This window comes from Coptis chinensis, chromosome 9, assembly GCF_015680905.1.
Source record: "Coptis chinensis isolate HL-2020 chromosome 9, ASM1568090v1, whole genome shotgun sequence".
In the NCBI taxonomy this organism is placed as follows: domain Eukaryota; kingdom Viridiplantae; phylum Streptophyta; class Magnoliopsida; order Ranunculales; family Ranunculaceae; genus Coptis; species Coptis chinensis.
The window spans coordinates 57,986,237-58,058,325 of NC_141464.1; the positions used below are offsets into that span (position 1 = coordinate 57,986,237).

General features: G+C 38.7%; 1 protein-coding gene and 1 long non-coding RNA gene across 2 annotated transcripts; both read right to left on the minus strand.

Moving 5' to 3' along the window:
* Positions 1 to 22,987: 22,987 nt before the first annotated feature.
* On the minus strand, positions 22,988 to 26,215 carry LOC147476939 (GDSL esterase/lipase At1g31550-like). The gene is made up of 5 exons (XM_086583799.1): positions 25,879 to 26,215; positions 25,531 to 25,746; positions 24,704 to 24,852; positions 23,971 to 24,247; positions 22,988 to 23,367 (listed from the first exon to the last, which is right to left on the minus strand). Exons 1-5 carry the CDS (start codon positions 26,135 to 26,137, stop codon positions 23,111 to 23,113), a joined length of 1,158 nt encoding a protein of 385 aa, XP_086439925.1. The 5' UTR covers positions 26,138 to 26,215; the 3' UTR covers positions 22,988 to 23,110.
* A 4,495-nt stretch (positions 26,216 to 30,710) lies between these two features.
* On the minus strand, positions 30,711 to 32,406 carry LOC147476940 (uncharacterized). Its single transcript, XR_015208584.1, has 2 exons — positions 31,696 to 32,406; positions 30,711 to 31,490 (listed from the first exon to the last, which is right to left on the minus strand). It is a non-coding gene; the product is annotated as an uncharacterized LOC147476940 (long non-coding RNA).
* Positions 32,407 to 72,089: the final 39,683 nt, after the last annotated feature.

A 72,089-nucleotide genomic window follows, 5' to 3' on the forward strand; every position in this document is an offset into this window, starting at 1 on the left:
AGCGGAATTAATGGGTGTCCACGATTTGTGATTGGAAAACATACCTTTGAATCCAATTTAGATAACTCTGAGAATCCAAGCTTTATCAAATCCGAAATCAACCCATTGATCTTCTGTTGTATTCCTTTAGAATAGAGTGGACGTTGTGTGGACAACGATCTACCAACCCCCTTCTTTCTCTCAAGATCAAAAACAAATTCAAATTTTTCTTGCCTCTTTTTCAGAACCAGTGAATAGTGAATTTCGGCCAGAGAGAAAGTATTCTATTTATAGGCTGCAATAGGGACCATGAGGAGAAATTAGAGTTGGGCCTCCTGACCGGCTTGGGCTTCCCATGTTCGCCCCGAACACACGGCCCAAGTCCGTTAACAAATGGCTTATTCCACTAAAGCTCATTGTTGCACTACCGCCCTAATCCCAAATTACGTGTCAGCGTTTATGGGCTCCATATTATATGCTCGTTGATCTCCCCGTGTTTAAGATATCGAATGTCCGTTGATTAAGTCAAGTTACTGACAACTACATTAGTCAACTTCTTATGTCCTTGAGTAGTACCACTTAACCTCATTGTCATGTCAGAATAAATCCACCTGCAGGGTTTACATGACAATCTTTTTGAGCTCCTCAAGGGGACATCATCAACCCGACTTCTTGGGGACCGCATTCCTTCTATAATCAACAACACACCTTACATACAATGTCATTACCCAATCCATCGAGTTTGTTGATTCACATATGAATCTCACTCATTGATGATTTAAAGCAATGTACAATGCATGTAAGTGCGTTATTATATCCGTTAGGAGACAAGCATCCATAATAATGCAGGCGTTTGTTCTCTTATATAGTCGATATAAGGAGAAACAACCTCACTTGGTCCTGTTCAATACACACAAAGTGTACTAGTGTAATCCTATAGTCAAGATAGATTAATACCATATTATACTACAACCGTACCAATGGTTTGTCTAAATCCATCTAGGTTGTGAACGATTACTTATACTTTATAAAGTATGCGATGATATGATCTTACATTATTGTCCACACCATATCATCTACAACATAAAGTATTAGACACATGCATATAACTAATAACATATATAATATGCATAACATTTGCCCATATGATTCTCATTCAAAATATAAAGAATTAGAGTTAATACAAAAGTAATGCTTTTAGTATATAACCCTATCAAAACTTTTAATGGTGTCATACTTGATGCAAGAAGAAAGTCCATCATTGATATGCTAGAAGACATAAGAATCAATCAAGCACTTAGGTGTCAGAAGAAGAGAGAATTAATGGAGAAGTGGAGTGATGATCTTTGTCCCAAAGCTAGAGAGAAACTGGAGAAGAGCAAAGTATATTCAAGGTTTTGGAGAGCACATTATATTGGTGATTCCAAGTATGAGGTGAAGAGTAGTAACACTAGTGCAGTACCTGATTCATGTAAAGGGTTTGTAGTAAATGTGAAGCAGAAGTCATGCTCATGTAGGGGGTGGAACTTGTCAGGAATACCTTTGTAACGCCCGTATTTTTAAATACGTATTTTTCTATTTATTTATTTATTAATTTAATTATCTATTTTCAAAATTCGTCGGGTTTGGACTCGGAATACGTGGGCACAGTTTTGGGCCGAAGTCGGGTGTTGGGCTTAGGTTTCGGACCCAAGTATATAAACACATTTTTCTAGAAAATAGGGTTCAGAGAAAAATAATATATTAAAAATGGAGGGCAGAGAAGGCTGGTTTGGTGGAGGGGGTGGAGCGCGACGAATCGGGCTAGGAGGATTCGTCGAGCTGTTCATACAGGTGAGTAGCTATTTTGCTATTTCACCGGATTCGTAGTTTACATACATCGGCGTATACTGTTTCGTTTTTTATACTGTTCCTTATCCTGTTGTATTGGAATTCGTGCTATTTGTGTTATTAAATTTTATTAAATTTCGGATTTTGTAATTAAACTGTCGAAACTTTGTTAATTTTGGATAAACTGTTCGAACTCTGGAGGTTTAATGGCGGCGCTGAGAAACTCGCCAGTAAACCTTTATGGGTGGACTGTTAGTGTGGTTTGTTGTTGGTTTGAAGATTGGCGTTAGTGGAAGCTTGGTCGGGTGCTGTCGAAGCTTTGACAGGCGTTAATGGCGCCGGTGGTTGGGCTGTTTTTGGGTTTGTTTGGTTGTGTTTGAACTGTGTTTTTGTATGGTGGGTTGATGGGATAAGGTTTGGTGGTAGTGGGGATGGTTGGGGGCTGTCGATTGGAGCTCGGAGAGAAGCCATTAATGGCGGTGCGATTTTAGATCTAGATTTGGAAGTGTTTTTTTTTACTGGAAATCGGGGGTTGCTTGGTGAATTAAAGTTGGTGGGTTTTCGATTTGTGGCATAACCGATTTGATGAAGTGAGGAGTGGTGGCCGATTGTGGTGGTCGGTTTTGGTGGTGGAGTTGCTGGAGGAAGAAGATGACACTGTTCATCTTAGTTGGGCCTTTTTGTTGGGCCTTTGTTAGTTTAGTTCTATGGGCCAAAACTAAGTTTCTAATATTTTTGTTTGGGCCCGATTTCATTAAGTTATTTGGGCCAAAAGCTAACTAGTTCCTTTGGGCCGGTTTGGATCCAGTTGTGGGCCAGTCCAGTTTCAGTATTTGGGCCTAAACACTAGTTAGTTATTGGGCCGGATTAATCTTTTGTTTCGGACCAGTTTAGGTTAAGTTGTTCGGGCTAAAACTAATTGCTTTTCTTTGGACCCGTTTCGAGTTAGTTTTGGGGCCGGTCCATATAACTTAAAATAGATCTAATTGGGTCTTGAAATGTTTAGACTTCGGGTTCTAAGGTTTGGGTTTGGCCCAACCATTACCCGAACCATTACGAGCTTACCATGAGCCATCTTTTGACCTTAAACCATGAACCATGGCTATGACCTGAAACCCGTCGAACATGGAAAAGCAGCAGTTTGACTTTGACAATGATAACCGGTTTGACTTCACCATGATGCGTTGACATTGACCGTTGACCTTGACTTTGACCATGATATGTTGACTTTGACTTTGACTAGGACATGTTGACTTTGACCATGACATGTTGAGTTTGACCTTGACCATGATGTGTTGACCTTTGACCCTTCAATCATTGACTTTGACCGTTGGGACCTTTGACCGTTGACTTTGGTATGTGGAATGTTGACTTTTCTAGTTTTTCACATATTTTGATTATATAAAATATTGTCGATATTATATAACTTGGTTGGTCATTATCTAATTTAGATTTGGCGTGAGTAGTGTGTAAAAGCATATATATATTGGGCTTTGATTGTGGGACGTGGATTTGTTTATTTGTCTTCACGTTTTATGTGTATATTATATGGACACATATAGTAATAAAATCTTTGTGGAAGCTTGTATAATTTGGTGGTCATTATCTAAGAAAGATTTGACCTTGATGTTGTGTATTTTTTTGACCGTGGCGATATTGAGATATTAGGAGATATTATATTCCTAATACGTTATAATAAAATGTATGTGATACGTTGAAGCATTGTGACATGAGATAATATCTTTGGGATATTTATATTAATGCAATATCTTGGAGAAATGTATATACACACTCCATTATTTTATATGTGAGATGCTTAATATAGTATTGGTGAATATTTGCCCGGGGAGTGTGGTGTAGTCAATAATATATTGTACGTGAAAAATGAAAGTGACTATGAGATATAATTGAGATGTTTCTAGATATTATGGCTTAGTGCAATAAGGTAATTGACCTGCTTGCGTGATATAGTAGAAATGTTTATGAGTCATTAATGTATGACACCAATAAATTACGTAGAAAAATCCTAGAACGACTACCACAACTCATGTGATTGGCCATACGTTTGATTAATCCGAATGGCGCCTTGACCCTTCCGGGCGTTCGATTAATTTGAATGGCCTTCGGGCGACCTTACGGCGTTCGATAAAAGTGAATGGCCTCTCTGGCGTAACCGAATAGTGGCTTGATTATTCCGTTAAGCAAAATAGAACGATGATCGCATGATATTTTATCTTATGAATAGTGGCGGTTTACATAGATTTGGCTTCCGTGTGAGGATTTACGGTGTCGCGGCATCCCTTCGAGGTGGTTATGCACGGAGTGGCTCATTATGTAAAGGGAGGCATATGGATGTACATGTTAAACGTTGGGTAGCGATTGTGGTAGCCAGGAAACTAGGTAAGACATAGATCTGGCGTGATTTTAGGGACACACAAAAAAAGCTTTAATTAATATAATTATGGTAATATATTGGTAAATGATATATCTCAGATAGATGATATAATATGCTTGGTTGGTTTTGTTTAGTTAGAACCTAAAGGCCTCGATGGAGGAACTACTACCTTATTTATTATCGCGATAGGTTGTTGTGTGGTTAGTGGGAAGTTAAAGCCTCCGATTGGAGGAACTACCCGCCTAGATTATTGTACTTAAGGATCTTGTATTAGTTGTTGAAAGTTCTGGGCCTCGGTGGAGGAACTAAGCTGCCGTATGGATTATGTATATATTTGTATAAGTATATGTTGTTTTAGAGCTACTCACACCACATTTTATAATCTTGACCCGATTTGCATGTTTGCTTATCGGGTGTGTTCATTCAATGAACATAGTTGATAAGTTTTGACAGGTTTAGTGTTGAAGAAGGTTGGCTTTGCTTGTGGTTTGCGTTAGCATTGCATTTCAGGATGTATTTTGTTTTCCCTTAAGGTGATATAGATTTTTAGTCTAGACAATGTATTTGTACTTTCTTTTGTAATTTTAAATAAGGAGTTATTGAAAAGAGATTTGTAACCTAATCTTATTTGTAAATTTTTGTAATGAAGATGACTGTTGTTTAAGTTAAAATTTTTATTGGTTTTAATTATCCGCAAATTTTAAATTGTTTATGGGTTTTTGGGAGTGGAGAGTGCGTCACACCTCAGAGATCGAAGAGTCGGGGACAAATAATGTTTTTCCGAATTCTGTCGAAATTCGGGGTGTGACAACCTTGCTCTCATGCAGTTTCAACCATATATCACCTTCATAAAAACCCTGATAAGTATGTTGCTCATTGGTTCAAGAAAGAAACAAACTTGAAAATATATGACTTCTACTTGCAGCCATTGAATGGGGAAATGTTATGGCCTAAAACAAGTTGTCAGAAGTTCTTACCTCCAGCACTAAGAAGAATGCCTGGAAGTCCTAAGAAAGCAAGAAGGAAAGAGGTACATGAAGTAGAAGGAGTTGGCTCACAAGTAAGCAGAAAGGGAAGAATCATGTCTTGTACATTATGCAAGAAAGTTGGGCATAACAAGAGGACACGTCTAGAGAAGGTAAACTGTTGTTTCTGCATGAATTATTATAAACTGTTGTTATTTTGTTAATGCATCATTGTTTCTGCATGAAGGTAAATTGTTATTTTGTTTTTGCATCATTGTTTCAGGTAGACATTGTTGCTGAGGATGGAAATGGAGTTGAGAATGTTGGTGAGGGTGTTGCTGCCAATGCTGGTGAGGGTGTTGCTGCCAATGCCCATGCTTTAGAGGGTGCCAATTCCAATATTGCTGCCAATGCTAATGCTACTGGCAATGCCAATGCCAATGCAAGAGGGAGGACTAATTGGAAATCAAAAGGAAAAGAAAAAATTACCAATCAAACAACACTTACTGTAAGTAATTTTTTGTGTATGATTGTATAAATTCTTTTTTGTGTATGTTATGTTTGATTCATTTTTGTGTATGATTGTATAAATATTTCTTAGGCTCAGAGGGCCCCAATTGATGAAACACAACAAAAAGACAAAATACCACAAGGTTTTGGTGTATTTGTATCCCATACCAGTGGAGAATCTTATGTCATGGTTAGTTAGTTATTTTGCTAAATTTCAATTGAATTGGTTACCATTTAAGTTTATTTTTAAATTGAATTGGTTATATTCAAACAACTACAGAGAGGTGAACCTATTAGTTTGATTGATTATGGTGTACCACCAAAGAAAGATGGATCTGCAGAAACTTCAAAGAAAGTGGGAAACCCAAAAAGAACTAAAGCTGCAACAAAGAAGTTGGGAGTTGCTACTAGGTCACTGAAAGTGGGAAGGCAAACAAGAACTGAATCTAGAACAAGAAGAGTTGCTACTAGGTCACAGAAAGTGGGAAGCCCAACAAAAACTGAAGCTGCAACAAGAAAAGTTGCTACTAGGTCACAGAAAGTGGAAAGCCAAACAAAAACTGAAGCTGCAACAAGAACTGAAGCTATTGCAACAAGAACTGAAGCTGCTGCAACAAAGGATTTGGGAGTTAGACCACCAGTGGCAGCAGGAAGAGTTGCTACTAGGTCACAGAAAGTTTCAAGCCCAACAAAAACTAAAGCTGCAACAAGAACTGAAGCTGCTGCAACAAGAACTAAAGCTGCTACAACAAGAACTGTTACTACAACAAGAACTGAAGCTGCTGCAACAAGAACTAAAGCTGCTACTGACAAGAACCGGTTCTTTGCAATAAGAACTGCCATTGCAACAACAAGAACTGAAGCGCTACAAGAAGAAGAACTCTTTGCAACAAGAACCGGCCGCTGCAAACAAGAACCGGGGCTACTGCAACAAAGGATTTGGAAGTTAAACCAGTGGCAGCAAGAAGAGTTGCTACTAGGTCACAGAAAGTGGGAAGCCCAACAAAAACAGAAGTTGCAACAAATGCTATGGAAGTTAAACCAGTGGCAGCAAGAAAAGTTTCTACTAGGTCATCATGTGCACCAGTGGCAAGTCAGACTAGGTCTAAGACCAATAATAATGGGGGTAGTTAGAAATGATTGGAAGGATTTCGGTCTTATGTAATTTTGTTTTGGTTTTTTCTGTCAGATGCTATTGTCTTTTTGTTCATGTTCATGTCAGAAATCCTATGTCTTGCAATCCAAATGCTATTGTTTCTTGCAGTTAAGACTTAAATTCAATTGTTTCTTGTACTTAAATTGTTTGTTATTGCACTTGTGTATGCTTTGTCCTAATGTAGATAACATTGCAGTCCAAATGCAAAAGAATTCAGGTGCACTCTAAATGCACAACAAATTCAGTTGAAATCAACGTGCACTCTAAATGCAACTATAATGCACACAATCAGAAAACCCAAATTCAGACAAAAATCCAACCAAGCAAAATACACAACAAGAAATTTAATTAACATTACCAAATTCACATTACACATTCTTCAATAGCTTACAAGAAATTTCGAAACACAACAAGTAACAAATACACAACAATAACAGTCAAGAAGAAGCTCTTCTTCGCATCAGTCTTCTGATGGTTCTTCTTTAACTCCTTAAACTTCTTCTTCAACTCACCCAATTCCATTTTCAGTTCCAAGTTCTCATCTTTCAACAATTTATTCACCCTTCGCAACTCATGTTCTTCAATTTCGTCAGCCCAAATAAAATAACCACAATGATTAGGACCAGGAAAATAGGGACAACCAATATATTTTCTCCCTAGATTTTTGACACTCATATGAAGAACAAGTGTATGACGTCACTGAATATGAAGAATTTGGAGAAGAAGTTGAAGCACACTTTGAAGAAGACATTTGATTTTGAACCCAATCACAAATTTGATTTTGATTAATAAATGCACAAAATTGATTTTGAACCCTAATTTGAGAAATGAGAAAGAGTGGGAAATGCACAAATGTAGGGGATTAAATTGTTTCGAATTGGAGAAGGTTTTGTTTATATGGGTCACGTGTTTTAGGGCGTGCAAAGCTGAGGTGGTTAAAAATGGTGAGTTGGTCGAAAAGGCTGAGGTGGTAGAAATGCTGAGGTGGTATGCCTAGTGGAAAATATAAATAAAATGAAATTGAAAAAACAATGACACATCATCACTTAACTGACGGAACCTAACAGATTGCTATTTTTGTGAAATCAGGCATAGTATATTATTACGTTTGTGAAAAAAAATTCTATGTTGATACAAGTGTTAATAGGACCTAAGTACGTTGCATATTTCTGTATTGAAGCCAAATATTAATAGTAAAATTCAACCAGACAATCCAAATGCATTTAGCAAATTGTATTATTAATTATTATTATCTTTATTAAATGCAATTTACACATAACAATATAAAAACTAATTTCCTGAAGTTGTTCAAAATGCGACTCACACGGGTAGTTTTCTGTTTTGAATTACATAAGCTTTTATAATCACAGTTCTTTACATATTATTAAAAATCTAACTAAAAGTGGCTCTTGAAAATCAATTTTTTAAGGTTTAATAAAAGGGAAAATGAAATATAGCTTGTTGTTCTCTACTTGGCGTCCATTCAATCCAGTCTCTCCTTAATGTCCAAACTATTTTTTTTTCTTATTTATCTGTGTGATTGTAGAGAATTGAGAACTCGCACTTTCATATATTTTTTCAACTAACTTGGGTTATACTCTTTGTGCCACTCGACCACTGTAAGTACCCTCTGTTCCACACTACAGTACACGTGTCCACATACCAGGTCGTCCTCCTTCAGCTTGTCCCACACCATCAGATCGTACCCACGACCCAACACCCAGCTCGTCCACAGCATCAGTTACAGGCATTTATGGAAGCAAATCAACTAGCGCAATCTTGGAGCTCAATCAACGCCACAATCAAGGAGACATTAACTTTGTAACAGCAAAGTAATGGCGAATCATCAAGATAGCACACAAGGTGGATCTACACTTCATAACGGTCTAGAGCAAATATGGAAGGTCAGCTCAAACATCTATAAATAGAGAGAGATGAACTACTTAAGGCTTGATTCAAGTTTACCCCAAGAAACTTGATACGTAGGCAACTCTTATCCCAAGAAGAGTGGAGCCATTCCCTATCACACACATCATCAGGTCGTTGTCCAGTAAACAACAAACATCTACATTGGAGCCGTCTGCCGGTTTGTTCTCTTGAGAAAATACACATACCATTTTCTCAAGCCCACAAAGCTGGTCACAACAAGCCACCATGGAAGCACAGCTACAAGCATTAGCAGATTAGATGAGAATGCTACAGGAGTCATTCATAACACTTCAACAAGAAAACTAGACGATGCGCGAGCACACCACCTTCAACACCAACAACGACGCTCCAAACGCAGTGGAGAACAACGCCGTCACTGCCCTTACCACCACCATAAACAAAAGGTTAGAAAACTTTGAGAAAAGATTGGAGAAGTCGAATGACAAGGCCAGCGCGTTCCAGATCGCTCAGAAGATCCTCCAGACATACAAGGCGTCACCATTCACAACTGAAATCAGAGACAAGCAGGCTCCATCAGAGTTCATCCAACCAAATCAGAGACAGCTCGTGTCCAGGCCAGCACGTAGCTCATTTCACCTAGATCCTCACAATATACAGCGCTCCAAAGTACGACTACTTGAAGTGCAGAGTCTTTCCAACCAGCCTAAAAAATGGAGCTTTGGAATGGTTCTACACACTTACTCCTGATTCAATCAGCAACTTCGACAAGCTAGTTGAGTCGTTCGCAGCAGAGTTCGTCCATAATAGGAAGAAGCAAGCCGACCTGGACTCCCTGTTTTAGCTAAAGCAAACACATGGCGAGACGATCCGCGCCTTCCTAGAGCATTTCAAAAAGGAGCTCCTCTCAATGGAGCCAAGTCTAAAGGACAGCTTTACAACTTCTGCATTCACCAACGCTGTCCTGGATGACTCCAACCTAGTAGGGTCTCTAATACGAAACAAACCAAAACGCGTAGACGACCTATACCACAGAATAGACAAGTACATCAAGTACGAGGAATGGTTGGCCCAGCACAAGGGCAAAGAAGTCCTCGCAGTGAGCGACAAACAAGAGCCCAAACAAAGCATCCACTATTCTGGGAACAACAACAACAACAAAAGCTCCAGCTCCCACAAACACTCTTACACAAAGAGGGAATTCTCCAACGTCTCTAGGACGCCAAGCCAGATCCTGAAGAAGATATATGCAGCACCATACTTCAAGCCCAACATCAACAAGGTGATCGCCATTCCAAAACGTCCATACTGCCATTTCCACAAGCTCCACCACCATGACACCAATGATTGTTGGAGCCTAAGCACTACCTCCAAGACTTGGTAGAAGAGGGAAAATTGAAAGAGTTCTGCCAGACAGCAACCTCAGGCATAAGATGGACGCCAAGCGACACAGAAGCAGGAGCCGCAGCCATGAACGAGCTGCCAACAACAGAAGTAGGAGCCGAACGACCTGACGATCTAAGTCACCAGGTCGGTCGAGGCATAACAAGAGACAACACTCTTCCGACCATGATGAGGAAAAGGTAATCAACATGATTACAGACACCTCCAATGATGAAAACTCAAGTCGTGAAAAGCGCCGACGAGTTGGAGCGCTTCAAGAAATCTATCACCTCTCCCATAAAGCTGAGGTGATCAATCCCACCAACCCTCAAACAAAAATAGCAATTTCATTAATTGAAGAGGATCTAGACAAGGTGTGTCTACCCCACAATGATGCCCTGGTAGTGCACGTTAAAATCAACAGGTGAACAGTCAAAAGAGTCCTCATCGATCCAAGCAGCTCGTGCGACATAATTTTCTATCAAACTTACAAAGACATGCACCTGCCAAACTCGGTGATGATAGAATCAAATGCACCACTTTATGGGTTCAACGGAGATCGCACAGATGCCATCGGAGACGTTATCCTACCAGTCTCCATTGGCGAAAAGGAAGACATGGTCAAAACTTCAACACGCTTTAGTGTGATCGATGTCAAGTCGTCCTACACTACCATCCTAGGACGCAGATGGATTCGCAAGATCCAAGCAATTCCATCAACATTGCACCAAGTTTTACGGTTCCCCGAACCCCGAGGCATCATGGAGCTCAGAAGCAACCAACTAGAAGCTCACCGATGCAATCACGTCAACACAACGACATTATCCAAGTCTCAGGTTGTCGAACACAAAGACGTCCCAAAGAAGCAAGATCCTCAAGCATCCAGCCCTCCAGCAACTCCAGCAGACAAGCTCAAAGGGAAACAAGCTCAAATAGAACCAGGAGAAAAAGTCAATCTGGGCACAGATGATGACCCAAAGTTTGTTTATGTAGGGGCTGATTTAGACCCCAAGCTCAAGGAGCAACTTGTCAAATTTCTATCTCTCAATAAAGATGTTTTTGCTTGGTCATATATCGATATGCCAGGAATCGACCCTCAGGTTGCTTGCCACAAGTTAAATATAGATCCAACTGTCAAGCCTATCAAACAACGACCTAGGAAAGTAGCACTCAAATTTCAAAAAGCCATCAATGAAGAGATAGAAAAGCTCAAGAATATTGGATTCATCAGAGAAGTCGAGTACCCGACCTGGCTAGCCAACATTGTAGTCGTTCCAAAGAAGAACGGTCAGGTACAACTTTGCATAGACTTCACCAACGTCAACAAGCACTACCCAAAGGACAGCTTCCCCCTACCAAGGATCGACATACTGGTAGATCAAACATGCGGCCACGAGCTTTTATCATTTATGGACGCATACAGTGGATACAACCAAATACCGCATGCAGAAGAAGACCAGGAAAAGACATCCTTCGTGAATCGAAGCAAGGAACGTTCGCTATTAACGCCCTACCATTCGGCTTGAAGAGCGCCGGTGCGACCTACCAAAGACTGGTCACCAAAATGTTCACAGATTTGCTAGGAGACACTATGGAGGTCTGCATAGATGACATGGTGGTCAAAAGTGAAAAGGTGGGCGATCACATCTCCTACCTGTAAGAAGCCTTTGAAAGACTTCACCAAAACAAGATAAAGCCCAACCTAGCAAAATGCGTATTCGGAGTAGCCTCGGGAAAATTCTTAGGTTACCTCGTTTCACAAAGGCGCATTGAAGCAAATCCAGAACAAATACGAGCTCTCCTTGAAATACCAGCACCAACTACAAAGCAACAAATTCACAAGTTATCAGGCATAGTTTCAGCACTTAAGAGATTCATTTCACGAGCATCTGACAAATGCAGACCATTCCTGCAAATACTCAAAAAAGGCACAACATTCACATGGATAGACGAATGTGACAAAGCCTTCACCAACCTGAAAGCTTACTTATCAACGCCGCCCGTCCTGTCCAAACCAAAAGAAGGAGAAATACTAGGGCTTTACCTTGCAACAACTGACTTTGCAATCAGCTCAGTTCTTTTTTGCGAACACAAAGGAGTCGAAAAGCCAGTCTACTTCACCAGTAAGACGTTGGCAGAATCAGAGAAGCACTATTCTTCGATGGAGAAAAAGATGCTTTCTTTACTCTACTCAGCTCGGAAGTTCTGACCTTACTTCCAATCTCACAGCATTAAGGTCATCACCGATGTACCCATCAAACAAGTATTGAGTTCCAACAACAAAACCGCTCGAATGGCCAAGTGGGCTGAAAAGCTCGGAGAGCACCACATAGAGTTCGTTCCCAGAACGTCTCGCAAAGCACAGGTCGTTGCTGATTTCCTTGCGGACTTCCTCGTCGAAGACATCAACTGGGAACCCGAGCCAATCACTTCACTCCATCAACCAGCCACCCCAGACACATGGCACCTCTACCTAGATGGATCATGCAACAACAACGGTAAGGGATTAGGGGTTGTGTTAACTTCACCAGAAGGCACCCAGCTACAAAAATCAATCAAGATCGATTTCGCAACGTCTAACAACGAAGCGGAGTACGAAGCATTAATCACAGGCCTCCGCATGGCACAGCAGGTACAAGTCCCAAAGCTTAAAGCTTATAGCTAATCGTCAAGAAAATCACCAAAGAATATGTCATGAATGGAGAAAACCTTGCAAAGTACATTCATGTCGTCAATGACCTCATCAGATCGTTCAAAACGTTCTCATTGGAGCACATTTCCAAGGAAGATCACAGACATGCAGACAGTCTAGCTTTCTTAGCCTCAAAGACACAAAAGGTTTGCCCCATCACAGTCTACATTGACATCCTGGAAAGTGTCGCATACCAGAAAGAAAGTGTCAACAGCCTTACCGACTTTCAACCTTCATCCGAAGAAGAAATCACTCAATCTTGGATAGGCCCATTCATGAAGTACATTTTACAGGGTGAGCTCCTGGCAGAGGTAAAGAATGATTGTGCAATACAATTCTGAGCCCCAAGATACATAGTAATTGATAAGAGCCCAAAACTGTAGTTTTAACCCTTTAACAGTCATACTTTTGGACCAATTATGTGAGTAATAATTAAGAGTTAACACTGATTACGTATTTTTATGCATTTCAGGTTTCAAAGTCCATTATGTGCAGAAATGTGCCACTTTAGTGAGATAAAGGAGAAAAGGTCGGTTACTAAGGAGTTCCGTGATTAAAGGCCAAGATTCAAGAAGATAAAGCCTTCCTAAAGCTCAGTCAAAAGCTGAAAAGTCGACACGGGCTGAAATAGCACACAAGTCAGCAAAACTTCCAAAAGCCGTATCTTTGGACTCAGACCTTGGAATTGGGCCTACCTTATGTCAAAACGACCGGCTCGGAAAGATCTTTCCAATGGTCTAAGCCTTGACCCAATCAGAGGAGCAGAAGTGGACGAAGAGTCTGTGGAAGCCAACTGCAGCTGAAGAGGCCTTTTTGGACTGAAAGAATTGGGTTTTGGGCCTGATTCTCTGGCCCAAAACATGGCTCCAAGCCCATGCACGATTTTTGGATCTGAAAGTATAAAAACAAAAGTTTAGCTCTTTGTTAATGGTAGATAGTTAGACCTAGATTAGAAATTAGATTAGTAGCCTCCATTAATTAGTTTTAGATCTCAGTTTTAGAATTTCATTCCCTGTTTTAGATTAAAACTTTAAATCATTGTTCTTTATTGATTAGATAAATAAAATAATTATTCTTGTCAATTTCGATTTTTGTCATTTACAATTTATTAGATCTAATTTCAATTCTTGTTATCATTCAATTCTTAGTTATTAATTAGATTTCGATTATTGTTTAGTTAAATTTCATAAAGTTAGAATCTTTGTAATATGTTGTATTCAATTTCAATGGGAAATGATGGTTTGATGAATCAAGGCTAAAACCTCCATTAGAGGGTTGATGAAGCCTTGATGAAAACTTAGTTGTATAGTGTAGAAAGCGTTGTAGAGTCTATTCCATTCTAGAAGGTCGTGTTTAAGCCATGAGAATGGGTGGATGACCTCACATGCTAGTTATAATTGGTAGAAATGCCATGTTAATTAGGGATTAGAGCGAGCAATTCTTACCGTAGTAGACGTAAGAATTGGATTACAAATCTATTCTAGGTGATTAAGTTGGATTCGAGGTGGATTCAATTCCCCTCTAATTCTTTATCTAGATTCAAGAACATTAGTATTTCCATATATTTCGTAGTGACATTCAACATATTGCTTTTCATATTGCATCGTAGTATAATTCCCCCTCGTAAAACTCTCATTAGAATTAAGACCGACTAATTAGACTAGAAAACATCCCATGCTAGAGCACTAGGAGTGGAACGAACTTTCTACTCCACTATATCTCATAGGATTGAGAGTAGAGAAAACTTTGATAAATATAAGCATCATAAGATTAGTTTTAGTTTACTTACGTTTTGAGTTCATCGTTCATTTCGTAGATAAGCTAATCAATTTTATGTTTTATCAGTAATCAACGGACGATTGCTCCGTAAATCCGCAGGAGGACCACCTAAGGTGCATAACTCCGCACGAAGGCCAACTCATTTTCAACGAAATCCACAAAGGTGAATGTGGCAACCATGCAGGAGCAAGATCTCTGGCACATAAAGGAATAGCCCAAGGGTATTATTGACCATGCATGCATATCGAGGCAAAAAGGTACGTTCTTAAATGCCACCAATGTCAAACATTTGGCCACAACCACCTAAGTCCAACAAGGGAGTTGATCAATATTGCTATCCCATGGCCTTTCCACATGTAGGGGCTAGACATCATGAGACCATTCATCCCACAAAAGAAAACAGGGCTCAAATACGTCCTAGCAGCCACAGATTACTTCACCAAGTGGGTTGAAGCAATCCCATTAGTCCAAGTCAAAGAAGTCAACGTCATCAACTTCATATGGACCAATATCATCACAAGATTTGGTCTACCCAACACCCTTGTCATGGACAATGGAACCCAATTTACTGGCACACAAGTCAAGCCTTTTCTACAAAAATGGCGCATCACTCAAGCATTTTCTACACCTAGATATGCACAAAGTAATGACCAAGCAGATGCCACAAACAAAGCCATCAAAGAAAATCTCCAAAAGAAATTCGAAAGCAAGAAAAGTTAATGGCCAGAGCAGCTCGAGAACATTCTATGGGCATACAAAACAATAGCCAGAGTTAGTACCAACGAGTCTCCTTTCACACTTTGCTTCAGAACAGAAGCAGTAATACCATCAGAGCTCACAATCACAACCACACACTCAGACATCGTCGAATCAGGAGACAATGACAACATCTTAGCTAAAGAAGTAGATCTCCTAGAAAAATGAAGAGAAACAACTGCAATATCCCTAGCTCGGTACCACCAGACAATCCAACGATCATACAACAAGAAGGTTGTCCCAAAAGCCTTCCAAGCTGGTGACCTAGTTCTTAAAAAGATTTTAGCACCAGCCAAACTTGACCCAACTTGGGAGGGACCATACATAGTTGACAAAGTTGTTGAAAACGGAGCGTACTGGATCAAAACTCAGCTCGGTGACATGCTTCCCCGACCTTGGAATACAACTCTCCTAAAGCGATTTTATCAATAAGTTTTTCTCCAGATATATAGGTCGATATGAATAAAATTTCATCAACATCTCGAGTACAGATGTCATTTTTTGCATTACATGAGTACCATGCATCTTGCACTACGTAACCCGACCTAGGACATCACAATGTCAGGTCGTACATCAAAGGAGGCGCCAAGAACGACTCAAATACAACAACCACGCAGTTGTTAATTATCAATCAATTCAAACCAAGGTCTCCTAAAAGGACCCTAAATCAATTTAACACCAACGTCATAGTTAAGTATGATTCAACTGTAATTGCCACTCAAAGGCCAATTATCAGACAAATACAATCCAGGGGACCCCCAAAAGGACCCCAAGTCAACTTACGACCTCGAAATGGTTTAAATTAGACTCAACTATAATGGCCATTCAAAGGTTAATTATAAGAGGTTCCCCCAAAAGGAACGACTTACACACACCTAAACATGGCAAAGCCTAGGTGTCAACTACGCAAATCTACCAAGTTGTACACAAAAGCTCTATGACCCATTACAATTAGACGACCTACCCAAGTTCAGCAGTTCATCAATGCTACCGCTATACAACACAGGTCGTCAAACAGCAAACAAAGACGACAAAAGCAATCACATGAATGCAAACTTCAAGGACAATCTCAACAAGTAAGTAATTTAAATATTTCTACTTAAATACAAATTTTGTTAGATACTGGAAGCCCCCAGGTCATACCAGGAAAACGACCTCAGTAACCCCATTATCAAAAATATTGTTTAATAGTAGCAAAAGCACAAATGTTTGAATATTGTTCAAAGAAACCTGCATATAAAACTCAAACCAGAGAAGCTCCAATTACACAACATGTGAAGCTTGATCTATGTTCAAGGGCTCTAACACCGAGCCATCTACAGTACCAGAACTGATCACCGAATTATCACAACCATTCAACACATCTTTGACAACATCATCAGGAGAGGTAGCTGGAGCAGTACCTAGATCGGATGGTAGATCAGACCATCTACTAGCATATGTACCAGTATCTTTAGCAGACACTGTTGCAGCCCCACGTTCAACTGACATCTTGAGGATCTGATACTTACGATCTAGCTCCAAAAAATAATCCACCAGAACGTAAGCATCACCACCTTCCACCAAATCCACCAAGTTGTTATATTCAGACTCAGCTTGTTCAGCAACGACTTGCGCCTTCTTGCACTCAGCAACCCACTGCTGAACCTCCAGCCTCAAAGAGTTAAGAAAGGGTTGCAACAGAGCCACTTTCCCACCAAGCTCTTGCACCTGAGTCCTCAACCCTACGACCTCAGCCCTCTCCACCTGTTGCTCGGCCACCAGCTTGCCATAGGCCTCCTTGGTGGCATCCAACTCCTTCTTATACAGATCGTAGATAGCTGCCATCTCCCTCAACTTCCTGTACATGGCCAAAACCTGACAAATAACAAATTAAGATTAGATCGGACCAATATAGATAAAGCCCAAAGAGAACAAAATCAGAATGGAAAAATACTTACAAAGCACAGCGACCGATCCATCTCTTTCAGGTTCACCTCCAGACTCTTACCATCTAGCTTATGTCTATCTCCATCAAGAATAATGCTCTCCAGCAACCCTCCAGCAACCAATGAGGACTTGAAACTGCAATCCCCATTCTTCACAAACTTCCTCAACCCACTCGTGGGATCTTCATACATGACAAGCCTACTCAGAATGTCATCTCCACTCTTGTCACTTGGGGCCACACTCCCTGACCCCTTGTACTGCTGAGCAGAAGGCTCACCATCACCAACCTTCTTCTTACCACGGGCCTCAGCTACCCCAGCGTTAACAACTAACTCACTCAAGTTCATTTTCTTCAACAGTGCTTGACCTGAAGAAGTACGACCTTCTACAGTACTAGGTCATTCCTCAGACTCAGTTCGGGACCTCTTAGCCCCCTCCGTCTCAACCACTTCAGAGCGCCTCTACAGATTAGGCCTCCAAAACGAAGTGGGAGCATCACCATCTCCACCAAAGACTTCCACCAAAGATTATCAATAAAAAGACCACCCAAAGACTTCCAAAGACTTCGCCTTAACGGTTGGATGCAGAACAATCCGCATCACCAGAGGAGAAGCGGTTGGATGAAGAATGTCCCCCATCCCCCAGCTCGGAACGTTGGGATGCCAAACAATCCATATCACCCACCTTAGAGCGTCTGGATGCAGAACGACTTTCAGCAGCCCTGCCAGCCATCCTAACTACCCCAGATCGGCTATCACCAGCCCTTCCAGTCTTTCTCATTCCAGAAACAGGTGCCTTCTTTTGGCTCTCCCTCTCCATGGTAGGATCCGAGCTAGAATCAGAGAGAACAACGACAGCTTTGCGAGCCCTCTCCTTTTGCTCCAACTTCTTACGGTTAATTTTCTCTCCTCCACGCCTTTTAAAATAATGAGCAACCTCCCCCAACAAAGCTCGTTTCTCCTCCTAGCTCAAACAAGCAAACTTTTCTATAGCACCGGTCTTGGTACGACCACGAATAGAAACCTCTGCAAAAACAAAACAAATAAGTCAGAACGTCCAAATCATAATATACCATACACACATTACGACCTAAAACCAATGACCTACCAACAAACTATACAACACGATTTGCCAACTCCTAACGAGGAGGACAATATCTACCCATAACCAACAACGGCCTACGCCCCCAATCCTCCTTACTCACCCCCACGATAACAGGAGATTTCCCCTTACCGACCTAAAACTGAAGTTCAGAGCACCCGACCTCCTCACAACAAAATGCTTCAACACATCTGATAAGCAGATATTATATCCCCTATCATTCAACAAATCCAACACATGGAAAATCCTCCAATTGTTCCCTATGAACTGACAAGGGGCTTTTCACAAATAATTCAACACCTCCACAGTAAGACGGGAAAAAGGCAACCTCATCCCATCGTTCAACTGTACATAACAAACAACTACTCCCCCACTCAAGTCATACATGGCTAGGTCAGCCTTCACCCAACTAAACTCCTCCCTCAAATAAGCATGACAATCTTCCGACCTAGGCCTCCTCGCATCTTCAGCCCTCGTCTCCAACAGTGGAGACGATGAAGCCTCATCACCACTACAAGCTCTAACTTCAACATCTTTCTTTTCATCACTTACTGTTCTCTCTCTCCATTCATCAATTTCAACTTCACCACTCAAGCTATCACTGGTAACAGACATTATGGATGCAGAAATAAACAAAAGATCAAACTTTTTTTAGAGTCAAAGAACGAACCTGAAAAGGAAAATCGTAAACTTGCAGTTTGTTCTTTCTTTCTGATTTTTTTTCTTTTTCTTCGCTTCTGACTTCTGAAGATAGAGTGAAAATGAGAAGACGCCCAAAACAAAACCCTTCAAATACACAAACCTCAAAAGAAAACAAACCGTTTCGATTTCCTAAGCAAGCACAATCATGACTAGCCCACAAAATTGCCGTGATTTGGGCCCAACTATTCCCGCACATTTTCCGAAACCTAAATTCAAAACAAACAACTGTCAGACACGTGTTTTCAAACTTTATTTTTAAAACCATCCTTTTTCCACACAACAGCTATCCAAAGAACGGTTAAAAAATAAAGGGAGCTATGTAAGTACCCTCCATTCCACACTACAGTACACGTGTCCACATACCAGGTCGTCCTCCTTTAGCTCGTCCCACACCATCAGATCGTACCCACAACCCAATACCCAAGTCGTCCACAGCATCAGTTATAGCCATTTATGGAAGCAAATCAACTAGCGCAATCTTAGAGCTCAATCAACGCCACAATGAAGGAGACATTAACTTTGTAACAATAGAGTAATGGCGAATCATCAAGATAGCACACAAGGTGGATCTACACTTCATAACAGTCCAAAGAAAATATGGAAGGTCATCTCAAACATCTATAAATAGAGAGAGATAAACTACGTAAGACTTGATTCAAGTTTACCCCTAAGAAACTTGATACGTAGGTAACTCTTATCCCAAGAAGAGTACAACCATTCCCTATCACACAAATTATTATGTTTTTAACTTTGAAAGAATGGAGAAAGAGACACAGAATGTTAAAGGTCAAAGCAATAAGAGGACGGTGTGGACGCCGCCAATGGATAAAAAATTTATGAAACTTATAGTGGCGCAAGTGCATGATGGACAATACCTTGATGGCCAATTTAGTAAACATGCTTGGAAGCATATAGTACAGCAGTTCAAAGCTAAATTTGGTCCCAATTATGATCTGGAAATTTTAAAGAATCACTATAGAGCATTGAAGAAGAACCATAGTGCTATAAGAACTTTAATTGATCAAAGTGGATTTGGCTGAGATAATGATAGAGAAATGGTGTATGCTGATGATGACCAGGTATGGGATGATTATGTCAAGGTGATTTTCTTACTTTACTTTAAGAACTTTTTGTTTTCCAAAGAACTATAATTCATCACTAGAAAATTATGTCTACCATATGTAGGCACACCCAGATTTCGGACTTTAGAGAACTAAGTCTGTTACAGGATATGAGGACTTGTGCATAATATTTGGTGATGGTGGGGCTAGTGGGAAACATAGTTGTGCGTCTAGCGAGAAAGTTATGAACCATGAAAAATATATTCTGAAAGATGCAGGGAATCTGAATGGAGAGGGGTCCCAAAGTCCACTTGTTGGTTCTGATGATTTGGGTAATAATACTCTAAAATCGATCAATTTGGACAGTGGGTTTGAAGCTTGTGCCCAACTCAAAAAGAGACGACCAAAGATGACGCCAAACCCTCATGATACTGAAAAGCCGCGTCCTAAAAGCACTGGAGAGGGTATGGTAGATGCTATTCAAAGCATGACAACAACATTTATTGAAATAGCAAACAAGAAGAAAGAAATTGTAACACCCAATTCTGGACCATCGTTTGAAGCAAAGTTGATTGTTGAATTAGAAGCCATTCCTGATCTTGATGACCATACTTTCATGCGAGCTTTGGATTTCTTAGAAGATGAAAAGAAAGCGAGGGTGTTCATGGAGTTGCATATGGAAAGGCGAAAAGAATGATTGTTTTATCAATTTGAAGAAAAGTGATAAGCAAGGTTATGGCTTATTTTTTTGTTGATCCCCAATATATTTGATGTTGAAAAATGCATACTTTGTTTGTTGGCCTATTGGGGATCATTAGGTGTTCAGGTGTCGTAGACTTTATGAGTATAGTAGTATATATTTTGCAAGGGTACGTATTGGATATATATGTATTTTGTTAATTATGGCCACTTATGGGAATGCAAAACTTGCTTGATTGAACATGTGTTTGTTCTATGTATTTAATGAGAATGCAAAACTTGTTTGAACGTGAAGTTTGTTCTATTTATGCAATGAAGTAGTATTTTTATATTTGCGATGAAAATTATGTTTATCAGGTGTTATGTAATACAACTTAAATATACTAGTTGCTTAAATGTGTTGACAGGGGCTATACTATGTCTGACGACTCTGATGAAGAAGATATGATAATGCAAGCAGCATGTGTTACTGCCATGTTAAAGGCTGATTATTACCAATATTATGTCAGTAAAATTCCTTGCCGCACTTCGGCTCTTAGTGGCGCAGAGTGGGTTGAAGAAGTGCATATTGGACATGGTGCGGGGTGCCAAGAAAACTTTCATATGGAAAAACACGTGTTCTTGCAATTGTGTGATATTTTACAAACAAAAGGTCTACTCACTCACTCTGATACAGTACAGGTCGAGGAACAACTAGCAATATTTATGTATACAATTGGTCATAACGAACGTAATCGAACCATTCAAGAACGTTTTCAGCATTCTGGAGAAACTATTAGCCGCCACTTCAACAATGTCTTGAATGCAATAGTAGCACTATTTGAAGATTTTCTACAACTAGCAGGATCTAGTACTCCTCCTGAAATTCTTATAGGTGGTTATAGATTTTATCCGTATTTTAAGGTATTGACTACGTATGATTATAATTTTTTTTTAACTTAAATTGCATGATACATTTTAAATAGTTTGTTTTTTTTATTACTTAAATTATACTTCTATTAGGATTGTATTGGAGCTATAGATGGAACACATATCCCTGCATTGATTGATTCAAATAAGAGAGTTCCTTTTATAAATAGGAAAGGAATTGTTACGCAAAATGTTTTGGTGGCATGTTCGTTTGACTTGCAGTTTCAATATGTTCTTGCCGGTTGGGAATGTTCGGCTACAGATTCACGTGTTTTAAATTCAGCACTAACAAGGGAAGACAAATTGCAAGTACCTGAAGGTACGTAATGCTTATTATTATGTTAAATCTTGTGGATTCTTTTGTCATGCTTAATATTCCAAAACCCTTTATACTATTTGAACATGTTTATGATCATAATGCTTAATTTTATTTAATTTGAAATGTAGGCAAATATTATTTGGCTGATGCGGGCTATGCCAATGCACCAAATTTTATTGCTCCATTTCGTGGCACTCGTTATCATCTAAAAGAATTTGGAGTGTTGCATCCTACAAATTACAAAGAGCTATTCAATCTTCGTCATTTATTTTTTAGGAATACTGTTGAACGTATCATTGAAATCTTGAAAAAGCGGTTTGCTATTTTGGCTCTTCCACCTCCATATCCGTTTGAAACACAAGTAAAGATAGTAATAACATGTTGCATTCTACACAATCACATACGAAGAGAGAAACTTAATGATGAATTTTTTGATAAGGATCAAAGAGAGCAAGAAGAACTTGAAGGAGACTCTGAAATGAGGAGACAAGATCTAGAAAACTTTAGTAGACATAGAATATGAGAAATTGCATCAGATTATAGAAAGTCTATTGCCATTACAATGTGGAATGACTATTGTGACTATCACAATGCAGATTAATGTAATATTTTTTATTTTGTTTTGGATTTGTTTCATGTTAAAAATGAAATGACCGGTTATACTTGTTTCTAATTAAATATTTTGTAGAACTTTTTTTTTTTGTGAGAATATAAACATTGTATTTAAGTTATTATTTTCTTTTTGATTTATAATGTTATATTATTTTTTTCAAATATGTAACAGGTTATCAGTGTAACAAATACAATGCGAACCATACAGTGGGCACGCTGAACTTGTGACAGAGCAATTGGCAACCAAACAGCTTCCAGATTAACCTGCTTTAAGTTGCACATCTACAGAATTAGATTAGCTAATCCAGGTTGGCTACCATGAATTTTTCTACTGCCAAACAGAGCCTTAACATTACAAAGTTATTTAGGTCCCAATTAACTTGAATCCTTTACATACTTGTGAGATACAAATAAATGAGACACTATATCCAGAATCGTAATGAGCTTTAGAAATAGGGATGATCAAAACTATGTGATTTTAATGAAACACAGGAGGGATTGATGTGAGGAGTGGAATATGGTCCTAATAATCCAGTGGCCACCCATTTAAATGCATTTTCCGTGTAATGATAACCATCCCACTGAACATATGAAGTAATATCGTCACAAACAGTGGAACCCTCGTCTCCACATCTGGCTGAGTCATTGTAGTTGTAACGACCTCCCCCTCCACAGCATCCTCTTAACGCTCCGTTTTTAAATCCTGTAATTGCAAATAAAAAATGTAGCTCTTGTTAGAATTTAATACTAATATTTCACTGAGCAGAATGTTTACAAGTGCACCTTAATTCTTACCTATGTAGAATTGAAGACAAAATTGTAAATAAACCCATGAGTATAACTCACTTTGAAAATAGGCTTATTAAGTGAGGGTGCCCAAGTGCTTATCTAGTAGATTCATGCCCAAGTATCCAAATACTGTGGGACTATTATTCCTAACAAAAATATTATAAGTTTAAATCTATGAATTATTGAAGGTGTAAATTGTGGGGCATAATCATAGGCCACAGCTGAAGCAATTATTATGTGAGGCATGGGTTCAATTTCTCGTCTCGGGTTAGCATTCAATTAAGAAAAACAGGTACCCAGTTACACATAGTAATGCCCCATTTTAGCATTGTTGTACGTTTAGAGTGCAATTTTTCTTTAAATTGCAGATCACAAATAACTCTCTAAACTTAAACCATACCAGTGTCTGCAATCTGCATTATTGTCCAAAATAATAATAATAAGAAAAAAAAAATCCTTTAGGAAAACCATATATGTCCACTAATGGTTATCATAAATCTGCCATAGGAGATTGTACCTAATTTTTCGGGGAAGTGAAACAATTCACTTGCAGCATTGTATAAATCACCATACATGATGGTAGTATGAGGATTTATCTCTCTCAGCTTTTTCAACTCAATTTGCAGGAGATAGTTGTGATACTCGCACAACTCGTTCACCCCATTTAGACAACCAGTTGAAGGGTCAAAGTCATCTGGATTATTGTTTTCAAACGTAGTTAAGAAAGCTGGTAAGCAGCCCATGGGCATGTTTCCTGGTGCCATGACGGTCACAGCTCCCATGTTCACCAGTGCCTGTATGTACAGAAGATTGAAAATATGAGGTTGAAACACTTAATTCCCCCACCAAATTCACCAAGTGGCCTGGGTTAAGATTTAGAGAGGGAACCCTCACAAAAAAGAATGTGAGTTTTTTTTTTTTTTGGTGTGCAGGTAAGGTACTTTTATTGGTCAGATGGGAAGTACGTTACATGGAGAGTGAGGGGTGTAACCCTCTAGAACATTATTCAAGAACATAATTTCCACAGAATCAGGCCTAGTACATTACAGCTCCAGATATATCCATCTTGGCTGCTGCCTCTGTGAGGCTGCATTATTGACCTTAACGCCGGGTGTGTGACTCAAAGTTCAGCTGAGATCTTGAGGTGAGAATTGCACTCTCACGTTAACCTAGCTAGCATTGTGAGGTTATATCCTCTTTGAATCCTAATTCATATAGTACTCAATTCAAGGTTACTTATAGAAACTCACTTGGATTGCAGAAGAGATTGATTTAATAACTTTAGGCACAAACGTCCGAACCACTTTTAAGCTTCTTCCTGCTCGGAGTCCATCTCCATAGTCATTCCCCCCAATCTCTCCAACAATGAATAAAGCACTTCTCAACATGTTTCGACAATCTATACACAATTACAAAAATATATATGTATATAAGTATTGAAAGTATTTGGCATGCATAGGCAACGATCACAACCACCTATCTAAGTTTACATCCAATTGCACACCATTAACATTATGCATTCGTAGTGATTTTTCTGATTTTTTCTTCTTCTTTTTTGGGTTTTAACATGCGCCCACGACTATCTTGGAACTCCATGGTCAGTTAGTCTATGTGTGTTTGAAGCTGACGGCACAATCTAATACACTGCTTACTTTACATTGTAATTAGTTAGTACATGTCTGTTCTTGTCTAACGACACTGCCATGTTTTTTTTCTTATGTTTTTTGAAATATTTAAAGGGTTAAGGCAGACCCACCCCGGTTACACTGAAGGACCCTAGCCCAAATACACATCAACCCACTGCTATGTTAAAGCATGTATAGACTCAAGATCGTATAATGTAATGTAAATCGGCCAAAAACCAACAGAAACGAAGCTCAATACCACTTTGGTTCAAGGAATATATCTTAGCTAATACCGAAAAAACAGAGGTAGCTGTAGCTCCATAACTATAGTAAATTTAAAACAAAAAATTTCCTCTCATTTATTTATTTTAATTTGTAGATATCGATAAATGAATTCAGTAGCTAACTCTAGCAACTTGTCATTCAGTAGATTGAATTAATCAATCACTTACTTGAAGGTGATCCGCAAAGAGCAGGCAGCATATCTTTGAACCACCCAATTTGAACTGATAGAGAGTGATTTGAATAGGCCTTAAGTCCTATGCTGGTAAAGAATGGAACATCAATCCCAGTAGCTCCAGCTTCTCCGAAAGTCACCCCTTGCTTGAAATCTTGAACGTTGGTATGTCTTAGATATGCTGGCAAAAATGGAAGCCCCAGACCTTGTGCTGCAACAAGGAACCATTCCTTAACCTTTTTCAAAACATTTTATTAGTGTGCAAATTGAGGGCCAGTTGCACCCTGGTTCTATTTTAAAGCGAAACCCAAATCTTCTGTAAAAAATGTATGCATATACGTACCGATGAAGTCTATGATCATGCGACCATCGGAGCAACGACCAGTGGGCCGATGGAAATATGTTACTCCAAATGGTGGCTTCATGCAAGAGTGCTTACTTTCGTTGGTATAGTTAAAGTTTCCAGTGTCGACAAGTGAATCACCGAAACTAAAAATGGATGTATAGCATCCTAATACTCCATCAACTTGGAGGAAAAATAATGATAAGGTTATCAAAATGCTTGCATTCTTAAGCAACACGAGAGCTGATGAGGAAGCCATGGCGAAGGGGGCAGGCTTTATTTACTCTTTTGGTAAAGGACTTCTTATAGAGAGAAGCGAGGAGCACATATTTCAGGATAAGAGCATTTGCAATGCAAGTGATAATTATCCCCCCCTCTATCACCGCCACCTCATCACTTTTCACCCCCCTTTTCACCAACCCGGTGAAAAACAAGGTGAAGTTTGTCTGCAATCAGCAGAGATATAAAAATTATTCGGACGGGATGTTGGATTCCGTCCTGAGGTTTTGATCTGAGGCCGGAATGTAACATCCCGTCGATATTTTATAACGAGGCGGGATGTAACATCCCGCCGATGGGCAATATCAACGACGCCAAAAGGGCTCCATTTTCACTTCATTTCCGGTAAAATTCGATTTTGTTGCCTCCATTAACAACCTTTTAACACAAATTTCCATTCATAATGACTTCTCCATCCCCAACCCATCCCCACCAACCTCACCACATGAAGAACATTCCCCATGGTTTGCAAATGTTAAAATTTCCAAAAAAGGGGCAAAAGGATCGTCGTTTAGAACGCCAGAATGTGGGCGAGGAGGACGAAATTGAACTTGGGTTTAATTTTCCACCGCGTTGTGAAATCGAGGACCACCCACCATTAAGCGTCAACATCGGTCCGACACGTAGCAAATCGAGTGGCGGAATCTCAAGTAAGTTTTGATTTTTTTTGTTAATTATTATTATTTTTATGTTAGTTTATATCAAGTTTGTTGTTGTTTGAATTTGTCGTTATTATTTTAGTTTGAATTTGTATTAGTTTATATTAGTTTATTTTAGTTTGAATTTGTCGTATTATTTTTTTTAAAAAATAGTTGTAATTATATCGTTATTGCGTGTTTGTTGAATGTAGGAAGTACACTTATGGAAAGTCGTTGTGCACTTTCAAATGTTAATGTCGTGGTGGCGTTGTATGAAATCAAAAACGGATCCTAATTTTGTCCGCGGTTCTCGATATTATATCCGCCACACCATTTGGGAGTTTTTTGAATTCTAATTTAGGACAAAATGATCAGGCGTTGTTGTTTGGGATAGTTGAGCGGTGGTGGCAAACTACCCACACATTCCATTTCCCATGGGGTGAGCTTGGGATTACCCCTCTTGATTTCACAATGCTCACGGGTATCCCAATTGGTTATGGAGATGTCGTTCCTTTTGATGAAACTTTAGAGGTTTTACTACGTGCGATGAAGTTTTTTGAAGGTTTTGATTTGGTTGAAGATGATGAGCAAGACGAAGTTTTTGAGATTATCGGCTGAAGCGGTTTAAGGAGGAGCTATAAATATGAGTTGGTTTACTTTGAGATATTTGAATAGACTCAAGGAGAAGCCGAAAGACTATCATATTGGTGAGGAGTCCATCCACGAAAGCATGTAATTTGTGCGGCCTTCCTCTTCTACTTTGTTGGTGCGGTATTATTTGGATATCTATTGATTGATAGTTATTTACGATCGGTGGATGGATGGCTCATGACTTCCATGCCAAGTAGAGAGGATGTGGGATTATGACCGGGTCAATCCATCTTGGCATACCTTTACCGGCTAGACCTCGCTGAAAAAGGCCTTCTAATTATTCCGCCTTATTTAGACGATAGACGAAAAGCGAAAGCCGCTAAAGGCAATTTGTATCGGCTTTGTTTGGATTATATTCTTAAAGTCTTATTTATTAAGTTATTATTTCATTTCATTTATTTATCTAATTATTAATGTTGACATGTTTATATATATATTGATATTGTATTTTATCTATTGATGACGATTATTGGTGGTACTTTCGGGGGGCAAGAGCATTTTCGTGATGCATCCCGTGTGTTAGTATGATTTGAATTTATTTATGAGGTTTATTAAGAGGATGAGACTCATGACTGATTCCAAACGATGATTCAAGCATGGGGGCTTCATCGTGTCGATCGAACTTTTTGAGGAGGTTTTTGATCAAGCATAAGATCAAAACAACGACGTTGGGGAATGAATTTTTGATTAGCGGTTTTTTTTGATGAGTTTTGGATATGAATATGTCATTAAACAAAGGAGGTTATGTCCAATTTTTATATGAAATTATAAACAAAGTTAGTTTTTTTTACCGAAATTTTTTGTGTTAGACTTGGGTGTTGTTCATGATTGTTGGTTGTCTTCTTTATTATTTTCAAAGTATATTAGCAAGTTTTTATATGAATATGTCAATAAAACAAATGAGGTTATGGCCAAAAAAATTAAAACTTATAAGTTCAGTATGTTTCCAAAATGGAACATTCGTTTAAGCTCGTTTCACATTTGTTTCACTCATTTCCCTGTCATTGTTGAAACAAAGAAATTTTAGTTTGGAATATCACTCATTTTGCGGTGGTTTGGTTACGGCGAGGGTTCGGCGACAGAATAGTGTATGGGGATATGCGAGGGCGGAATGTAACATCCCGTCCGGTTTTTAGACCGAGACGGAATGTAACATCCCGTCTGGTTTTTAAGCCCTCCTCACTGCACATTTTACTATTCCAAACAATGCAATTATGGATGGGGATGGTGGCCCATTTGGAATTATTGAGGGTACATGGATAGACATTTGGATACAATGTGTTGTCACTTGGAGAGTGAACAAAAATCTAATAAAATGTGTTGTCAATTGGTAAGTGGACCAAAATCAAAGTATCACATGTGACCTTATCATATGTGACCTTACCTTTCATATTTCGTTTTACTCTTCTATCTTTTATATCAAACAAACAACATAGCCATCTTCTTCCCCACAACCAAGCTAAAAATAGGAAAAATGTCTAGAGAAGAAAAGAATTACATATAACCAAAGGTTATGGGGAGGATCTAGTAGTAATAGTTAGATGTTCGGGTTTCACCGGTCGCCTCTTACGGTATACTTCAGAGATGACTACATGGAAAGAGTAAGAGATGAGCATAATGATATGATGAGGCGAAGGAGGAGGAGGAGGTTGCGGTTATTATCCATCTTTGGGGCATTAATGACTCAAGCAGCCATTGAAATTGAAGATGTGGATCTGAGACAAACGCGGTGGATCCGTGCGGCAGAGGAGAGTACACGCTTTAGAGATGGTGGTGATTTCGATAAACAAAAGATAATGAGGGATTACTTCACAACACCTTGTAGGTGGCCTCCTCATAAGTTTAGGCGAAGGTGCAGATGGATGACAAGAGAGCTTTTATGTATATGTTGCATCTTGTTGCATCATTCGACGATTACTTTAAAGACAAGGTGGATGGATTGGGTCGGCAAGCAATTTCAATTTGGGTTACAAAAGGGACTAGCTGCGGTTGCACAATTAGTAACCGGTTGTTCTTCGATTCAACGGATGAGTATTTACAAATTGGAGATTCCACAAAGAAATGTATCTATGAAGCGTTGGTGCAAGGCAATTATCACGGCGTTTGAGGAAGAGTACTTGAGGCGACCAACCAAGTGAGGCGCATTAATCGCTAGGATATTAGCTGAAAATGCGACAAAGGGGTTTTCCAGAATGCTTGGATCAATCGAATTGTATGCACCGGGTGTGGAAGAATTGCCCAAGTGGATGGGCTGGAACACATGTAGGGTACAAGAAGGAACCAACTTTGATACTTGAAGCCGTTCTGGACAAACATTGTTGATCCGGCATTGCTTCTTCTACCTACCAGGTTCGCGATAATGACATTAACGTGCTTCATCGTTCTCATGTTTTTGAATCATTAGAGCAAGGTGAGGCTCCTGCTTGCATTTAATGTGAATGGTAATGACTATGATATGGGATATTATCTTGCGATGGTATTTACCCAAAATGGGGCACATTTGTTCAAGCCATTCGTTATCCAAGAAATAAGCATGAAAAGATCTTTACTCAACGCGTCAAGAAGCCGCAAGAAAGGATGTTGAAAGGGCGTTTGGAGTTTTGCGGCACGATGGCATATTGTTAAGGCTTCGCGGCGTTGTCATAGTGTTGTTGTTCTTGGAGATATAATGAAGGCATGCATTATAATGCATAATATGATTGTTGAGAATGAACGTGAAAGTGGAGTTTGGAATTGGAAAGGTCGAGGAAAGAAACAATACACGGCTCTTTCGGAAGATGATGGTTTTCATTTTGTCTATCGATGATTGAAGCAAAAATAAGATCGAAAATGAAGTTACACATACTAATCTTCAAAAGGACTTAGTTGAACATGTTTTAATTGGGTGGCATTGAAGAAACAAAGAGATCCGGTACCAATTTATGATCCAAATTGGTCGGATCGGATGAGGGAGAAGGAGGCTAAAATTAAAATGGAAATGAAAATGTATTTCCTATGTATTTCCTAACGTGAACTATTAAGTTCCAACGTATTTCCTATGTATTTCCTATGTATTTCCTAACGTGAACTATTAAGTTCCAACGTATTTCCTATGTATTTCCTAATGTATTTCCTAATGTATTTCCTATGTAGTTCCAACGTATTTAATCAGTTGTATTTTAATGAACTATATTACAATGTATTTTAATTTGATTGGTAATTGTATTTCTATGAAAATAATTATATTGGACAGAACATACATAGTGCATTAATTAAAAAAAACAGTTAGATAAAAATACATAGTTCATTAATTAAAAATACAATGAAATTAAAATACATAGTGCATTAATTAAAAAGACAGTGAAATTAAAATACATAGTGCATTAATTAAAATACATAGTGCTTTAATTAAAATAAAATACTAGATAATTAAAATACATAAGCTTAGTTAGAGCTAGAACCACCTCTAGCCCTTCCCCATTCAGCACGTATTTCAGCTTGTTGTTGCTCGATTATAAAAGCGGTATCGGGATGGAGGACACTTGTATCGGTTCGCTAAAATCTTAGCTTCATATTGCATCTTTTGAAGCCGATTTTTTCCAATTGAACCTGATTTTTTTCTGCTTGAATCCGATTTTTTTCTTCTCTTGCCATCACAGTTCTTTGACCATATGCAAGTTCCCTTTCCCTAAGTTCTAAGCATTTTTGTGTTTCATTTGCATCCTGTGCAAATGTATCCTCTAAACGTGTAAAGTAACCCTCCAACATACCAAATGATTTTTCTTGGTTCCTTTTGGACTTGGCTTTCTTCGATCCAAGAGGACGCTCCATTTCTTTTGGACGCTCTATTTCTTGAGAACCCTCCAATTCAACTCCACCAACACTTGGTGAATTAGAAGTTGAATCTTCACCATCATTTTTGCGACCTTTTCCCTTTGTGGGGCGGCTTGACCTTGCCTCAAAAACGTTACTCCACTTTGGATTATCCTTGAGTATAACGTAACAATGATCAAGTGAAAAAGCCGATTTTTCTTGTAGTTGGTACGTCATCCTTGCCTCGGACAACTAAAAAAAAAAATGGTGGTAATTAGACTAAAATAATCACTAGGACTAAGATAATTAAACTGCAATAATAATTAGACTAAGATAATAATTAGACTAAGACTAAAATGGAAATAATAAATACACTAAGATAATTAGACGAAGACGGAAATAATTAGACTAAGACTAAGATAATCAATAAATTCCAAATTGACAACGTTGTAATTACCCGGCTTTGTATTGTTGTACCACTTGCATGTCGAGCCTCCACCGCATTCACAATTGCAACAAATTTGTTCATCATTTTTGAAATATATTTCCACCTTCCGCTAATTGAATCGGGAGACCTATCCGACCCACGCTTGATTGAACTTCGTTTGTTATACGATTCCAAAATCCTTTTGCATTTTGGAAAGCACCAACAATAGAGTCTTCACTAATTTTTATCCAAGCAAGACATAGAGCTTGATCATCGGACATGCTAAAGTGAGCTCTCGCTTTTGCTTGAGTGCTACCACTTGCTTGAGATGCTTGAGTTGATGCCATTTGATATTTGGTTTTTTAAGAACTGATTTTAAAGAAGAAGAAATATGATATATGATTGTTGGAAGTGTGAGTTGAAATGAAACAAATGTTGTATATATACCAAAGTTTTTATTTTGACCGCTTTTTGACCGTTCGACTTTTTGACCGTTGGTAGCCGTTAGGACTCCGGACGGGATGTTGGATTCCGTCTGGTGAGTTTTGTAATCCAGACGGAATCCAACATCCCGTCCGAAGTTAACAAGTCAGTGATAAACTCGGTGGTTGGTTTCACCTTGTTTTGAACTCGGGAAAACTATCACCGAGTTTATCACCCAGCATTGCACAGCACTTTTGGAGGAAACAAGGTGATAGTTATCACTTCCCCCCCCTCTATCACCTGCATTGCAAGTGCTCTAATAAATGGGAAAAATTTACCCACCATCTTGAGGATCCTATCATCCTACCAACTTACCAAGCCTGTACATGGGCCATGATATTAATCGATATGTCAGTTTTCCACATGATATTTTTGTTGATATAATTCTATTTGAGGGATTAAATCTCTGCAACTGTTTTGTTAAATTGCATTGAAATATGCACCAAACATATCTCGAGCTTGCAGTGTATATCTTGATGGAATAAAACGGTGGATGACGTTTGTACAGGTTTAACCACTTAGATCCGTTACTGATGAGCTAAGGCTGTGTTTGATAAGAGCTGTGGCAAATGCAAATTTTGTTACCATTTGCTACTGGTAAATTTGCTATTTGACAATTGAAAATAACTTGTAGCAAATTAAATTTGCCACTGTTTGATGATACTATGGTAAATATCATTTATCCTGATTTGCAACAATTTGCTGCTGTTTGATTGTCCAAATTTGCCGCGGCAAATATTTCATTTTTTCATTTTTTGCCCCCCAACCAAATACCCAAGAAACCCAGAAACCGGCAACCACACTTCTCAAATCCTCGATTTCGCGATTTCTACTCGACCAAAAACCTAGAAAAGCAAACTCTCGATCTCGATTCTTTTTTAACAAACACACATAAGTCTCTAACTAAAGTACGGAATCATCCCTTCTCTTCAAACACTCTCTTAAGTCTTCAAACACTCTCTTAATAATCTTTCTTGCTTAGACCCAAATCACAGAGTCTCAACTGCCCAAGCACTCAAGCACAGAGAAAGGAAAGAAACGAGTTATATAGCACAGAGACGGATTTCAATATCCATTTTTGGTTTTTAAGTTGTTGGTGTTTTTGAAACTTTACTACTTATATAGCTCTGTTTCAGGTAACTGTTCTATCTTTCTATCTTTTTTTTTTGTTCTTTTATAATGTTATGTTTGATTCAATTATTTTGAATTCTAGACACCCATTTTGTTATATATTTTGAGCTACTTATTTCTGCTTCATATAATTATAATTATGTAGTTGTTTTGTGCATATTCAGTGTCTGGTAGGGCTGGTCATCGAGTCGAGCTATTTATGAGTAACTCGAGCTCGGCTCGTCGAAGGCTCGACTCAAACTCGTTCACACAAAAGTATGAGTCGAGCTTGAGCTTAATTTAAAGCTCATTCTAGATAGCGAGTAGTCCGAGTTCGAGTTCGAAATTAGCTCATGAGTAACTTCATGAGCTACTCGAACTTCGAACTCGGACTACTCGCTATCTACTGCGTGAGCTACTCGAAGTCGAAGCTCGAGCTTGAGTAGCTCGCGAGCTACTCGTTTTATAAGCCCATATGTAGTATATAATTTATAATTTATAATGACATTTTATACTTTATACCCAACTATAATTTACAATTTATACTAGTTTTAATGTTTTATATACATTTTTTTCGAGTTTGAGCTCGAGTTTGAGTTCAAACGAGCATAACTGAACTCGAGTTCGAACCTGAGCTCGAGCTCGAAGTGTAAAATGAGTCGAGCCGAGTCAAGCTCAAGCTATTAGTATAACTAGGCGAGTCGAGCTTGACCTTCAATATTAAGCTCGAATGCGAGTTCGAGTCGAGCTTCTGCATGTGCGAGTCGAGCTCGAGTTTAGCAAAACTCGACTCGGGTAGCTCGATGACCAGCCCTAGTGTCTGGAATATTTGGTTTTGCTCAAAGAATCATCTTGGCAAAACGCAATAAAACCTTACATCAAGAAGTCATTGCTTTTTATAAAGAAATGATCCAAAACGGCATGTTTCCTGATAACTTCACATTATCATCATTGTTTAAACCATCTTGTGGGAATTTGAGTGTAGGGAAATAGTTGCATTCTCATTATGTGAAATTTAGCTTGTCTTTGGATTCTTATATACATAATACATTAATGTATATGTATTCTAATTGTGGGAGTTTGGTTTCGGCTAGTACGCTTTTTGATAAAATGGTTGAGAAAACTGTGGTTTCTTGGGCAACTATGATTGGTGCTTATGCACAATAGGGTTCTGCTAGTGCAGCAGTTGAGTTGTTTCAAAGGATGGAATATGAGAGTGTCAAGCCTAATAAGGTTACTTTGCTTGTTAGTATTAGAAGTTGTGCATTTGCTTGTTAATAAATAATTTGAATTACTTGAATGTCTTATTTTTAACTCCTATTTATTTTGTAGCAATGCCTTGAACAAAAAATGTGAATGTGAAGAATGTAGCAAAAAATGTTTTCACAGGTGCTAAGAAGTTGTTAGGTGGGGGGAGTAGTAGCTCGGGTTGCGAGGAGCCTGAGAAAAAGAGAGAAAGGGCAACAACCACCTCAGCATCAGTCCGTAGAGGGGATCGGAAAGCGGATGATCCTAGTAATGTAGTAAATGGTGTAGAGTTAGGAAATCAAAAGAGAAAAAAACGGATAGTTCTGAGTGATGTAGATGTAGATGTAGATGTAGATTTAGATGAAAATGTAGATATAGATAATGTAAATATGGATCGTGGGAAGAGTGTAGCTGTAGGTGATGGTGAAAAAGATGACGAAGAGGGTGTTGATGATGCAGAAGAGGAGGATGAGGAGGATGCGGATGATGTGGAGGATGACGAGGAAGTCCCTGAAGTCCCTGTACCTCTACCTCCAGTGAATATTGTGAGAAAGTCTAACAATGACTTGGAGTTCCAGAGAGGTGTTTATGGAGGTGGCCCTCGTGTGTCACATCTATTGTATGACTATGCGGTGCACGTGGCTCGCGATGTTTGGGAAGGGCAGGTAATATTATCATATAGTGTCTATTAGTATTTAAATTTTGTATTACAAAACCTTGTGCATACATTAATACTGAGTTTTTGTTGTTTTAGGCGGAGCGAGGGGTGTTGAAGTGCCATGGGCACCTAAACAAGTTGGTACAATGTGATATCATCGGAGAGTGTTCAGACTATTCTAATTTTCACGAGGAGCTTCAAAGGACCGGCTTATGTGCTCTGGTCTTAGGTGTATACAGGCATCAGGATCCTGTGTTGGTCTTTGCGTTTGTGGAGAGGTGGCATCCAGAGACCAACACGTTTCATATGCCATGGGGCGAGATGACAATCACGTTAGACGATGTTTCCCAACTCTTAGGAATTCCGATCAGAGGCAAAATAGTGACTGGGGATACTGATTTGACCCTGGAACAGACAAAAAGACTCCTCCACAAAGATCTTAGGCATACCCATGGATAAGATAGATGCGGAGATGAAAGCCAATAAGTTCACTTCCAAAGTTAGGATAGATTTCTTGATGAAGCAGTTTGCTGGGAAGGTAACGAATAAAGATTTATGTGATGAAAATGGGGTTGTTGTGAAGAAGGCATCAACAAAAATAGAGTTACAGTTTGCTGTGAGAGCTTATCTGTTATTTTTCTTTGGATGTACCGCCTTCACCGACACGTCTGGAACTGCAGTTCCAGTTTGTTATCTGAGATTGCTTTCGAAATTTGCCAAGATCAGAGACTACACGTGGAGTGCAGCCTTACTGGCTTACTTGTACAGGGGTCTTGGGACTGCCACAAGTGCCAAGGTGAAGGGTGTTTCAGGCTATTTCACTCTCCTACAGGTATTAGTTTTTTTGTTTTTCTTTTCAATGTCAATTTTATCTATCTATTACAATATTAACTGGGTGTCTATATTAATCGAGGCATGGATTTATGAGTACTTCCTGGTGTTCAGGCCATTCCCAAACGAGGACTATCAGTTGAGCATATCGCGTGCTCATAGGTACTCAGTTACCCAGACTTTTTATGCTAGCACAACAGTTGCATTGAAGCATACCCGAGCCACCATTGATAATATGACTTGTACCGATGTAAGTATTTTTGTATGTAAATAGTTTTATTTATTAATTGATATTATTAGTATGGGGTTAATGATTAATTTCCTCAATCATATGTTATTTGACAGGTTGAATGGTATCCCTATGCTGAAGTCCGAACTACACGGCCGGTGGATGAAATAGCATTTTTCGAGGGATTTATATGCTTTCTTGATAATGTCGAGCAGTACAATGTTTCGAGGGTTGTGCGTCAGTTGGGTCATATGCAGTTTGTACCCTTAGATCCCCCAAGACCAAAGACCTCGACGCGAACTACTTCCGGACGTCGGGTACGATGTGAAATTTAATATTGTGTCTTCTTACTGGAGTAAATGGCAGAATCACTTGATACAACTTGAACATCGAGGATCCATTCCGTCTTATCCATGGGAGTGTGTTAGTAGATACATGAGTTGGTACGAAAACAATAGTCATATGAGAATGATACACCCTGATCATTTTAATCACTACTCCCTACAGAGTCTTCCATATCATAATCTGGTGAGTTAATACCTTACAACGTTAGTTTTTTTTTTTGTTTTGTTTTGTTTTGGTATTTTATAAATGTAAATGTATATACTAATGTAGTTTTTTGTTTTAATTTTGATAGCACCCCGTCGTCGATGAAATTTCTCACTTGCTCAATCAAGGCCTGCAATTGGGTGGGACGGCGATTCTAGACAATCCACGGAACGAGTTCATGGAGGCATACAATTTGACCCGGTGCAAGTTCATTGGCGGACGATATCGTTAAGGAGCATTGGATTTAGCAATGTTGAGTTTGGTTAGTTCACTTTACAAACTTTTGTTTTGCTGGAGCTTTGTTGGAAGATAGAGGTAGTCTTCAGTTTATAGAGGCAGTCTTGTTGGAAGTCTTGTTGGAAGTCTTGTTGGCAGTCTTGTTGGAGCTTTGTTGGAAGATAGAGGCAGTCTTGTTGGAAGTCTTGTTGGAAGTGTGTTATAGAGGCAGTCTTTTGATGAATGTTTATTTACATCCTTGGTTTGTCTTATACTAGTGTTTATGTAGAATCTTCTGGGATATTGTAATGAATTAAATTCTAATTTGGTTAGCAAGTCTTTCTGGGGAAGTGCCTTGAAATTTAGTGTGTTTTAGTACTATTATTTGTATTGCAACAGATGTGAAATTTCTGCGTCGGAAATGTGATAGTTTACTATAAGAACCTCCATATATTTCTGATATGTTGTTTAAGTTGTTTCCTGTTTTAACAAGTATTGAAAAGCTTATTATATGCAGGTGACAAAGAAAGGGGTGTTTGTTACATGGTTGTAATGTGGAGAAGCAAAGCTTTATGTTACTGAATTATGACTTCTTCTTCTTTAGAGGGTAAGTCCCTTCCCTTTTTTTTTTTTTATGATTGATTGGTGTTTTTTTTTGTTGTTTGGGTTTTGTTTAGTTGTGGAAATTGAATCTGTGTTGGGATAATGTGTGTGGTTGGTGATAATCATAAAAAATGAATAGTCTACCTACGAAATGAACGTTGAACTCAAAACGTAAGTAAACTAAAACTATTATGAGCCTATTTTATCAAAGATTTCTCTACTCTCAATCCCTTGAGATATAGTGGAGTAAGAGGTTCATTCCACTCCTAGTGCTCTAGCATGGAATTGTTTTCTAATCTAATTAATCGGTCTTTAAGTCAATGAGAGTTTTTTCGAGGGGAATTATACTACGATGCAATATGAAATTGATTATTTGAATTTAAACTACTTAATGCTATGGAAATATGATTGTTTTGAATCTAGATAAAGGATTAGAGGGAATTGAATCCACCTCGAATCCAACTTAATAACCTAGCATAGATTGTTGTATCTCGATTCTTACGTTCTTACGGCAAGAATTTTGAGTTCTAATCCCTAGTGTTAAGTGGCATTTCTACCAAATACTAACTAGCATGTGAGGTCGTCCACCCATTCTCATGGCGAAACACGACCTTCTAGAGTGGAATAGAATCTACAAACAATTCTACACTAACAACTAAGTTTTCATCAAGGCTTCATCAACCCCTCTAATGGAGGTTTTAGCCTTGATTCATCAAACTAACATTTCCCCATTGAATCTAAACTAAACATAATGTAAAGAATTGAAATTTACTTAATCAAACAATAATGACATCTAATTTAATGACTAAAATGAAATAAGAACAAGAATTGAAATTAGATCTAGAAATGGAAATGACAAAAATCGAAATTGATAAAAATACTACTTTATTGATCTAATCAATTGAAGAACAAGATTCAAAGGTTTAATCTAATACAATGAATTGAAACTAATTAAACTAAGTTCTAAAACTAATTAATGGAGGCTAACTAATCTAGGTCTAACTATCTACCATTAACAAAGAGTGAAGCTTTGGTTTTATACTCTCGAGATCCAAAAATCGTGCATGGGCTTGGAGCCATGTTTTGGGCCAGAGAATCAGGCCCAAAACCCAATTCTTTCAGTCCAAAAAGGCCTATTCAGTTGCAGTTCACTTCAACAGACTTTTCGTCCACTTCTGCTCCTCTGATTGGGTCAAGGCTTGAACCATTGGAAAGCTCTTTCCGAGCCGGTCGTTTTGACATAAGGTAAGCCAATTCTGAGGTCTGAGTCCAAAGATATGGTCTTCGGAAGTTCTATTGACTTTGTGCACTGTTTCTGCCTGCGTGGACTTTGACTTTTCAGCTTTGACCGGGCTTTAGAAAGGCTTTGTCTTCTTGAATCTTGGCCTTTAATCACGGAACTCCTTAGTAACTGACCTTTGCTCCTTTATCTCGCTAAAGTGGCACATTTCTGCACATAATGGACTTTGAAGCCCTCGAAATGCATAAAACACGTGAATCGGTGTTAACTCTTAATTATTACTCACATAATTGGTCTAAAAGTATGATCATATTCTTCTGGGGTTAAAACTACAGTTTTGGGCTCTTATCAAACCACCCCAAACAGCGTTTTGCTTGTCCTCAAGCAAAGATGAGAAATTAGAATAAGTGACCAAAAATGGAGTTCTATCTACTCGTTTACTGAGTCGCGATTGCATTGACCATATGCAACAAGGCCTTAAACCACTAGGAATTCCCTAGTGGGACGAGTTATAGCCTCGTGAGAGTTTTCCAATGAAGGTACTCACAAACTTCATCTATACTACAACGACTAAGAAATAAAACTATTGTTTCCTTATTCATGCTCTAAATTAACTATACCTCTTTACTAGCAATGCATATAGAGTAATCAAGTCGAAAACCTAAGCTAATATATGCATAATAATCAATCATCTACAATACACATATATACAATGAGTAATACTCTATGAAATGCAATAGCGGTCCGTTTCTCAAACTTCGAATAAGCGTCCTTAAGTAGGTTCTCACAATAATAGTCAAGATACAACACTCGATTTTTCCACTCAAGTTTCGCTACTCTAGTGCGTAGTGGGCACACTTTACCTTACGATCTCAATAACACACAAGGAAGCCGGAGTTGATCAAACACATCTGCCACTTACTATCACACTAACCTATTCCTAATTGAGCTAGAGGTCTTTATTAGGTGTTTCAGGGATTAGGAGATGGTTTAAGAAGGAAGGAAATGGATATTCAAAAAGGACAAGTCTGAGATAATAGAGTCTTCATATTATGTAACTAGAGAAAACCTTGTTATTTACTTTTGCATCTACAATTTGTTTCCATCATTAGCCATATTTTTTTCTTTTTCTTTGGCTTTTGACTCCTTTTATTCTATTTTTTTTGGAGTTTTTATTTTATATCTATTTTTATTTTTTTCTTTTCTTTGGATGGAAACTTCTTTTCTTTATTTTTTTGAAGCAACTAACTAATTTTTGTTTACACATGTTTTTCTTCTTCTTTCTTCCTCATTCTATTCTCGGACTTATTCTAAATTGGGTAGGTTTTTTTTTTTTTTTTATTTTTTTATTTTTTTTATTTTGTTTTGTTTTTGTAACAGGGTAAAGGATTTGTGGTTTATGAAAGGCTAAAGAAAGGCTCGGAGGGGCTTACTTAGCGGAAAATAATTCATAGGTTTGAATTTCTCGGCTATATCGATCCAAAGAGGGCCTAAATTCTCGCTTTAGGATATGGTGTAGTGATCAAGCAAGTGGGCGTGTGATTTCTCTATCTGGATTTTACTTCTCCCTTGTGTCATTTCTCAAATGTTTCACTCTTATAAGGCTTTAGGCTATATTCTCACAGGATTTGTAGAATAAGTACTCTAGCCTAGATTTCAGAAACTTACTGCTAACAATCATAGATACTCATGTAATATATTTATAGATAGATGCAAAGATTATTACCTATATATTAACCTAAGTTTCTAAAAATTATTCTAATGCAAAAGCTACGTGAGACTTCTAGATTGTTAAGAGCATAGAGAAAGAAAACAATACCAATATTCCTAAGTGTATAGCATAACTTATTTATTTTTATTTTTATTTTTATTTTTTTTAAGAGAAATAATACGTAATATACAACCTAATATGTGCTTAACATTTGCATTGTGTTTCTATACCACCCCCAAACAATTTGGGAGAAGGGGGTTCATGAAACAATTCAATAGCACAATTAAATTATATAACTAACTAATTTTTATAATTTTTAACATTTTATAAATAAAAATGCATAATTTACATCCTAAAAGTGTCTAATTTTTGCAAATGTTTCTATCCCACCCCCAAACAATCGAACGCTTTGTCCTCAAAGTGTAAAGAGATAAGGAAAGAATTTACCATAGAAACGTAGCAAAAATTGCGAAGACTGTAATGTAAATATTGTAAAGATGATATGATAATATGAAGCACAATTAAACCGTTATTGCTAACTAACACAAACTCTACCGGAGTAAACATGACAGTTTGAGGGTGGCAACAAGATTTGAAATGAATACCAAAATCCCCCCCAAACAAAATTGGAAAACTCTTTTTAAGTTTGAAATTTTTGTTTGGCCTATACTCGAAAGTTGGTATTGTACTAAAACTTGGGTCTTTTAAGGTCGATTCCCCGACTTGCTAGATTACTATTTTTATAGCTTTAAACTTTTTTACTTTTATGAATTAGGTTTAATATAAAGGAAAACAATAAGCAGAAAAGACATAATTCACACCATAGAGAAACATGACTCAAAACCAAGAAAACATGCAAGAGTGGAAAACGTGAATTATGTGAACCGTGGACTTAGGATCCGATACTTACAACCACACACTCCATAGGGAGGGCCGGTTACCCTGAATGGTGCATTCACCAATATATGGAAATGAAAGGAATTGCACCAAACACAAAAATTGAGTCGTTTATAGTCGATACACGAGACTTATCTAAACATATGTATGAATATGCAGGTTTATCATATATCAACAACCTAAATAGTTGTGGATCGCTCCATAAATAAATATCACAGAAAACATATCCAAACACAATCAAGCACCAAGATTTCCTACGACGTAGCCTAGTGGAATGAAAGCGAAGTCGGATAGACCTATAACATAACCGAGTATGCACCTTATGTTTCATCTTTGAACGAGAGGGTGTCCTAGTGAATAAGTGTGGAAAAGTGAATGGTTGTGGAAGATATGGTGGATTGGGATAAGTTTTAAAAGGAAAGCATGGAAAAAATGAGGATGTGGGTTTAGAACAAAACTCATTCATGGTGTAGTTAGGGACTGTCTCAAGTCTGAAAATGAAGGTGTCAAGTGGTTTATCCTTGGGAAGTATTTGTTTACTAGGTAGATTTAAAAAATCATGAAGCACAGGAGAAACTAAAGGATCGAGTGCAAACTCGAGGTTCCTTTGAAAAGGTGGAGGGTGGGGAATATTGGTGAGGGAAGGTGAATGATTCTCAGCTAGAGCTCTCAAGTCCATATCATCAGAAACCTTGTATATGCAAGACATTCCTCAATAGGTGGGTCAAAAGGATCACTGGGATAGAGATTGAAAAATTCATCTTCCGTCATAGCATCAAGGGATGAATGGTTGTTGGCAAGGGGGGACTCGTGAAGTGGTAAAGAAGCGGTGCAAAAGAGTTTCAGGAATTCTTCTTCGATTTCGTCTACTACCAGGGAGTCATTGTTAAAGTCGGAATTTCCGAAGGAAAGGAATTTGTTAATCTGTTTCTCCGGAAACATGTTTTTGAAGTAATCTTGAGCTAAGCTCTCGATCATGATAACCTCTCCATTTGTAGATGAATCGGATATCGTGTCCCTCGCTTTGAAAACATTTACCTCAACGTAAAAGATGGCCAAAGGACAAGGACATCGAACCATCGCGCAGTTTATGAGCCGCCGCTGGCGATAGATGCAAGAAGGGACGCCCTAAAATGATAGGTACAGAGTCGTTAGTGACTTCGTCGAGGATAACGGTCGGTTTGGGTAGTAAAAATTTTGGACTTTAACCAAAGACGTTTTCAACCACACCCTTAGGATACTTAATAGACCGATCGACTAATTGCAATGTCATTTTAGTAGGTTGCATCTCCTCTAGACCTATTTGTTTATACAAATAAAACGGGGAGTAAGTTAACACTAGCCCCCGTGTCTAGTAGTGCGGTCGTCGTGTGAGAATCTCCTAAGGTGCATTGTGCAAGATGGGGCTAACCGGGGTCCTTGTACTTAACAATTCCATTATTTTCGGATAAAGTTGGGAACCGCTCGGTTAGAAAGGCGTCTTTAGGTATGTTGGTCTTACGCCTAGTAGTGCACAACTCCTTAAGAAACTTAGCGTGGTTAGGTAGCTTTTTTATAGCTTCGAGAAAAGGAAGGTTTATCGTTAGATTCTTGAAAACATTCCTAATCTCCTCAAAGTTTGTATCCCCGGTTAGCATGGCTAACTTCTGAGGGAATGGTGGTTTCGCTCTATATTTAGCGTATGGCTCGACTTGATGTGTAACCTTGGCTTTGCTTTTTAGGTTGTGGTTTAACCGGGTATCTCTACGCGGTAGGTTCTTCAGTTCTATTTCGCATATCTAGTTCGATATCCGGTGTAGAATCTCGATGGGGTAACTATAGGCATAGTTACTTTGTTATCAATCACTCTTCCGTAATCGGAGAGTGGTGATGGCATTTAGCTCACCTACGGTTGTAGTTTCCGTACTAGTATTACCGTTTACTTCAAAGCGTCGTGTTTGCCGTTCTAGGGTTGGGTATCGCCACCGGAAACACGCCTTTTGGTTGGGCTTTCTCTTGGGCTAACTGTTAGTTTAAATTATTAACGGATTGTAGAATGTGTTGGTTAGATTGAGCCATGGTTTGGAAAAGTTGTTGGCTCACTTGTATGAAGGTGTCAAGACGATCCGGTTGTGTGGGTGTAGTAGTCACGGGTGGTGTGGACTCGAACTATCTCGCTGATTATTAATGGGCGGATTGTGATAGTTATTATTTACCTAACGATACCTCTATTAGCATTATAATTATTATAACTACATTGACCTTGTGCTTGACCTTGTCGAGGTTGCGCTTGGTTGTTATAATTATTATAATTACCACCCCGATCCCTTGTTGTGGTGGAGCTTGGTTATAACCGTATGTTGGCCTAACATATTGATTATTGTACCACATAGGTGTGACTTGTTGGTTATTTCTCCAACCGAAGTTGGGATTTTGTCTCCAAGGGCGTTAGGTTCACTATTAATGGAACAAGAATGTTCATAGGCTATAGGGACGAGCTCGGGATGCTTTCGGGACTCAACAAAACTACATGGATTTGAATTTACATTCATGACGGGGGATAGGCTTTTGTTGTACGTGAAATGGCCTCTACCTTTTTGTGAGGGATTCAATTAGAGTTTTAAGCTCGGGGATCTGATTTAACCTCAAACATACGGGTAGCCTTAATCATTGAAGAAGAAACTAGCGGAGCGGGAGTAATCGTCACTACCCCATTATTATTACGCTTTAGTCCGATCTTCCAAAATTTATATGCCTCCTCGGCTCTCCTTTACTTAGGAAACTACCCCCATTCATTATGTCTAGGACTTCTTTATGGTGGTGTAGAAGTCCTTTGAAAAGGCAACGAACTAACGTGTCTTTTGCTAGGTGATGGTGTGGACACTCTATAAGGAGATCGGTGAAACGATTCCAAGCCTCCGAAAATGATTCATGAGGATTCTCACGAAAAGAAGTGAATCTTGGAAAGCATTTCATCCGTTTTAGGGGGGGTAAAAATGTTCCATAAATAGTCAACAAGTTTAGCCCACGAAGTCCATTGAGAAGTTAAAGCGCCAAGCGCTTAACCAAGACGCCCTTTATCGGCTAAGGTGAAGGGAAATACCACCGGTTTAATTTGTTCCGCACCAACCGTAGGATGATGGAATGTTGTAAGGACTTGTTCAATCCTACGATGTTGGTAAAAGGTTTTTCATGGCCTAAACCATGAAAAGCGGGTAACAAATTAAATATGTTTGGGGAATTCGAAAATCCCCACCGGGTCTACTAGAACGATGCAAGATTTAGGGCTATCGCCAAAGCTTTGTAGAAGTTGGAGAGAGGAGTCTCTCTTTCTTCACCATTATGTCGGTATGGTTGGTGGGATAGTAGTTAGAGGTGTAGTGATTGGTATACTTTCGATATGTTTGTTTGTTGACGGTTAATTACGCTCGGTGTTTTTCCTCGACCCGGACCTTAATCTCATGCAAGTCTAAGTCTAAACATGAAAACAATCCAAACAATCTTGATATTTAGTATGAACCTCTAACGGAGAGATGCGAGGTATGGAAGAAAGGAATACCGATAAGCGTCCTTGCTTCGCTTATGAATAAAGCGTCTTGTTTACGCATGTTCGATGTAAATAACAAGTTAGAACAATCAAAAAAACTTAAAAATCAAAGTTCAAACAAACCTGTAGAAATCCTCAAAATTTTGCATAGAGCCGGTCGCTCCTTGTCGATAAGTGAGCTGGTCGCTCCGAAGTCCAAGTAAGTGAGGCGGTCGCGCTCGAAGTCCGAACTATATATGGCAGCCTCCTTATAAGCTGATCGCTACCCGTGTAATTCCGGTTCCGAATTTTTCAACGCTGAAACGAATAACCACAGTATGAATCAAACAAGGGTGGGTGGGTTTAATGGGACTTAAAAAATTACTAATTCTACTATGAAAACAATGCTAAAGTGCAACTAAGATGGCAGCGGCGCCATTTGATAATCATAAAAAATGAATAGTCTACTTACGAAATGAACGATGAACTCAAAACGTAAGTAAACTAAAACTATTATGAGCCTATTTTATCAAAGATTTCTCTACTCTCAATCCCTTGAGATATAGTGGAGTAAGAGGTTCGTTCCACTCCTAGTGCTCTAGCATGGAATTGTTTTCTAATCTAATTAATCAGTCTTAAGTCAATGAGAGTTTTACGAGGGGGAATTATACTACAATGCAATATGAAATTGATTATTTGAATTTAAACTACGAATGCTATGGAAATATGATTGTTTTTGAATCTAGATAAAGGATTAGAGGGGAATTGAATCCACCTCGAATCCAACTTAATAACCTAGCATAGATTGTTGTATCTCGATTCTTACGTTCTTACGGCAAGAATTTGAAGTTCTAATCCCTAGTGTTAAGTGGCATTTCTACCAAATACTAACTAGCATGTGAGGTCGTCCACCCATTCTCATGGCGAAACACGACCTTCTAGAGTGGAATAGAATCTACAAACAATTCTACACTAACAACGAAGTTTTCATCAAGGCTTCATCAACCCCTCTAATGGAGGTTTTAGCCTTGATTCATCAAACTAACATTTCCCATTGAATCTAAACTAAACATAATGTAAAGAATTGAAATTTACTTAATCAAACAATAATGACATCTAATTTAATGACTAAAATGAAATAAGAACAAGAATTGAAATTAGATCTAGAAATGGAAATAACAAAAATCGAAATTGATAAAAATACTACTTTATTGATCTAATCAATTGAAGAACAAGATTCAAAGGTTTAATCTAATATAATGAATTGAAACTAATTAAACTAAGTTCTAAAACTAATTAATGGAGGCTAACTAATCTAGGTCTAACTATCTACCATTAACAAAGAGTGAAGCTTTGGTTTTTATACTCTCAGATCCAAAAATCGTGCATGGGCTTGGAGCCATGTTTTGGGCCAGAGAATCAGGCCCAAAACCCAATTCTTTCAGTCCAAAAAGGCCTCTTCAGTTGCAGTTCTCTTCAACAGAATTTTCGTCCACTTTTACTCCTCTGATTGGGCCAAGGCTTGGACCATTGTAAAGCTCTTTCCGAGCCGGTCGTTTTGACATAAGGTAGGCCCAATTCCGAGGTTTGAGTCCAAAGATATGGTCTTCGGAAGTTATGTTGACTTTGTGAACTGTTTCTGCCTGCGTGGACTTTGACTTTTAAGCTTTGACCGGGCTTTAGAAAGGCTTTGTCTTCTTGAATCTTGACCTTTAATCATGGAACTCCTTAGTAACCGACCTTTGCTCCTTTATCTCGCTAAAGTGGCACATTTCTACATATAATGGACTTTGAAGCCTGAAATGAATAAAAACACGTAATCAGTGTTAACTCTTAATTATTACTCACATAATTGGTCTAAAAGTATGACTGTTACAGGGTTAAAACTACAGTTTTGGGCTCTTATCAGTTGGAGAAGAAACATTTGAAGCTTTGGATGATTCTCATTATTTCTTTTCGCTTCGCTTTCCGTCACATAGTGGTAGTGATGACGATGTAGAAGGGCATGAAGTGGATTTGTTGAATTATGGACATTTGCGTCGAAAAGGCAGGAGAGTTTATTGAAGGAAATGGATAATATGTTGGGATATTATAGTAGTTTTTCTATACAGAAGGTTTTGGAGAAGAACAAGTCTGATGTGTTGGATGTTTCGATGGCGAATGAGATTTCGCTAGCGGAGATGAAAGTTGAGAAGAAGAAGAAGGAGATAATGGAAGAGAGATCGACTGCTTATTGGACTACATTGGCTCCGAATGTTGAAGATTATAGTGGGAGTGTTGCCAAGGGGATTGCGGCTGGGTCGGGGCAGGTTATTAGAGGGATATTATGGTGTGGTGATGTTACTGTTGATAGATTGAAATGGGGTAACGAGTTTTTGAAGGGAAGGATGGAACCTTGTAAGGAGGAGTCTGAAGTTAGCCGTGAAACTTTAAGGAGGATTAAAAAGTTTGAACTTATAATATATTTGTCCAACATGTGTTATTTGAATTGAAAATTTTACTACTTAATTAATTTCATTGATTTGCAAATAGGTTTCTGACAAAGATGTCTGAGAAGAACATCTCTTTTGGTAGTGACCATTTCTTTTGGACTACACCACTATTCGAAGAAAGTGCGCCAGAATTGAGTTATTAGCTACAATGGGAGAAATTGTCGCGGAAAGAGCGAGAGAAGAAGCAGAAGTGTTGAAAGAAGGTGGAGAAGCTGAAGAGAGATTGATAACTGAGCTGAAACTTGGAGTGCAAGGCTTGAACAAGCCAAAGCTAGGTGTAGGCAGGCTATACTTGTTGCTAATTCATTCTGATGTGCTTAAATTTTGTAATACAGAACAATAATATTTGGGATTGCATAAAGCATTTTGATGTGCTTATTATAAATGTTATTGTTGTTACACAAGCGCGCCCACTTGCAATTTTGTTCCGTAAGTTGATATGATGCATTGATGCAGATACTATACCACCAGTATAATGCCAACGTTTGTCAACAACAAATTTAGCTCAACTCATATGATCATCAACAAATTTAGCTCAACTGATAAATTGCCAAAACACGAAACATCTGTTTTTTTGCCTCTTGACCGGTGTGGCCACACCGTTTGGACTAAGTCCCAAACCTTGTGGCAATGTTGTTTGGGACTGAAATTTGTTGAACCTCGATTTCTTTTTTTCTTAACTTCCATATTCAACTTCCAACAATTCTAACACTTCCAAATTCAAAACCAAACACATAAAATGGAATCGCATAACATCAAATTCAAGTATTTTGAAATAAAATGGAATCGCATAACAAAAGCAACTGGTGATCATTAAGGAATTGGTGTTGTTAGACATTTATAACAAAAGCAAAATATACAATTTATACATGCATGTCAGACTTTTATAAATCAACCATAAGTACAAGATCTGGTGTTTTACAAAAAAAATCCAAAAGAAATGCCTTAAAGCAGACAAGTGCGCGCATCACATGTACCATAATAGCAAAAATCCAAAAGAAATACCTTAAGCCACTAGAAGGCTGTCCAAAAGCCACTCCCCCCTAAGATCTTCATCATCAAAACTCAAAAAGATTTCATCCATGTTTGGGTTATTTCCAAGGAATGTCATTCCACGCTTAAAATTTTCTTTAGACAACTCGAGACCTTTCAAGGCATCATGAACTTTCTGCATCATGCTAGGAGGTCGCTTCAAATTGTCTGCCATTGCCTTAGCAGCTTCTACAAGATGTTCGAATGTCTTTGCTATCTTCTCGTCGTTCACATCTATGCGTGGTTTTTTTTTCTTTTGCCCATTCGAATTTTGACGCGGTGATTCTTCTTCCACATTCACTTCGGAGCCTTGGGTAGCATCTCCAGTATTGTCAACATATTCATTTATATTAACGGGGTCATTATCATCAGTTTCATCTATTAAATTAAACACACAACATAGTTGTTAGCTTAGTAGTATCTTATCGCATAAAGGAAAACCACAAATAAAAAAAACATTTCGCTTAACTTACCATCCAATATAGGTATAGCATCAGTATCATGCGCATTAAAGTTTCCACCTCCATTTGCAGAATCGTTTCCATATATAAAGTCAAGCATCTCATAGTGTTGAAGCCACTTGGTTTTATAACTTGCTGCGGCTAGGTGGGCCTACAATGATAATGTGATCACTCACTGTAAGTCCTTTAGGAAGCTAGCTTCCCTTTAATGACAAATATATTAAAGCGAAATATATACAAAATGGCTAAATCAAGATCATTTACTTGAATATACCTCTCCCATACATCGGCATCAGCCTGAATGTACTTAGTTTGATGGTTAAAGGAGAAGCCACTCTGGGCTAGCAACTCTGCAGCAACTGTGTAGGCACCCTTTAATGTCCTTAGCCTAGAGCGCACATTCTTCCATTCCACGTTTTGAGAACCAGAATTGGTTATGACACTTGCAACTTGATCTAGAGTATCTTTCTTGGAAATATTAGAATTCTGAGAACCCCTCCCTAGAACAGTAATGATGTCAAACAAAGTTCCGACAAGGACCTTGTCCATTCCATCGTTCCAACGTATTTGATGCTTTCCCTGAGGAGCTTCTGGAATTGGCGGAGGTGGAGGTGGAGGACGTGGTGCTTGGCTTCTAGCATTGTTATGTGACATTGTTCTGAATATAATAAACCAAAAGAGATTAATATAATAATCAATGTTCTATATTGACATGAAACCAAAATGTAACTGTAAGCTTCGTAGTGTAAGACCTGAAACCAAAACAAAGTTAAGATAATCATACACAAATCTAATCAAAGAGTTACTAATATAAGGAAGGCTATAAATAACCATACTGTCATATAGAATAACAAAAGTCATAAGCCAGAATAATACAAGCATCTCAGAGGCAAAACATATCATTCAACATTGCCAAAACAACGACAACAAAAAACATAAAGTTAAACCACTATTGCCAACAACACACTAGTTATTCTTCTCCATTTCGTTCATCTTGATGCTCCCACATGTTCGCCATCAACCCATCTCTCCAAGTTGTCCAACCATCACTCGGAGTCAGGTTATCCCCGCATCATCGCCTACTTCTCCATTTCCTTCCTCTTCAATAGTTGCTATTTCTTCTTCCCATATATCATCATTATTATCAAGCAAAAAGTTATGCAACCCACAACATGCACAAATTATCTTTGCTTGTGTCTGAACGTCATGGTGGGGAGCGTGCCTAAGATACGCAAATCTTTTCTTCAACACACCAATTGTCCTTTCAACAACATTCCGCAAAGATTAATGACGGAAGTTATACATTTCTTTTGCATTTCGAGCTCCGTTGTATCTAGAGTTACGTTGTTGGTCACTAAGATGATATCTTACAACACGATATGGTGTAAGGAAGTGTGGAACTAGCGGGAACCCAGCATCGACTAGATAATACTTACCTATGTGAAAAAATTAATTAGAATGATTGCTGAATTTTAATAATACTAAAAAATAGTTGGGATTTGAAATGTTTTAAGGATACTTACCATGTGGTACAGTTAGTTTGTGCCCTGGCCGACTCACTGCATTTCTCAGCAAACGGCCATCATGGGCGGAACCCTCCCACCCAGTAAGTACATAGGTGAATCTCATACCAAATGTACATGCCACTAAGACATTTTGAGTAACCTGACCCTTTCGATTACGATACCTAACTTGATCTTGAGGTGGTATGTAAGCTTCAAAGTGGGTGCCATCAATTGCACCCACAACATCCTAATTAATATACCATCATCAGTAAAAGAATTACTAATTAACATTATGTGCATTAGATATATAGCTAACAAACCTGAAAAAAATGGTGCCAATGTTTAGGTGGTCCACCACAGTCGGCTGGAGAGTTTTCCATGGTAGCAGGTCATACCTCATCTCTATGTAGCCTAAGCAGTGTATCTAAGACTCGGTGGAAGTATCGGTTAATTGTTTCAGTTGATCTAAAAAACTGAACTTCGAAATTCCGATTTCTTAAGTCGTGCCCAACCGTGTGTAAGAAAATGGCTACTTGTTCTTCAACCTTAATAGACCGTCTATCAACTAACCCATACGCCCGCAATCAAGTGCATAGACGTTCAAATGTGAATATTCTCATTCTCAACTGTTCATAGCATATACGGTCACTACACCTAAACATTCGCATGAACACAATGTTTCTCTGAGCATCCCAATTTCTAATGAGGGCCCTAGGAACTATAAACCTTCGCTTATTTCTCCTATACCATTAGTACCACATCATAGCCTGCATGATTGTTAGCATCATTGTAACCGCAACAAACCTACGCTCTTCGACAGTCGGCATTCTACCTAATTAAATGGACAGTCATGCCTGAGACCAATAAGACAAAGCAAAAACATGGAAAACCCCGATTGATAAAAATTTTAAACCCGTCAAGTGTGATTTAAAATATGCAATGGTTGTTAATCTTAAGAAAGTATAAAATAATCTTTAGTGGTCAAATAACTATGACATGTTAAAGAAAAGAAAAGATTGAAAAAACAATGATATTGACTGAAACTTTAGTGGTCAAATAACTATGGACAATGTCAACATTTCTATAGCATAGCAAAAATTTTGTACCATGTTGTATGCCACATTGCCTAGCGTCATGTACATGCTACATATAACATAAAAATTAAGACATCTCGAGTAATCTCGATTAATCCCCGACCGAGTAGACCTACTCGCTACTCGCTCCTCCACCGAGTAGCGGTTTAAAAAATTGCCCTAGTAATCCCGATTAATCCCCGACCGAGTAGACCTACTCGCTACTCGCACCTCCACCAAGTAGCGGTTTAAAAAATGCCGCCGAGTAATCCCGATTAATCCCCGACCGAGTAGACCTACTCGCTACTCGCACCTCCACCAAGTAGCGATTTAACTGCCTAGAGGAATACAGTAGTTTTTTTTTTTTTTTTTTTTTTTTTTTTTTTTTTTTGGGTTGAACACAAGTAGTTTGTTCTTAACATCCTTGTCGTGCACTGGATGAAAGTCATAACTAATAATTAACCAAAATTCTCACACCCCCATTTCATAATTACACTTAATTAACCAAAGTGGCAAGACCCAAATAAAAAATACTTCAAAATTGAGTCTATGGCCATGCCAAAAGTTCAACATGAACACCTCTAATTCCTATGGTGTAAACCATGATACCTTGTTTTGATTGTATTATACTATCTAATTGATAGAGTTATATACTAAAAACATTACTTTTGTATTAACTCTAATTCTTCATTTTTTGAATGAGAATTATATGGGCAAATGTTATGCATATTATATATGTTATTAGTTATATGCATGTGTCTAATACTTTATGTTGTAGATGATATGGTGTGAACACACAGAAGATCATATCATCAGTACCTTACAAAGTATAAGTAATCGTTCACAACCTAGATGGATTTGGACAAACCATTAGTACGGTTGTAGTATAATATGGTATTAGTCTATCTTGACTATAGGATTACACTAGTACACTTTGTGTGTATTGAACAGGACCAAGTGAGCTTGTTTCTCCTTATACTGACTATATAAGAGAATAAACGCCTCTGTTATTATGGATGCTTGTCCTCCTAATCCGGATATAATAACGGGCACTTACATGCATTGTACATTGCTTTAAATCATCAATGAGTGAGATTCATATGTGAATCAACAAACTCGATGGATTGGGTAATGACATTGTATATAAGGTGTGCTGTTGATTATAGAAGGAATACGTGTCCCGCAAGAAGTCGGGTTGATGATGTCCCCTTGAGGAGCTCAAAAAGATTGTCATGTAAACCCTGCAGGTGGATTTATTCCGACATGACAATGAGGTTGAGTGGTACTACTCAAGGACATAAGAAGTTGATTAATGTAGTTGTCAGTAACTTGACTTAATCAACGGACATTCGATATCTTAAACACGGGGAGATCAACGAGCATATAGTATTGAGCCTATAAACGCTAACACATAATTTGGGATTAGGGCGGTAGTGCAACAATGACCTTTAGTGGAATAAGCCATTTGTTAACGGACTTGGGCTGTGTTTTCGGGGCGAACATGGGAAGCCCAAGCCCGTCAGGAGGCCCAACCCTAATTTCTCCTCATGGTCCCTGTTGTAGCCTATAAATAGAATACTTTTTCTCTCTGGCCAAAATTAACTATTCACTGGTTCTGAAAAAAAGCAAGAAAAGTGGATCTGAATTCGTTTCTGATCTTAAGAGAAAGAAGGGGATTGGTAGATCGTTGTCCACACAACGTCTAATCTATTCTAAAGGAATACAACAGAAGATCAAGAGGTTGATTGTTGATTTTGGATTTGATAAAACTTGGATTCTCAGAGTTATCTAAATCGGATTCAAAGGTATGTTTTCCTATCCAAATCGTGAGAACCCATTGATTCCGCTGCGCGTGGTTCTCGCAGTTTGTAGAAATTTTGCATTCTGAATAATAGTTCCTACACTAATATATCATTTAATAGCCCAGGAAATCCCCTTCTTTGGTTCAAATCTACTATGAAGGTCTCTACAACTTTCCATTTACATATTAGATATTATGCACAAACATAAATATCGTCATTTCGGGAATATACTGGTGGTGTCGACTTTTTTTCTTTTAGTGCAAACTATGTAAAAAACAAGAACATTTAAGCATCTCAAAGAAAGCTAGTGTTTAACACTCCAATTTTGATTAATCCACCACCAAGAAACGTACCACATACCAACATATAAAAGAAAACTGAAAACCTCACAACAAACACTACATTATTCACATTGAATTCTTATATATAAGCATACTTGATATTCCTAACTAAACATACAAGTTTCATTTCCACCATCTCCAAAGTTTCATTTCCTATGTGCCAAAAGAGAGGAGGAGGGATGAAGGAGAGGAAGAGAGAGGAACGAACCTGTTAAGGAGAGGAAGTGATTTCTTCCATGAGAAAATCTCAACTCACTGGATTTTGAAGAAGTTGGGTTGGAGAAGAAGTCGGGTTTTTTTTTTTTGGTGCGGCAAATTATTATTTTTTGGTGGCAAATTCATGTGTTTTTTGGCGTTGCAAAATTTACGCAGCTCCCCCCAATGCAAAATTTGTCACAAAAATGGTAGTAAATCAAAGGGTCTGGCAAATCTTTTTTGCATTTGCCACTGGGTTAAAAAGGTATTAAACAGTGGCAAATATGAGATTTTTGCATTTGCCATGATTTGTCACGGTAAATGGGGCTATCAAACACAGCCTAAGTTTCGCTCCTTTTACACTGAACACAGTTGAATTCTATAAAAAAAGGATCGAACTTTCAAAATTGAAGTAGAATGATGTTATAAAAGGATGCCAGTTTTAAAACAAAATATGTGATAATAATAACAAGGCAATAATCAACCATGCATATATATAAATATAATATATTATGGTGTATCACACGTGCGCTTTCCCCTATTTGTGGTAAATAATTTGATGTATTTGGGCCCATACTTCTGTCACATGGACAGAGAATTAATTTGATACAAAGCTCTAAAGTATCAAGACGCGGTCAATTGCTGCATTATTGACCTTAACGCTGGGTGTGTGACTCAAAGTTCTGTATGGACCTCTTTTCACTCACTCAATCTCCCTTTCCTTTTCTTCTTCCCTCTTTCTCCTCTCTTCACTATTCTCTTTATACTCCCTCCCATTCTCTCCTGACCCTCCACCTGTTCCTCAATCTCGCGGTCTCTCTGTTGCAACGTGTAGGGTTTATTTCTGTCCCCAAGGGTCCCCATCTCTATCTGGTACCACACGTGAATCCTGCTTATCTGGCTCTGATAAGAGCCCAAAACTGTAGTTTTAACCCTGTAACAGTCATATTTTTAGACCAATTATGTGAGTAATAATTAAGAGTTAACACTGATTACGTGTTTTTATGCATTTCAGGCTTCAAAGTCCATTATGTGCAGAAATGTGCCACTTTAGCGAGATAAAGGAGCAAAGGTCGGTTACTAAGGAGTTCTGTGACTAAAGGCCAAGATTGAAGAAGACAAAGCCCGATCAAAAGCTGAAAAGTCGACGCGGGCAGAAACAGCACACAAGCCAGCAGAACTTCCGAAGGCCGTATCTTTGGACTCAAACCTCGAAATGGGGCCTACCTTATGTCAAAACGACCGGCTCGGAAAGAGCTTTCCAATGGTCCAAGCCTTGACCCAATCAGAGGAGTAGAAGTAGACAAAAATTTTGTTGAAGCCAACTGCAGCTGAAGAGGCCTTTTTGGACTGAAAGAATTGGGTTTTGGGCCTGATTCTCTGGCCCAAAACATGGCTCCAAGCCCATGCACGATTTTTGGATCTGAAAGTATAAAAACAAAAGCTTAGCTCTTTGTTAATGGTAGATAGTTAATGGTAGCTAGTTAGACCTAAAAATATAGATAATTATAGATCTAGTTTTCATGTAATAAAATTAAGTTTAGTTTTAAATTCAATTCTTGTTTTAGATTAAACTCTTAGAATCATTATTCTTAATTAGTTTGATAAATAAAATAGCTATTTGTCAATTTCAATTCTGGTCATTTACAATTGTTTAGATCTAGTTCCATGTTAAATTAATTACTTTAGAACAAGTAGATTATTAATTTAGTATTTGAATCATTGTTTTATTATTCATTAGATTAAGAAAATAGTGTTCTCCATAAGTTAGTTTCATTTCCCTTAATTGTTTAATTTCAATTCGTAGATTCAATTAATTGTCATTATTAGTTTAATTCAATTATTGCTTTAGTAGTTTTGAATTGGGTTTAAATAAGCAAAGTTTCAATCTTTATATCATGTCTTGTTTGAATTTAATCGGAAATGATTGCGTAATGATTCTCGGCTAAACCTCCATTAGAGGGGGTTGAGAAGCCTTGATTAAAGCTTGATTCCGATTATCGTAGAGTCGTCGTAATTTCCTTTCCACTCTAGAAATGATTAGTTCACCATGAGAATGGGTGTAATCGTTCACATGCTAGTTATGAATTGGTAGAAATGCCATGTGTAATTAGGGATTAGGAGTAACCCAGTTGTTACTTCTGCCGATTCAATTCGATTACGATTAATTCGATAGTAGGATTAAGTCGAGTTAAGGTGGAATCAAGCCCCCTCTAACTCCTTATCATAGAATCGACGTAGCATTCCCATAGTTGTTCTAATAGTCGACTAGTTGCATCTTGTGGGTAGTTGCATCGTAGTCTAGTTGCCATTCGTAAATCTCTCATTAGACTTTAGAGTTAAGAATACTTATCGTAGAGAAACACGAAGATCTTGGGAAGGACTAGGAGTGGAACGAATCACTCTACTCCACCATATCTCATAGGATTGAGAGTAGGAAACTTTGATAAAATATAGGCACATAATTTAGTTTTAGTTTACTTACGTTTTGAGTTTCATCGTTCATTTCGTAGGTAAACTATTCAATTTTATGTTTTATCAAATGGCGCCGCTGCCATCTTAGTTTCACTTTCGCATTGTTTTCTTAGTGTAAGTACTTTTCTTAAAGTCCCATTTCACCCACCCACCCTTGTTTGATTCATACTGTGGTTTTCCGTTTCATCGTTAAAAAGTTCCCCGAAAAATTACACTGAGCACACCTGCGCCCATAAGCCTGGAACACTGAGCGCGACCCGCCCCCATGTGAAGCGCGACCCACCCTAAAACACTGTAATTTCAAGATTACACGGAGCGCGACCGCGCCCTATGTGAGCGCACCCGCGCCCTAAACTAGATTTTTCTGGATTTCTACAGTTTTGATTCGAATTTTGATTTTTCAAGTTTTTCAGTGTTCTAACTTGTTATATACACTGAACACGCGTAAACAAGACGCTATTCATAAGCGAAGCAAGGACGCAATCAGGTATTCCTTTCTTCCACACCTCGCATCTCCTGTTAGAGGTTTATACTAGTATATCAGAATTGTTTGGAGTGTTGATGGTTTAGCTAAATTTGGTCTTAGCCTTGTATGAAATTAAGGTGCAGTCGAACAAAACACCAAACGTAATCACACAACAACGTCAACAAACAATTCTATCTAGTATACCACCCACTACACCTCTAGCTACTATTTCATACACACCACGACCAATGATGCCCGGCGAAGGAGAAACTCCTCTCTCGGACTTTTATAAAGCCTTGAGCGATAGCCCCAAATCTTGCATCGTTCTAGCGGACCACGTGGGGATTTCGAATCCCCAAATATTTTAATTTGTTACCCGTTTTCATGGATTAGACCATGAAAAACCTTATCGGCATCGCGTAGGATTGAACAAGTCCTAACAACATTCCACCATCCTACGGTTGGTGCGGAACAAATTAAACTAAGGGTATTCCCTTTCACCTTAGCCGATAAAGGCGTCTTGGTTAACTCGCTTGAAGTGCCTAATTTACGTGGACTCGTGGGCTAAACTTGTTCAGCTGTTTATGGAACATTTTTACCCACCCCTAAAGACGGATGAGATGCTTTCCAAGATTCATTTCTTTCGACAAAATCCTCATGAATCATTTTCAGAGGCTTGGAATCGTTTCACCGATCTCCTTATAGAGTGTCCACATCATAACTTAGCGAAAGACACGTTAGTTCGTGCCTTTTTCAAAGGACTTCTACACCACCATAAAGAAGTCCTTGACATAATGAATGGGGGTAGTTTCCTAAGCAAAGGAGCCTCGGAGGCTTATAAATTTTTAGAGGATCAAACTAAGCGAAATAACAACTGGGGGGGGGTAGTGACGATATCCACCGCTCCGCTAGTTCATCAAATACAGTTAAGGCCGCCGGTATGTTTGAAATTAAACACGATCCCGAGCTTAAAACCTTAATCGAATCACTCACTAAAAAGGTAGAGGCCATTTCTGTTCAACAAAAGCCTATCCCCATCATGAATGTAAATTCAAATCCATGTAGTTTCTGTTGGAGCCCTGAGCATCCCAACTTCCATCGTCTATAGCCTATGAACAGGCTTGTTCCATTAATAGTGAACCTAACGCCCTTGGAGACAAAATCCCAACTTCGTTGGAGAAATAACCAACACGTCACACCTCCGGGTACAATAATCAATATGTTAGGCCAACGCACGCGGTTTATCCAAGCTCCACCACGACAAGGGCGAGGGTCGGGTAATTTTAATAATTATAACAACCAAGTGCAACCTCGACAAGGTCAAGCACAAGGTCAAGGTATCATAATTATAATGCTAATAGAGGTATCGTTCCTGTAAATAATAATTATCAAAATCCACCCATAAATAATTCCGCAAAAATAGTTCGGTCCACACCACCCGTGACTACTACACCCACAATAACCGATCGTCTTGACACCTTCATACAAGTGAGCCAAAAACTTTTCCAAACCATGGCTCAATCTAACCAACAAATTTCTATAATCCGTTAATAATTTAACCCAACAGTTTGGCTCAAGATAAAGCCCAACCCAAAGGTGTGTTTCCGTGTCACGAAATACCTAATCCTAAAACAACAAACCACGACTTTTGAGGTAACCGATAATACTAGTAATGAATATGAAAATGTAGGTGAGCTAAAGGCCATCACCACTCTCCGTTCTGGCAGAGTGGTTGATAACAAAGTAACTATGCTTATAGTTACCCCACTAGTAGCCCCTACACCTGCTATTTTACTAGATACCAAAAGAAACTCAAGAGCCTACAACCGTAGAGGTACCGATTACAACACAACCTAAGAAACGTAAAAGCCATGGTTAAACATCCAGGTGATACCATTGCTAAATATAGACAGAAACCACCGTTTCCACAAAAATTAGCCGTGTTAACTAGGGATACTAATTATGAGGAGATTAGGGACGTTTTCAAGAATCTAAATATAAATCTTCTCTTCCTCGAAGCTATTAAAAAGCTACCACACCATGCTAAGTTTCTTAAGGAGTTGTGTACTACTAGGCGTAGGACCAATATACCAAAAGAGCGCCTTTTTAACGAGAACAATTCCCAACTCTATCCCAACATAATGAAATTGTTAAGTACAAGGACCCCGGTCGTCCCATCGCATAATGCACCTTAGGAGATTCCTATCGACGACCAGCGTTATTAGACACGGGGGCTAGTGTTAACTTACTCCCGCTTTATTTGTATGAACAAATAGGCCTAGATGAAATGCAACCCACTAAAATGACATTGCAATTAGGCGATCGGTCTATTAGGTATCCTAAGGGTGTGGTCGAAAATGTTCGGTAAAAATTCAGGATTTCTACTATCCGGCTGATTTTGTCATCCTCGTAAGTCGATTAGCGACTCTGTCCGATCATCTTAGGGCCCTTTCCTGGCAACTGCCAATGCGCTCATTAATTGTCGCGATGGTTCAATGTCCATGTCTTTTGGCCATCTTGTTGTTGAAGTAAATGTTTTTAAAACAAAGACACATTTACCTGATTCGTCTATGGATGGAGAGGTTAGCATGATCGAGAGCTTTGCTCGAGATTATTTCAACAACACGTTTCCTGATAATCATATGCCCAAATTTCTTTCCTTTTGAAGTTCAGACTCCAACATTTTCATCCCTACACTAGTCGATACACATATTATGGATGAGGATGAGATAGATGACTTTCTCAAAGTTATAGAAGACTATCATAGTAACGTGGATATGACCAATCTAGATAAGGAATTCGATGAGTTTCTTAGAGCAGGTGATGATTCACCCTATCAAGAACTACTTTGCACAACATCCACCTCGACTCCCCTCCTTCCACCCTTTCAAAGGAATCTCGAGTTTGCACTCGATCCTTTTGTTTCTTCTGTGCTTCATAATTTTTTAAATCCACCTAGTAAACAAATACTTCAGAAGAACAAAGCATTTGACACCTTCATTTTCAGACTTGAAACAGTCCCTACGCACACCATGAATGAGTTTTGTGCTAAACCCACATCCTCATTGTTTACATGCTTTCCTTCTACAACTTATCCATATCCACCATATTCTCCACAACCATTCCACACTTATTCACTAGAACACCCTCTCGTTCAAAAATGAAAAAGAAGGTGCATGCTAGGTTATGTAATAGGGTTATCCGACTTCGCTTTCATTTCACTAGGTTGCGTCATAGGAAATCTTGGTCCTTGATTGTGTTTGGATATGTTTTTTGTGATATTTATTTATGGAATGATCCACAACTATTTCGGTTGTTGATATATGATAAACTGCATGCTCATACATATGTTTAGATAAAGTCTCGAGTATCTGACTATAAATGACTCAATTTTTTGTTTTGTGCATTCCTTTCATTTCCGTGATATTGGTGAATGCACCATTAAGGTAACCGGCCCTCCCTATGGAGTGTGTGGCTGTAAGTACCGGGATCCTAAGTCCACGCTTTAATCCATTCCACGTTTTCCACTCTTGCATGTTTTCTCGGATTTTTTATTCATGTTTCTCTATGGGGTTAATTATGTCTTTCTTGCTTATTGTTTTTCTTATAAAAGTAAAAAAAATATTAAATAATAAACATAGTAATCTAGGAAGTCTCGAATCGACTTTAAAAAGACCCATTTGTTAAAAAAACAAATTTTCTAAACTTTGTTGTAAAAAATTTGTTTGGGGGTGGGGTGTTCGTGTTTCTGTCCTAGAATGTTTTATGTCCCATTAGAGTTGCTTAGGCCATTTAATTGTATTTCGATTCGGGTTGACAAACTCTATGAATTTAGAGTTCATTCGTTCACATAACGTACGTCATGCACGCATTTCGAGGCGTTTTCCACTATCTTATATGTCATCCACGGTTGGAATAGAGTGTTTTATGGATCATTAGATTGGAAATTCTCTCCTGATCATTTCCATATCTCATTCACAAAAATCGGACCGGTAACGAAGCGGCAATTTTGATATGAAGTTTAGTGAAAAATCGAAAAATTCAAAAATTTCGAATTGGGCTTGAGCTGAACCAACCACCGGCAGCGGCACCAGCATTACCTTTGCCCAACAGTCGCGTTCATCTTCTCAAAACCGCCATTAACGCCCACCAAAGCTCCAAAAACCTAAAAAAAATAAAATAAAAATAAAACCAAATTAACCCACGCCCACAGTTCAAATCTACTTCCAATCTAATCTAAAAGCTTTCCACCACCACCACCACCTCCACCAAATTAAATAACCAAAAACCACCGAAAATTTCAAATTTTGAACTGCTGCGCCACCACCGCGCCACCACCACTGTTTGCTTCAGTCGGTCGATTCAATTTCCAACACCACATTCCATTTAAACCCCCACTACATTCCAAACACTAAAATGGCTCAACAACGTCGAATTTTGCCGGAGCAAGCTTTTACTGGCGACCACTTCGCGCCGTTTTACGGTGACGAAATGATTAGTAGAGACTGGAATAGCTTGTGGTACTTTCGACCAAACCTTTTTACCACGAAGACTTAGTTCGACGGTTTTACAACACGAAGGAGGTAGGGGACTAGAATTTTGTTATGGTGGTGAAGAGGAGGAAGGAGGTAACTCTTGGGTTGTTGGGTCGAGATTCTAGGCATTCCGCCTAGAATCCATCCGATGTCACGCTACGAGAGTCCCAATATAATGGGGTAGAGCTATTGATGACGTGATAGTTACCGAAGGGAACTACAATCGCGAGATCGCGATTGTGTTCGCCAGAGCATCCCTAAACCAACCAACCGGTGGCTGCAGCCAATGGATTGGTTGGAACGCCCCGGGAAGGAGAAGGTCGGCGACATCGGTCCGAATCTGCCTCCACATTTTATGGATACTCCGGGAGCGTAAGTACGAAGTTCTCAGATCTTGGAGTTTTTGCTTAGCATGATTAGGGGAGTAGGGAAGTCTGTTGCACCTCTCCCCGTGTTGATAACCAAGATCATCTTTGAAGTTGAGAGCGGCTTCAAAGGCGTCGATAGGTCTTATATCACCCTACAATCGAAATCCTCGTGATCTATAAGGAGTGTGTCCAACGAGTTTGGAGGTTGCCCGAGGATAGGATAGAGCCGCGATCGTATGGTGGAAATGAGAATGCCGAGGAGGATGGGGGAAATGAGAATGCCTTGGAGGATGAGGAGGACTTGACTTGTTTTGATCGCGGATGCCTTGGAGAGGTGCCGGTTAGATGCGAACGCATGGCTGTGATTCATCGTGGCATCGTTAAAACCAACACTATCTGCGAAGACCTCCGGACTCGACGAGTAACTATCCATCATAACCGAGATCCGCACCCGCAGAGAGGACGAAGGTGGGAACAAATGAGGGCGAGCTAGCTTCTCTCGCCAGCCTCGGGGCGACATGCTTGCACGATTCCCACCTCACGGAGATTCTCCTTCTGAGGACACACCATCGAGGCACGAGCGTCGTCGCCGAAAGACGAATGGTGCTGGCCCATCGGGAGCTCAGGAGCCATCTCCTGACCGTGTGCCCTCCGCTACCAGTACCGAAGTAGTTAGGGATAGTATCGTTTGATTTTTATTTGTAGTTTCATTATTGTTGTTTATTTTAATGTAAGTTTAATTCCGTAATTTGAATTTTATAGTGAAATGTACTTCGAATGAAAATTTTAATATAATGAGGTTATTTTCATTGTGCGTGGTTGTTTAATATTGATCCCACCTTCCCAAATTGTTTGGGGTTGGTTTTATCTATTCCAGCATTATTTTTATATGACCCTCGTCTTAGAATTTATTGCGGAGTCAAGGTGAAAATATGGCCGTTTAGGCATATCTATGAATAACTATCATGGTAGGATGAAATCTCAATTAAATAGGTAGATTCTATCATAAATTCAACCTAAAAGATACTAGATTTGTTTTAGAATCAAGGAAATGAGTTGTTTCCGTTTTCGGGTTTGGAAATTTTGGTATTTCCGGAAACTACCGTAAAAACTTTTTGGCAACTTCGAGATCCGTTTTAGCAACTTTAAACCTATATAAATTTCATTCATTCTACACTCACAACTCACACTACACCTAACCTTCATCACTCACCTTTCACTCCCACGATTCCCACGCTTTAGCCTCATTTTCCGAAGTTTTAGCACCTCCTCCGAAGCGCCAAAGGCTTTCAAGAGGAGCGACTCGCTTCCTCCACGCAATTTTTTCAGATTTTTGTCGAGCGCCTTTTCGCTACCGACTTCCGTGGACCGTAAAAATTCCAGCTTTTTCGGGGGTGTTCCCCGATCATTCGCAGCTATTTCAGAGCCTAATTTTGAGATGACATCTCTTACATTGATATCGGAACAGTCTTTCGAAGATTTGTTCCAAAGCACTACTTATGGTGCTTGGTTTCGCGAGGCGATCACATAAGTTGGCTGGGAGCCGCTTATGGTAAGACCTGATGCACTTTATTCTCCAACACTAGCATCTTATTTTTACGATAACTGCATTTTCTTTGAAAGACCAGATGGAGAACAAGTGTACTTGTTCTCCATCAACATTGATAATGAACCAATGGAAATTACCAGGTTCTTGCTAGCATTTGTTCTTGGACTTGCTATGCCCGCTGAAATACAAGACCCATGGTGCTATTGGGTAGATAATATGTATGTCTACACTTATGAGTTTTTGCATGAGTCCTATGGGGTAGGCATTTTTCGTATCGAGGACCAAGGGGACTATAACGTCGCCTTTGGTAGCCTGTCCATGAACATAGGAACTGTTATGTTTTGGATCATGCTAAACATTTTAGGGGAATGGCGTTTTTCTTACGGAATGATGCCACTTGCGCCGCCTCTTCCTTGCTTTAGCCACGGGGCGTATGTGTCATGACCTTCCCCAAACCTTGATGTCTAGTTTAGCTCGATCCCATAGCATGAGGCATAAGTACCTTCTTATGTTCTCTAATTCCCGTATTATGCTATGTTTATTTCTTTCCTGTTTTGTACACGCGTTTCACGGATTGGATTACGGTCGACGACAATGTGCGACCCACCAATAGTATTATTTGATCTTTCCGCGTAATGACTTGGCAAGGGTGGAGGATACAACCTCATCAGTTGCACCCTACACCCGTCGTCATTAAGTGGCTCTTAATAGGTTAGCAAAAATAGATGATAAATGGCGGAAGCCCGCAAATTATTATGGCATGGCAGATCTAAAGGAACCTCACTTCTTTATAGAAGAAGAGGATGAGGAAGATGATGAGTAAAGCGGGAGATAAGGTAAGTTTTAATTCTAGTTAGTGTCTGCTTATGTCCCAAGCAATTTCATTCTTGTTAAACCCATAATGGGTAGAACTCGTATAGAGTTGAGTCAGTTTTTATTTCCTATATTAGTACGTTCTAACCTTGTTTTGCAGATGTTCCTAAATTTCACGCGATTCAATGGTATTTTTCCTACCCTCTTTATTTAAAATGCTTTGAGGACAAAGCACGTTTCTTGTTTGGGGGGCATAGAAACACGTGTAATTAAGGCATCTGTTAGGATATATATATGTATAATATGCATTTGTTTTATAGTTAAAATTTCAAAAATTCAAAAATATAAATAAATAAGTTCATGCTATACACTTAGGAATAGTGGTATTGTTTTCCTTCTCTATGCTCTTAATAATCTAGAAGTCTCACGTAGCTTTTGCATTAGAATAATTTTTAGAAACTTAGGTTAATATATAGGTAATAATCTTTGCATCTATCTATAAATATATTACATGAGTATCGATGATTGTTAGCAGTAAGTTTCTAAAATCTAGGCTAGAGTACTTATTCTACAAATCCTGTGAGAATATAGCCTAAAGCCTTATATGAAGCTAAACATTTGAGAAATGACACAAGGGAGAAGTAAAATCCGGATAGAGATATCACACGTCCACTTGCTTGATCACTAAACCATATCCTAAGTGAGAATTTAGGCCCTCTTTGGATCGATATAGCCAGAAATTCAAACCTATGAATTATTTTCCGGTAGTCGCCCCTCTGAGCCTTTCTTTAGCCTTTCATAAATCACAAATCCTTTATCCTGTTACAAAATAAAACAAAATAAAAAAATTCAACCTACCCAATTTATATAAGTCTGAGAATAGAAGGAGGAAGAAAGAAGAAGAGAAAACCTGTGTATACAAAAGTTAGTTAATTGCTTCAGAAAATAAAGAAAAGAAGTTTCCATCCAAAGAAAAGAAAAAGAAAAATAGAAATAAAATAAAAACTCCAAAAATAGAATAAAAGGGAGTCAAAAGCCAAATAAAAGAAAAAGAAAAAAAATATATGGCTAAGGATGGAAACAAAGTGTAGAAGCAAAAGTAAATAACAAGGTTTTCTCTAAGTTACATAATATGAAGACTCTATTATCTCAGACTTGTCCTTTTTGAATATCCATTTCTTTCCTTCTTAAACCATCTCCTAATCCCCGCAACACCTAATAAAGACCTCTAGCTCAAATAGGAATAGGTTAGTATGATAGTAAGTGGCAGATGTGTTTGATCGACTCCGGCTTCCTTGTTGTCATTGAGATTGTAAGGTAAAGTGTGCCTACTACACACTGGAGTAGCGAAACTTGAGTGGAAAAATCAGAGTGTTGTATCTTGACTATTATTGTGAGAACCTACTTAAGGACGCTATTCCGAGTTTCAGAAACGAATCTGCTAGGCATTTCATAGTATTACTCATTGTATATATGTTTATTGTAAATGATTGATTATTATGCATATATTAGCTTAGGTTTCGACTTGATTACTCTATATGCATTGCTAGTGAGAGGTATAATTAATTTATAGCATGAATACGGAAACAATAGTTTTATTTCTTAGTCGTTGTAGTATAGGTGAAGTTTGTGAGTACCTTCACTGGAAAACTCTCACGAGGCTTGATAAGAGCCCAAAACTGTAGTTTTAACCCCTTAGCAGTCATACTTTTAGACCAATTATGTGAGTAATAAGTAAGAGTTAATACTGATTACGTGTTTTTATGTATTCCAGGCTTCAAAGTCAATTATGCGCGAGGAATGTGCCACTTTGATGAGATAAAGGAGCAATGGTTGGTTACTAAGGAGTTCAGTGATTAAAGGCCAAGATTCAAGAAGACAAAGCCTTTGTAAAGCCCCGGTCAAAAGATGAAAAGTCAAAGTCCACGCAAAGTAAACAAATTAAAGACAAAGACAGCAGAGAACTTCCGAAGACCATATATTTGGACTCAAACCTTGAATTGGGCCTACCTTATGTCAAAACGACCGGCTCGGAAAGAGCTTTCCAATGGACCAAGCCTTGACCCAATCAGAGGAGTAGAAGTGGACGAAAAGTCTGCTGAAGCCAACTGCAGCTGAAGAGGCCTTTTTGATCGAAGAATTGAGTTTTGGGCACGATCCTCCGCCCAAAACATGACTCCAAGCCCATGCACGATTTTTGGATCGAACATATAAAACCAAAGCTTAGCTCTTTGTTAATGGTAGCTAGTTAGACCTAAAATAATATAGATAAATCTAGATCTGTTTTCATTAATGAATTTAAGTTTTAGTTCCATTTTCAGGTTCTTGTTTTAGATTAAGTCTTTGAATCATTATTCTTGATTGATTAGATAAATAAAAATAGTTATTTTAGCAAGTTCAATTGTGGTATTTCAATTTATAGATCTAGTTTTAATTATTGTTGGTTACCATTTCTTAGTTGTTAATTAGAATTTAATCATTGTTTAGTTTAGATTAAGTAGATTTCAATCTTGATATTATGTTTAGTTATAATAATATGGGAAATGATGTTTTGATGACTCAAGGCTAAAACATCCATTAGAGGGGTTGATGAAGCCTTGATGAAAACTTAGTTGTTTAGTATAGAATCGTTGTAGAATCTATTCCACTCTAGAAGGTCGTGTTTCGCCATGAGAATGGGTGGGCTTACCCTCACATGCTAGTTAGTACTTGGTAGAAATGCCATGAACACTAGGGATTAGACTCGAAATTCTTGCCGTGAAAACGTAAGAATCGAGATACGACAATCTATACTAGGTTATTAAGTTGGATTCGAGGTGGATTTAATTCCCCTCTATTTCTTTATCTAGATTCAAACAATCGTATTTCGTAGCTTTAAGTAGATTAACTTTAGTTTATATTTTATCTTGTTATTTATTATATTATTATATCTTGTTATTTAAATTAACGCGTCTTGTTAGCATAACATTTAAGTAAAAGCTCTCATTAGACTTGGACTGATTTCTTAGACTTAGAAAACAATCCATGCTAGGGAACTAGGAGTGGAACGAACTTCCTACTCCACTTAGTGCAATTCGCATTGAGAGTAGAAGCTTTGATAATTGAGATTAAAAGATCAGTTTTAGTTTACTTACGTTTTGAATTCATCGCTCATTTCAGAGGTAAACTATTCATTTTACATTTATCAAATGCCGCCATCATCTTAGTTGCACTTTAGCATTGTTTTCTTTGTAGAAGTAGTCATTTTTAAGTCCCATTAAACCCACCCACCCTTGGTTGTTTCATACTGTGGTTGCCCATTTCAGCTTTGACAAATTCCACGAAAAATACGGAGGGGACTACGCTTCTTCAGGAGAGCGACCCGCTAAGTTATCGAACTCGACTTTACATCGAAGCGACCAGCAGACGAAAGGCCGCGCCTTTAGCTGAAATTTCGGATTTCCCCGGTTTTGATTCAACTTCGAGTTGTCAAGTTTTTCAGTGTTCTAATCTCTTATATACACTGAACACGCTGCATACACAAGACGCTATTCATAAGCGAAGCAAGGACGCCATCGGTATTCCTTTCTTCCATACCTCGCATTTCCGTTAGAGGTTTTCTACTAGTATATCGTAATTGTTTGGAGTGTTGCATGTTTAGTTAAGCTCAACTTAGTCTTGCATGAGATTAAGGTCCGGTCGAAAAAAACAACAAACGTAATTACACGGACAACAAACAAGTCTATCTAGTACACCACCCACGACACCTCTAGCTACTATCACACACACCATACCCGACATAATGGTCAAGAAAGAGAGACTCCTCTCCCGACTTTTACAAAGCCTTGAGCGATAGCCCTAAATCTTGCATCGTTCTAGCGGACCAGGTGGGGATTTTCAATCCCCAAAACATATTTAATTTGTTACCCGCTTTTCATGGGTTAGACCATGAAAAACCTTATCGGCACGCGTAGGATTGAACAAGTCCTTACAACATTCCATCATCCTACGGTAGGTGAACAAATTAAACCGAGGGTATTCCCTTTCACATTAGCCGATAAAGGCGGCGCTTGGTTAACTCCCCCTGCGCCTAATTACGTGGACTCGTGGGCTAAACTTGTTCAAATTGCTTTTATGGAACATTTTTACCCACCCCTAAAGACGGATGAGATGCTTTCCAAGATTCATTTTTTCCGGCGTAATCCTCATGAATCATTTTCTCGAGGCATGGAATCATTTCACCGATCTCCTTATAGAGTGTCCACATCATAACTTAGCGAAAGACACGTTAGTTCGTGCCTTTTTCAAAGGTCTTCTACACCACCATAAAGAAGTCCTTGACATAATGAATGGGGTAGTTTCCTAAGTAAAGGAGCCTCGGAGGCTTACAAATTTTTAGAAGACCAAACTAAACGGAATAATAATTGGGGGTAGTGATGATATCCCCGCCAAATTAGTTCTTCTTCAAATACCAAGGCGCGGTATGTTTGAGAAGAAAACCGATCCGTAACTTAAAAATTTACTCGAATCTCTAACTAAAAAGTAGAGGCTATTTCTCGCTCAACAAAAGCCTATCCCCGTCATGAATGTAAACTCCAACCCATGTAATTTCTCGTTTTGAGTCCGAGCACCACGACGATTATTGTCCTCTAGCTTATGAACAACAACCACCGTAACAAGATAATGTTTACTCTATTAATAACTATCCTATTCCTAACTTGGAGACAACATCCCAACTTCAACTGAGAAATAATCAACAAGTAACACCTCCGTGGTACAATAATCAAAACGTTAGGCAAGCAAACAATTATAACCAAGCTCTACCTAGGCAAGGACAAAGACAAGGACAAGGACAAGGTCAAGGGAATTATAATAATTATAACAACCAAAGCGCTTAAACCACGACAAGGTCAAGCACAAGGTCGAATAATTATAATAATTATAATACCAATAGAGGTATCGTTCCTGTTAATAATAATAACTATCACAACCCACCCATAAATAATCAACGAGAGATAGTTCCAAATCGATCACCCGCGTGACTACTACACCTACACAACCGGATCGTATCGACGCCTTTATACAAGTTACCCAACAACTTTTCCGCAAAATGACTCAATCAAACCAACAGATTTTACAATCCATAAATCGGGGGCAACAGCTTAGCCCAAGCGAAAGCCCAACCAAAAGGCGTGTTTCCGGGACAAGCGATACCAAACCCTAAAACAAAGAACACAAAATTTGAGGTAAACGGTAATTCTAGTACGGAAACTACAATCGTAGGGTGACCTAAATGCCATCACCACTCTCCGCTACGGAAGAGTGGTTGATAACAAAGTAACTACGCCTATAGTTACCCCATCAAGATTCCTACACACGGATATCGAACTAGATACCGCGAATAGAAACTGAGGAGCCTACCACGGTAGAGGTACCCGCTTAAATCACAACCAAAGAAACCGAAAAGCCAAGGTTACACGACCAAGTAGAGCCATATCGCGAGAATATAGAGCTTAAAACCACCGCTCCTAAAAATTAGCCATGCTAACCAGGGATACAAACTTTGAGGAAATTAGGAACGTTTTCAAGAATCTAACGATAAACCTTCCTTTTCTCGGCTATTAAAAAGCTACCTAACCACGCTAAGTTTCTTAAAGAGTTGTGCACTACTAGGCGTAAGACCAACATACCTAAAGACGCTTTTTAACCGAACGGTTCCCAACTTTATCCTAAAATAATGGAATTGTTAAGTACAAGGACCCGGGTCGCCCCATCAAAATGCACCTTAGGAGATTCCCACCACGACGACCGCCTTTATTAGACACGGGGCGAAAGTGTTAACTTACTCCCCGTGATTACTTGTATAAACAAATAGGTCTACGTGAAATGCAACCTACAAAAATAACGCTTGCAATTAGCGGACGTGTCAATTAAGTATCCTAAAGGTGTAGTGGAAAACGCGGCTTGTTAAGGTTCGGATTTCTACTATCCCGCTGATTTTGTTATCCTCGATACGTAAGTCGCTAATGACTCAGACCGATCATCTTAGGGCAGCCCTTCTTGGCAACCGCCAATGCGCTTTATAAATTGTCGCGATGGAAAGATGTCCTTATCTTTTGGCCATCTTTCACGCCGAGGTAAATGTTTTAAAATGATGAAAGAGTTACCGATTCGCCCTCAGATGGGGAGGTTAGCATGATCGAGAGTTTAGCTCAAGATTATTTTAACAACATGTTTCCCCGAAAACAATATGTACAAATTCCTTTCTTTTGGAACTTCAGATTTTGTAAATGACTCCTACTTAGAGGAAGTCAACACCATCCCGAGTCCACACCAATTGTAGACCCGCTGGTTGCTCCATATACCTAAGACTTGCTACTTCATTCTTCATTACGCAAAGATAAGGACACTTATGAAACATCAACGGACATTCCGTCCACACCGGTCTTAAAACCTCTTCCCCGGAGTTAAAATATATTCAACTTGATCCGATGGTAGTCACCGATAATTATATCTTCTCTTAACTAAGGATGAAGAGACATGTTTAATAAGGGGTGATTAGGGAACATCGGTCTGCGATTGGTTGGTCCCTAGCCGACATTAAGGAATTGACCCTAATGTTTGCACTCATCGTATCCATTTGGAGGATAACGCCAAGACTTCTCGCCGAACCTCGGCCGCTTTGAACCCTGCCATGAAAGAGGTGGTTAGGGAAGAAGTCTTGCGATTACTCGATGCGGGTATTATATACCCAATCTCCGATAGCGAATGGGTAAGTCCCATTCATGTAGTTCCTAAGAAATCGGGAGTTACCATGGTACGTAACGGGAAGGGTGACTATGTTGTCACTCAAGGTCCTATGAAATGGAGAATCAGATTGATTCTGACGTTTAAATGCTATGACACGAAAGGATCACTTTCCTTACCATTTATAGATCGATGCTAGAACGTCTAGTGGTCATGCCTTTTATTGTTTTCGGATGGCTACTCCGCTATTTTCAGATTATTATTGATATTGATGACCAAGAAAAGACAACCTTCACATGTCCCTTCGAACATATGCCTATAAACGAATGCCTTTTGGCCTTTGTAATGCCCCCGGTACCTTCCAAATGATGTATGATTCATATATTTTAGTGACATGGTAGAGCTTTATGGAAGTGTTCATGGATGATTTTTCTATCTATGGAGACTCCTTTACGAATGCTTGTCTAACCTGTCTAAGGTCTTGACACGGTGTGAAGAAAAGAGCCTCGCTTTTAAATTGGGAAAAGTGTCATTTCATGGTCAAAAAGGGCATAGTACTAGGTCATATTGTATCTAGTGATGGCATCGAAGCAGATAAAGCCAAACTAGATAAGATAGCGACCTACCTAAACCACGGACTGTCCCGTGAGATTAGAGCCTTTCTAGGCCATGCGGGGGTTATATAGCGTTTCATTAAAGATTTTTCGAAAATAGCTAGGCCTTTAACTAACCTGCTTTTGAAGGATGCAATCTTTGATTTTAATTTTAACTGTAAACAGGCTTTTGAAACCTTAAAAGCCGCCCTAACCACTACACCTATTATACAGCCTCCTGATTGGTCTAAACCTTTCGAACTCATGTGTGATGCTAGTGACTATGCAGTTGGTGCTGTCTTGGGACATAAACTAGATAATAAGTCCACTGTTATTTATTATGCTAGTAAAACATTAAACGATGCTCAACGGAATTATACAACTACTGAAAAAGAATTCTTAGCTGTCATTTATGCTTTAGATAAGTTTCGTCCTTATTTGGTTGGTTCTAAAACTTTAGTTTACACGGACCATGCAGCCATAGGTACCTTCTTGCAAAGAAGGATGCTAAGCGAGATTAATCCAATGGATTCTTCTCCCGCAAGAGTTCACATTAGAAATAAAGGACAAAAAAGAGGGGTCGAAAACGTAGTTGCCGACCACTTATATCTAGACTTACAAATGACAATAGTAGTGATTCGAGTCCATACCGGACTCTTTTCCCGATGAGCATCGTATGCTATTTTTCATCACCATGGTATGCGGACATCGAAATTAT

Coding starts and splice junctions, on each gene's coding strand:
- LOC147476939 (XM_086583799.1), bottom strand. CDS start 26,137: ATGGCTTCCTCATCAGCTCTCGTGTTGCTTAAGAATGCAAGCATTTTG. Junction 25,747..25,878: donor CATGATCATAGACTTCATCG/GTACGTATATGC, acceptor TCCTTGTTGCAG/CACAAGGTCTGGGGCTTCCA. Junction 24,248..24,703: donor CAATCTCTTCTGCAATCCAA/GTGAGTTTCTAT, acceptor CTGTACATACAG/GCACTGGTGAACATGGGAGC.